Genomic DNA, 64,455 nt, shown 5'->3' on the forward strand with positions numbered 1-64,455 from the left:
GTTTACAATGTTTAAATAGATAAAAATCGAATTAAATCAGTGAATCCTGATAACCATTTAAATTGTTATTAGATCAATGTCCGCACGGTGTACGATCACGTCGCCAATAATCATTTAGAAATGCGCCGAAATATTTCTTTTTTAACCGTGTTCGTTATTTTGAGTGAAATTGCGAGAGCATTAACTTGAGTGTAGGGTGGCTCGGGTGCATATTACTCGCCGCCTTATAATCAGACGTGCCGCTCCGGGCTCTGTAACACATATTAACATCAAATTAATTTGTTACTGATATTTTGTTTTTCATTTCCCGACAGTGATAATTATCTCATATGTGAAATAAAGGTGAAATTTTTGTATGTCTTTATACAAATCGATTACTTTTCACATAGTAAAAACAAAACGCTTTGATATCAATTTTTGTTTTTTTTTTTTTTCTTTTTTAACAGCATTGTTGTATTAACACTTATTTTCACAATATTTTCTTTTGTATTTTTATGTTAAATATATATTTTAACTTAAGTCATTTGAACTCTTTAAAATATTCAGTGTTCACATGATTGTGTTCACACAGAAATAAATATTTTGCATGTATATGGAGTTTCAAAAGAACATATAGCTATGTAAGTAGCATACATTATATACTTATTATTGATTATACTCAAAGGCACTTATGTAAATTGAACTATTATTATAAATTTCCTCTGATCAATTTAAACGTGTGAAAATTAGCATAGTAATTTAGCTGCGGTAGATAGATGCAAGATGAACTCAATTTGTCTCTACGTAGTTTTACTTGGGTGGTAATAATTATTAAGCTAGCACTTTATTATAGCCTAAATAATGATTATAAGTGGGTGAGAGCGCGGCTGGTGGCGAGTCCCGCTCTGTAATCTTGCGCCGGCCCCCAATCACGCATTTCTCACCCGGACGCGTTGAAAAAATAATACCTCCTCAAGTTTTGTCTATAATTTGCTGGATGCCGCTCGCCGCTGCGCGCACGCGGGCTCACGTCAATATCTCTCTTAATAAATGTTGAATCACCAGCATTTCTCACTATTTAGACAGTAGCGTTATAGGTGTAATACGATACTGCCATTAATCAGTAACTTATGTCGCATTCTGTACCAGTATATACGATGTGTACGATTTCTTTACATTATTTTACGCATTAATGAATAGCGTGTCAGTACAAAATATCAATATAATATTTGTAAAAATATGTCAAAATATATTTTTCACGGTATTGTAAGTATTTTACCACAAGCTGTGACCATATCAAACATTACGAATGCTACGTGAAATTAACGCGAATGTCAACTGACGATGTTTTGACACTTGAATGACAGTTGTTTTCAATGGAGAATTATGCGGAACCGGCTATGAATACGTGACCTAAACTTTGCTGTCCTATTATTCCCCCTTTGATACAAAATCGCACAATGAAATGTATGAATATAAGTAATAATATAACCGTAAGTGGTTAGTTTTTGTATGTTTTTTTATTTGGTAACTTAGGTAATAATTTGTTTGTAGTAATGTAAATTAAACAATGTAAGAAAGAAATGTTCAGTTAATAAAAAAATACAAATTATTAATTTTCATTAGACCATATATAAAAAATATATACTTCTTTAACATCAACTCTTAATACTAACGAATAGTTGTTGTATGAAATAACACTACTTCTACTATTTTTATTTGCCCACGGCGCACATCCGTATATGCCGAAACTTGATTCAATTTTTATTCGTTTGAGCAATACTATAATATCAACTGATTTTCTTTATCAATAAATTGCTATTTATTATTAGAAATTGTCCGAACTTTTCGATAGATAAATAACTAGAATTACGTCCTTTACAAAAATAAAACTTTAAAAATATATAAATTACTGTCGATGTAATAAAATATATTTAGGATATTAGAATAATACGTGTAGATGTTTAAAAGATAGAAGTGTTAGTGCCGCATCGCTTATTGCATGCCAGAAGGCTATCCTGTCAAGTTGCACAAACCTGTCAGAAAATTTGAACGATTAGTTTTGAATCCTTTTTTTTTCTTTTGTCGTTGTATCATAACATATTTTGAAACTTTGTGCTTTATAGACGTTTTTGCTTCAATTTTTTTATTAATTTGATATTTAAAACTTACTTTTATATTATTTATAAAAGCAAGGAGGTATGTATTTTATTATGGGTTAGTCTGACAGGTATTTTAATTTAACTTTTAGTAGAAATCAGTGTTGCTAGCTATTCTAATATGGCAATGGTTTTAATTTTGTCTATGTGTGTATAAAAACCGAGTGAGTAAGCTTAAAGCTACATGCAAAATATATAACTTGCATTACAATATTATCTATATAATATAATAATTTAAAATGAAAAAAGGGCATATTGTAAATTTCATTATAATCAATCCAGCCGTTCAAGTTCCATTGTGTAACAAAGATCAAGCACACAAATGTTTGCACTTATTTACGAATTTAATATTGCATTCATATTGCCCTGACGTTTGTCAACTTTCCAGGTAGCAATGGTAATTTGGATTTCATAAACTAATCAATAAGCAACATATTAAATATCACTACATTAATATATAAAGCTTAACTTGCAAATATACTACGGAATCAAAGTATGTTCAAAATTTCACACTATTTTAATAATACTAAACTAGATTAATAATAATAAAAAAAATCTTAGTACCTTAATCTAAATCATACGTTCTGTCAGATACGAAAATACTTGAAATGAATTTTAAAAAAGCTAATACGAGAATCCTGAGGGTAGTGGTGGTCCGTAGTTTAGTTGGCCTTTTGTGTTCGTGTCAAGCAAGCCGCATGTCGTGTCGCTCGGTGACGGATTACCTGACTGTTAGCCGCTTACGCGCATATACGCCTTTTGTGTAAGCCACCTTTTCAGTGCCGACTATTGCTTTCGAATAAAATGTACATTCATGATGGAAGTTTTATTCTCACCTTACGGCATCGAGATGAGATGCCCGATGGTTAAAAAAAAATTCGAATTCGAAATACAGCAATACTAAGTTACACTGGTTTTGTTAGGGTACCGCCATTCTCGTAGGCCGGTCTGCACAGGGATAAACTACCTACTAAATTACCGTTAATACTTATATATAGTTTGGTATAACATTTGAAACTAGATTCTACCGAGAATAAAAGGTAAGAACGTCAAATATTAGCAGAAATTTTAAATAAAATATTTTTAATACAAATTTGTATGAGATACACTCAGTATTTATTTTTATGAATTATGAAAAGTTGAAATACTTAAGATTAACATATGATTAAAAATAATACAACATTGCCTTACATACAATTTTATTTTAATAAACAAATATTATAAAAATATATTTAAGTATCATAACCATAATTTATATTGATAAAAGTGAAAATCTTAAATTAAGTTACAATCTTAATTAAAAGTAAAATTGTACTGATATGATAATATATTAGCATACATACTCGTAAGTAAAAAATATTATTAACAATTATAATTTGGAAATTACCGTCAATAACCCATAAGGGCAGCAATACAATTGGACACAAAGCCGACGGTAATCGAGGCTTGCGTTATATTAAATCTTAGTATATTTGTCTAAAATAGAACAGAACAACGGAAAAAATAATAATTATCATGTCTTATACAATTAGACGATTATTTATATATAAGAAAAAATAAAATAAAATTTATCTTGTATATTATCACAATAACAATAGCCTGATTATACAAATGATGTAACATTTCTTAACACAATGAGTTATACAAAGTATTATATACTAGTAAAAAATATTTTATTAATATAACATTAATACAGAAGCCTGATTGCTTATTTTGATTTGATTAATCACTCCGTAAAAAGGTAAAGCCGAATGAGCGAATATCACCATGTAATGATTTTCGTTACTTCGTAGTAATGATTTTTTTTATATATACTTTTTGAGTTACCTTAATTATTATCATATCTTTTAAAAGTATTTTTTTATTACCAATAAATATAATTGTATACACATACATACATATGTATTTCTATAATTGCACGGGGGTACTTTTTAATATTTATATCTGAAATCAATCTGAAATAGGTTGTTTCAATAATTGAAAAGTAACCAGTATTGTGATTATTACGATTTTAACCGTAAAACTAAAAAACTAAAACGTATTGTGAATAATAGAAAATGTATTAATGGCATATGTCTTTTAAACAAACGTTATATTTTTAACTGTAAACATTTATAAACTTTAAAACATTATTTTTATATTAAAATGGCCACTTCTCTATGAAACTTGTACAGCCTTCGTACACAAAAAGACTAATGTTCGCGTTTAATTAAAAAAAACAACAGCATTTGTTTCTATAATGCTTGTTAAATGTTTCTTGATTAGGCCACTACCGTGCCAGTCATCCAGGCATCTCGGCGGCGATCACAAATTACAAACAAAAAGCTAGGGAGCGTCGTAATCTGACGTCGCATCTCGTTCGATCAACGGCTGATCATGATTTACGAACACATCGGACGGTGATAGGTGATCTGGTATTACAATTTCGATCGTCGATAGCCGAATTCGTTGGTACAAAACGATCAATTTATAGAATTCGAACAAAGAACTCCTTTTTTGTAAAATATTACAATTGCGTGGTACATTTTCAAGGCTTATGTTTTGTGATTGATGTCGTTCGAGTCGGAATGCCAAGACTTAACTATTTCAAACGGAAACCCAATCATAACATTTATACATATGTAACAAATTAGTTACGGACAAAAATATGTTTCATTACAAATTTTGTAAAATGTACAAATATTTAATGAAATTTGAGAATTTTTAGAATGTTGCATAACAAAATGAATAATATTATTGACAAGATTATCAGATCTGGTGGTGATGGTGGCTAAATTTAGTTCAGATTTTGATTCGACACGAAAATAAATCTCTACCTATTGTTTCCCTTCACCCCCGAGAAAGTCAAAATATAAAAATAAATTAACGACATAATAATTATGTGTTGCATGACAGATTTTAACTCGCAATCTTCGTTTAAAAGTCACATATTCTAACCACTGGGACATTTTGGCTCTAGCTCCAGCATGTAGATAAATAATAATTTACATTTACATTGAAACATGAAAATTAAATGTAAAGATTATGAATACTAAATTTTCTTTGTATGATTTTAAATTATAAATATGATTCTAAGAGCGATCCAACCAACGCTCAATTCACCTGTCCGATTAATATCACCTATTTCGTGTAGGTCACGGACAAACATCCCGTTTCTTATATTGAAATCGTTTTCGTTATGCCGTGTCAAAGAATCCTAGCTGACATGATGTGCCGCTGGATTAGAGGCTGACTCATGGCACTTCACGTTCCGAGCCATAAGGGGACGATCGCGTGTTTTTTAAATCAATCAAAATGATAGCTACCACTCAACGATATCACTATTCCATTATCGTTCAATATAAACAGACAAGCTAACATCCGTTTAATTGATTATAAAAACAACGCTGCCTCCCTCGTATATCGAGGATATGAGAGCTTGCTTCCTAAATATGTTAATTTAAATTAAAAGCAGGGACTGTTACCAAACGTCGAACATTAACCACGGCCCTAGAGACTCCATTACTGGCAATAAAATGCCTATTATTATCGAGGGCCGAAAAGTCGATGCACGCGATGCAATTACTTGATTGGCAGCGTTCTGGCCGGCTCTGGCTGAGCTGTGATTGATGTTGAACATAATTAGAAAACACTTCAGCATGTGTCTTCATTGGTACAATCTTAATTGTGGCCAGCACTTACCTCGCTGATTCAAACAGCACGTGCCAGCCGCGCCGCAATCATCTTTGATTTCACTTGTATGGACGGCAGAAAAATAAAACGTTGAACAATATTTAAATGTAATGTTTGACATATAATTTACACTTTAAGTTAATTTTATGAATTGATTGCATATTTAAACATTATTTAATGCACTAATTGTTTTATATGATATAAAACTTTGATGGCATTTGCAATACTGTAATATATAAACAACAACAACATAAGAAACATAAAGAAATATATAATTCAATGATAATATAAAATAGATTAAGATGCTTTTAAAATAGGCCATAATTAACAAATTGTAATGGAGTATGACTATATTATAACCGGATAAAATATTCAAATCTTAAATACAATTAAAATAAAATGCATGTTTGTAAATAATAATTGTTTTTATTTCACGGAACATACAATATAAAAAAAAAATCTTATTAGTTGGTTTTAACATTAAGAATATATTCAAAATATTACTAAATGAGAATGATTAATGTTTAGTAAAACAACTAAATGGTTATTTCATTATATCGAATGCACCCAACAAATATTTTGTTTGTGTTTTGACAATAAATAATTTCTTACAACATGACATGGTCTATATTTAAGTCTTATATAAGAAAATACATGACATTAACAATTAAATTTTAATGTAAGAGCCAATCATATAACTAAAATAATTTAATTCTTAAAATAAATTATAACAAAATTTCTTGTAAGGAATCTTATAAATAAAATTGTTTAATTACTAGCTAAGAAACAAAAATGTGTAAAGCTTGAGTTGAGTTAAGCTTAAAAATTATTTCAGTAATATGTTTCTTGTTCTACCCATTTAGAAAGACCACGTCTAATGAGGTATCTTCTAAACTCATCAGCAATAATCATCAGAACAAAAAAAGGTGATGCAAGAAAGAAATCATACCATTCTATTGGTTCCGTACCAAAGACCTCGTGACATATTGGCAGATATGTTACAACCAGTGCTGCGATTAGATCAACTACAATACTCATGTTTAGAACATGATTTTTCATTCCCTTTTTTAGAATAGATATTCGTCGAGTTTTGCAAATAATAACATCGGATACTTGAGTCCAGCATACAGCAACGAAATAAGCAGTTTGTGCTTTTCGTTCTATTCTTTTCCGATTAGCATAATACCAAGGGCGACCTAATGTATCATCGACAGTAGATAATGGAGATTCCCATTCTTTGCGGATAAAAATTAAACTGGACGGAAAAAATCCACTTTGAGCAAATATTATAAAATATGCATACATACCAGCAAAAAATTGAATTAATCCTATTTGAAAATATGCCATAAATATAAGTACCCTATTCACAAGATGATCAGTTGGCTTACGAGGAGGGATCGACATGATATCTTGCTCTGAAGTTTCATAAGCAAGACTCATTGCGGGTAGTAAATCTGTACCTACATTGATAACTAGAATCAGAATTAAGGTCATAGGCAATGGCATACCTAGACAAGCATACAGCACGAACGGTAGCATTTCAGGAGTGTTTGAAGTAAGAGTGTAAGCAATCGTTTTCTTTAAGTTATCAAAAATACGTCTTCCTTCTTGTATACCTAAAACTATAGAAGCAAAATTATCATCAAGCAGTATCATATCAGCAGCTTGCTTTGAAACTTCAGTACCAGTAATACCCATAGCTATTCCAATATCTGCTTTTTTCAAGGCAGGAGAGTCATTAACACCATCTCCTGTAACAGCAACTACATGACTTAAAGCTTGATAAGTCTCCACGATTATTAATTTTTGCTGTGGACTTGTTCTAGCAAAAGTTATTTCATCATATTTTATTTGAGCCGTTTTTAAGTCATTTACGCTCATTTTTCGCAATTCGTCACCAGTAATTACAGCGGAACGGAACTGTTGTTTAATATGTATTGGTACATCAGATAGATCTATATGGTGCTCAAATGCATAATCATAAGCCGTTGGTTGAGTAATAGTACCACATTGCTTTGAAATAGCTAAAGCTGTTACCGGATGATCACCAGTGACCATGATAACTCGAATACCTGCCTGACGACAAAGTGCAATAGACTTATCAATATCACGTCTTGGAGGGTCAATCATTGAAATCGCACCTAAAAATCTTAAATTTTCAACTGGGAAATTACGTTGTTGGGTATCGAATTTGTATCCTAATGGATAATTGTCTAAAGATAACATGTAATCGCAATATCCAATTACACGCTCACCCATATTAGCTAACTTAATAAAATTAGCTTTTAGTTCCTTCTTTGCCTGTGGCGTCATGGGTTGATCCTCTTCATTAGTAAGTATTTTAATACAAAATTCTAATATAATTTCTGGAGCGCCTTTCATTATTAAATAGTAGCTCTGCGTAGCTTTCATTCTGTGTATGGTAACTTGATACTTATAAGCTGAACTGAACGGTATCTCAGCTTCCTTAGGATTTTCTGCGCGTGTTGTTGTGGCAGATCGATTGATTTCCATATATCTAAGTATAGCAGATTCAGAAGCATCTCCAATTATTTTTCTTTTTTCAATAGGAACATCGAGACTATCATGTGCAAATGTAGCTTTTAAGTTCAATGAAGCGGCTAAGCTCAATGTTGCATACGCATGATCAGAAACGTGGGCATGGTCTGTTTTATCATATATTGTGTAGTTGCAAAATAAATGTGAGACATTCATTTGATTTTCTGTCAAGGTTCCTGTTTTATCAGAACATATGCAAGAAGTTGAACCTAAAGTTTCTACAGCTTGAAGCGTTTTAGCGAGACAATTCTTCTTTTTTAACTGATTAGCTGACAAAGTCATGCAAACAGTTAAGGTCACAATTAAGCCTTCTGGTACATTTGCTAATATAATTCCAAGCATATATTGTAACGCTGCTAGCCAACTATGTTGAATGAAATATACCATTACAAAAAATAATAATCCAAAAGTAAACGCTACACCGCATATGAGCTTAATAAAATGAGTTATTTCTTTAGCTATCGGTGTCTCTTCTTTTTCTAAGCCAGTGACTAATCCAGCGATTTTTCCCATCTGTGTTAATTCTCCTGTAGCTATAACAATACCTTTAGCTGAGCCTTCTGTTATAGGACAGCCAAAAAAGACCATATTTTTAGACTCTAATGGATTCGCATTAGTACATTCTGGTCGGTGTTTAATAGGCTCTGATTCTCCGGTCAGTGACGACATATCAGTCTTAAAGTTAGTACAAGTTAGAATTCTAACATCAGCAGGTACAACTTCTCCTCCAGACATTTCAACAATATCACCTATCACAATCTCACTGTTAGGTATAACTTTCTTTTGACCTTCTCGAATAACAGTAGCATTAGGCGGTACTAATTTTTCGAAACCGCTCATTACAGCCATATTTTTTGCTTCTTGATAAAATCCAAAAAGTCCGGTACCAACAATGGTAGCTGTGATAACGCAACCAAGGTACAAATAATCTTTGCCCGAGTGTCCTTCGCTTCCCGAATCAATTTTTTCAGAAAAGAAAAACCCAATAAAGTTCAAAATGGCGCCAAACCAAAGAACACACTGAAACCAACCAAACAAATTGTGGCGAAATATTTTCCAGTAGCTGTTACCTTTAAGTTTTTTTAATTGATTCGGGCCATGATGTTCTAATAGTTCCTGTGCGATATTATCGGTAAGACCATTTTTGAGATTTGTGCGATAAATAACTTCCAATTGTGCTGGTGACAGAAAATGATCACCGGTGTGAGGTTCTTCTTTTAGAAGAGTAAGTTCAGAGACTTCTGGATTAATATGTTGCCCACTTAAGCGTCGCCCGCTAACAATCGAAACTGTACTTGAACGACGTTGGTGAGGCATGTTGCTTATTTTATAAATACCTATCAAATTTTGGGGCTTTATTTATTTATACAAATCAACTAACAGTGAACACGCACTTTTTGTTTTTTAATTTTTATGACTGTTCAACATAAATGCCACAACATTCATACGAAACTGTCACTTTAAAATAAAGTCTTTGATATATAAAAGTCTTGATGATAAAAGTCTTTCATAAAAATAGCATATGTCATTTATTTTTCTTCTGTAATAATAATATGTAGTTTAAACCAAGTAGTTATAATATCGTGAAGGTTTTTAAAAAAAAAACGTATAAATTTCTAGACGAATCGTTTACTTTTATCAACATCAATCGTAATATACATTGCAACTTTATTTTATATTATACACCCGATATAATGTGTAATAAAATGTAATTCCATGATCTCAACCAATAGTCGGGTACTTTTAATACTTTGTGTGTTGCTTTGCAAATGATACAAACCATCAAGCGGAGAATGAGCGTCCGATAGCAGCCGACACCTCACAGATTTATAGCCGCAGTGCCGATATGGCGGCTATTTCCGGACAATATTGATATTTTCGACTCACTGCACCTATCAACTTCCAACGCGTTAAAGTACTCTACAAAGTGAAATAACCAACACGAATAACAATCAATCTTTATAATGGTATCTAAAATTGTATTTTAAACGCTTCTTTGGGTCTTAGTACGAATTTAGTGTTCGTAAATGCAGCTGCAGTTCTAGAGATTTTCTTAACGTTGTCGCATAAGATTCGTATGGTGGTTTAGCGTCCGTCTTGAGACGCCGGCCCGCAAGTAATCAACCTATTAATAAGGGGATCAAGTATAATGCGACCAATTAAAACGGCGACTCCCATCTTAAGACGCCCGCAGTTTTTGGGCTCGTTCCAGCAGGATTAAGATTACTTTGGCGACACTACAGTATTAACTCTATGTGAGTTTTGAAAGTAATAAGTGTAATACTAATTAAAATGCTTAAAATAAAAATTTATAAGTGATATATAGACGTATATATATACACTTTTTTGTTTCTCTTTACTATACTTTGGATAATATTAATCACATCAAGTTCTAATGTTTAGATTCGGTCACTGTCTCATAAAAAGCAAAAATAAAACTTGAATTTCAATCATTTTTAATGATTGACAAATAACGATATCTTGGGGTTTGGTTTTCAATGATTTAATTCTAAAGCGCGGAAAATACACGAAGTACACTATGGACCATGACCGCGTTGACAGGGTGGGAAGTGTGTTCGAACGGCGGCGTCTTTGTCGGTATGCATCTTTGATAGGTGCGCGGGCGCCGGCAGCGAGGGCTTCGAGTGCCAGTTTACGACCACCGACGCGTTTTATTACTCGTCTGCCAGCTTCCATCAATAAGCGTGAATAGCCATTAGCCAACCTACGCGATGCTAACAGAAGTGAAGCGAATTTGCGCATATCGCTTCCTTTGATTTAACATCTAACTACATTTGTTAAAACGATCGTAATTCATATTCGTAATTGGTTTTAAAACTTAATAGTCGATAGAATGCGTAGATATTCAACGAAAATCGCTGGTTTAAGTCCGGGCGAGTGAATCTGAGTCTTTATTTGATTAATTTGTTAATTTATCTTGCGCTTAACTATGAAAGCAAAACATTCTACAATCTTCAACATGTGTATCCAACCACTAATAACTAATAACCACTAACACACACTGTACTAGTGTGGTGGAATAAGTTCCAAGCCTTCTCCTTAATAATACAATACATGGTAAAATATAGTAAAAAAATAACAAAAACAAAATAGTTTATATTAATAAATATAATTGATAATTACTTATATGCTTAATAGACTGATTTTTAGGAAATAATCACTATTTTTTTTATGTTTGTATTTATAACCGTATGTTTCTGTAACTATTTTGGTACTAATTCTATTCTATTATATTCTAAACCTTCGTTTAATAATCAAGTTACTTGCATGTGTAATTGTTACCTCAAAAATAAGACAGATAACATTTGTAATGGTCGTTTTGGTGTTGCAATGGTTGTGTTGGTAACATGAAAATATTACCTGAAAAAAGGGACTTAATTTGAAATTATCAACATACAATTCAATTTTATTTATTTGTATAGATTATAGATTATTTGTGATTATAATTCATCTCGTGCTTTACGGTGAAGGAAAACATCGTGAGGAAACCTGCATGTGTCTAAATTCACTGAAATTCTGCCACATGTGAATTCTACCAACCCGCATTGGAGCAGCGTGGTGGAATAAGCTCCAAACCTTCTCCTCAAAAAGAGGAGAGGAGGCCTTTAGCCCAGCAGTGGGACATTCACAGGCTGTTACGGAATTACGGTATAGATTATAGCGCCAGTTATATATTTTATACGGAATATTGAAGACCGGAACGAGTTAAAAAAATACTATTTTACTCTCATTAAATTTTTAAAATAAGCTCAGTACTGCCATGCCGACACGAAAGCAATGTACGCGACCACATATTAACGTTATAGTAATGGCATCATTGAGGTGTTTAAAACAATTAGGCTGCTTACTAGCTGGTGAAGAGTGGCCGCGTAATATGTTTATCGTCATTAAGGAGGCGTATCGTTTATGCGATATAACATGACTACCGAGAACGTTAACGCAAAAAGGTTATTTCACTAGCATGGAACACGACAGTGTTGCAATTAGTTTTGATTGCTAGCGATGGTGTTATTTTAAAAAAGCAATAACTCTTTCAACGTGTGAAAAAGTGTGTGTGTGTGTGTGTGTTTCAAGTCTTATATTACATATGTACTAACTGCGGTCCATGATATTATTTAAATTTAAAGTTTTTGGTTTGATTTAATTAGTCATTAATACTATATTGTCAAATTTACATACTTGTAAACTTTGATGTTTTTGTTAACCACGTTTGAAATAAAATTTTGCATTAGTTATTATTTTCATTGGAGAATTACATAGTAATAAAAGCGTTTAAGCTTTCCATATCGGGTAGTAGACTCATCGAACTTGAATTAAATTATAAAAACCCTTTAGTGTTTAGCCTAGTACTTGTGTACAGCGGCAGCAAAACAATACAAGTATATATATTTATATCTAAAAACTGAATTCCTAATAAATTTTGGTATTAAAAATAATAAATATGTATGTATGTATTTAAAATAATTCATAAAAATAAATAGCTATATCGAATATAATATATTTGCTTTTCTTTTCTATTTAGCTCTTATTACTACACATGTCCGTTTTGTAAGCCTTGAATTAAAACTTACCATACGAAATTTCATTCAGACCCGTCCCCGTTTTGTGATTGTGTTCCTTCCTTCCGAAAAAAACTTTCGCATTTAGTAAGATTATAAGTATAATGAAGAGTAAATAATTGTCTAAATAGGATGTTCTGACTGTACCGTGGGAGCGCGGTGTTTGCAAGGAAGTTTAAGCAGCCACAGGTGTTTAAGATGCGATTTAACATAATCGAAGTTGGCTTTTCGATTCCATCAACAAGCAGACAATTCATGTAAGTATAATGTTATATATTTGTAGTAAATACTTCGTTAATAATAAGCTGACAAAAACGTTCAGATATACACTATTAAATTATCGTAGATTTCGAAAATAAGCTAATAAAACATTATTATATACAAACATTAATATATATACTTCAACACTACTTTCTTACTTACTTTACTTTCGTTAAAAATAAATAATAGAAACAAAATATTTGTATCTATTTTTAGTCGATTTAAAAAAACTCTGAATATTTTTTAGTATATATAGATACTGTATGATTTACGATTGCTCTATTTTTTTAAATTTTTTTCGCTACATGAGAGGTGTTTATTTTTGGAGTCGGTGTTGAACACAGCAATTCCATCTAGATATGACCACTACATTAAACGTACATTTTAAAAGTATTCAATCATTTTATTATGAATATAATAATTAGGTTTCTATTTATTCCCTCGTATTATTGTAGTATATTTCATATAATTATTGTTTTTTCTGAAAATATCCATAATATCGATTTAGTTAAGACAGTTCAATTCTTTGATTTATATTTAAGAGTAGAAGGTAGAACTAATCGTAAGATATTATATCCACACCAAACCGGAACACCAATATTTGTATTGGTGTGTCCTGGGTGCCACCCAGACGGATTTGCATAATGTTATTGTATTGTGTTTGTAGCAGTAATCTTAATTACAATATTTATTAAAGCAATTACAAAACATTTTTTATAAAATCTTTGTAAACCGATTACTATTAATTTTATGTTGTTGTTGTGAATGACTAAAGCAGAATGAGTTTAAAGCTTGTATTAAGATAACAGGAATGCATATGAGAGTCTCGACTAATCTGCAACAGGGCCGCCGAATATTGCTTTCGGCTCTTAGTACACCAGAAATAGATACATAGAAAAACTGCATATGGCCCGCTTATCTGAGCTCGTGCACTTGCACCCACTTCAATGAATCTTTTAAAAATTAAACACGTTAATCATAAAAGAAACAAGCGAAACGAAATATTTTATAAATGTAAAAACCTTGTAATATGTTTTACTGTGTCCGCCATATTTAATCTATGATGATATATGATGACGTCACGATAAATAATTGCAATGGGGTATTTTCAATCCATCAACACCCCTTTTCCATAATCACTACTACAATTATATTGTAATCATATAGATATAGTTAAATTTGACAACATATATGTATTTATATAAAGTAAATATAAAAAAATATAGTTGGTAGATAGATGTATGGGTAAATAAAGGTCTGTTATTAAGGATAGAGATTAGATCTGTTTTTGGTGGTTGAATTTACTTCTAATCAATTAAATTACAAATACACTTAATAACTAATGCATCAAATCGAAATATTTGGATTTTCGATGATTAGTTAAAGAATGCTGTGTACGTCTTCCTCTTTCGAATGTCAAATCAATAATGACAGAAAGAGATAAATCGGTGTTTAACTAAACAGTCGCGAAGCAATGTTTGTAAGAAAGGCCATATAAGATATATTATTTAGAAAAGTAAGTACTATTTTTTTTTAATTTACCTTTTTTTAATTCAGTTGCGCTGTCCGTGACATAAAAATAATTAAAATTAATTAATTTTAAAGGTAAATTAAAGATCACCTTTGTGTATCTCTCTATTATTTTGATTGAGTTTAGTAGTTTGATGCATCCGCATCTTATGAGTTTGAATAGCCTTTGTTTTTTCTTAATTGTTGTGGGCTAATGTTAGTGAGATTCTAGATTCCTAGGCTTATCTGAATAGTGTTTGGCCAGCCTGGCCACGAAAATATCTATTATTGATTACCAGTACTGAATATTAATTCGTCTTGAAAATCATAAAAGGCAAAAAATATGGTTCCTTTTCTTAAAAAAAAACCTATGAAATATAATGATCTCGAGACAGTTGGAAAACAAATAAAAAAAAACCATCTGTTGAGGAAACATCTCTCTTCAGCAAAATGGTTGATGATCACTATTGTCACCAATTAACAGCACGCAAAAAATAAGACCTCCAGTGTGGAAACACCTTGGCTAATGTGCAAGATGACAAACCGAGGTGGCAATGGAAAAAGTTTAACGGAGCCGCAGGGTGCGGGCTAGATGCGATGTTAATGGCGGGTGACATGTCCAAACAGACCTCCGGAGGCGACACCGACACGTGGCGAAACTAACTATTATATGACGTATGTATGACGTGCGCAAATTAAAATATTCAAATTATAATAATGATATATTATATAATTAAATATGTATGTATATATTCAGGTTTTATTGTATTTATAGGTTTTATATATAAATATATAAAGTTAGTGTTAGTTTTGCTTTACGTCATTATTACAATTCAATTTTCTTTATTAAAAATATTGAAAACGCATAATTATTAGTTAAGCATTTGTCTAAAATGATATATAGGATATTTTATAACAGTATGTAGTTTTTTTTTAAATTAAAAGGAAATAAATAAAAGTTAAGTTCCGATTACATTTTTTTTTATTTAATACTTCAAATAACCTTTTTGTATTATTTAAAAACTCTCATGTCACAATATGTTTACCGCACAAACGCCTTTTTTACCGCAAACTATTGTATTTATAAAACCATTGTAAGAAACGCCCACAATATTTCAAACTACAATAGCATTGTATTGCAAACTCCGTAATTGAGTCAAGAGTTTATAATAGTATGAATGATACTCAGTAGGGGCTAATAGCTAATGTATGACACTGCAACGTGTAACACATTTAACGTGGAAAAAAACAACTTCTTCCTTTGATATATTCAATAAATGAATAGTCTATAATAGTGAAATTTACTTGGAACTTAATATGAGTGCATTTAGAATGAAACGTTTGAACGTAGCAAAGAAGGAAATAAAAATAAAATAAATAATAATTACAATTATTCAAATGACATAATAGTCACATAATTCAAATCTTACGCTTTTATATATATAAATAGAATAATTTATCAAATAATTAAACTAGATCAGTTTTATAGAATAATTATTATTAAATAATTATTGTCTTGTATGAGCAAAGAAAAATCTATTAAGTAGTCTCATTTAAAATTAAATAAGGAAAGGAATTATAAATTCAATGTTTTTTAAAATGATATATCATTAAATTAATATTCGCTTAATTATTTACATATTTTTTCAAAAGACCTTTGGATATTGAGTTACAAATGTTACTAATAAAGACTTTGTAGCATTCGTAAGTCAATGCCAATACGCTAAAGAGAATCCCAGTAAAAGAATAGGTAGATAAATTGCTCCAACGTATAAGAAAAAAATAAAGACTTTTTAAATTTCAAGTTCAAAAACTTGCAAGTGAGATAGATATCCACCAATCAATCTTGTTTAGATTGAGTCACCAAATAGTTGTCACAACACTACAATAAAGAATTGTTCAACAAACAATAGCCCATCGATGTGTAAAAGCAATTGAATATTCTTTTGCGACATACATGAATACAATAGAAATCAATACCATACAAAACCAAAAGTCAACGAGAGGAACCTTTGGAAATACACCTGGTGAGATTTTTTTTAAGACTAAGTATACGCTGAATATATTATCAAAATTTAATGAATGAAAATATAAATATTAATATATATTTACATAATTATAGAATATAAATATACAAGAACTCATATTCGAGTAATTTAATAAACTTTCTTGCTTACTATATTGTATTTTTAATATAATATTTTTAAATCACGATAATATGTCCTTGTCGATATAAAACTGGAACATAAGTCATGCTTAAAAACGCAACTATAAGCACTAACTATTTGTGTTAACCAGCAGGCATGGAATGCGAGTCGTGTGGAGTGAAGGCAGCGCCCGGGCTGGCTAGATATGTCTTCGTCATAATTTACATAAATGATATATTCGATCCGCCTAATACTGTACGCTGGTCATTTATTAATCTGTGAGAGTAAGAGGTGCGCTCGCGCAGTCGCATAGCGCGCGTGCCGGTGTGCATGCGCCGACAGCGTCGTGGACGACGGACCACACTGGAACAGACTATGAACCATGAGAACATACCGTTCTGGGTCAACCCTGTTGACGGATGTAAATCATCCAAACGATCATTATCTAAAAGACGAATAACTCTCATACTCTTATAGCTGGTAACGTCTGCAAAAACAAGTTAAAAGCAATAGATCGTTCAAAAATGCGGTGGGTAAATCTTACAACAAATAGTCATGACTCTGATGAGTTACCTTGTCTCTTGATTAGCTACGTTGTATAGATAAAAACTATGCAGCAGTAAAGCAATAAGGAATATTTTTTGCACAAACGAGCGTCGACTTCGAAATTTGTCCATGTGTAGTGCACGCTTCGTGAGGCCGGTGGACGGTGCGGGTGGTCCGCGTGCGCCGTCCGATAGAGGCGTAAGCTTCACACCTCGCTATACGCTCCCATCTATAGCGTAACGCTAGAAACCAAATAAATCCTTATTCGCTTCCATTAAAGCGATCTTTTGTCTATCTATATACAAAAATGATTATGACATTGTAATTGGAAGTACTTTAAGTGAATCTAATATGCGATTTAAAATGACCAACAGATGGGTGCTAATTACTATCATGAGGCGTTTTATTATTTTTTTGCTATTGTAGGTAATGGAAGTTCCGGGTCATGAATGTTTTTGTTCGATATAATCAAGACGTAATCAGCGGTTCGGCTAGAGCGTGTGAGGTATTGTGGGGGGCTTGAATGTGAGGAAATTATTACTTTAGTAGATCCGTTCCCAGTAGTTTCGTGTCCATTTAAAAAAGTCAAATAAAGACATTAGAGCGATCTCTGTAATATCTTGCGTGCTAAGAGTATACAGTAGGTTAAATTGTCCATTGAAATCTCATAATTTTTAGAAACAATAGAAAAAACGGTGAAGTGGATCTTTCGTTGTAGGAAAATATGTTTTGTGTGAAACTAATAGTGTTTGCTTTTCGTAAACGTTTCAAATGAGAAAATATTAATGACATTCCACATTTTCGAAAACAATTTGTAATGGTTTATGAGGCGTAATAAATCACAGATGAGTGTCTTGTTACGAAGGACTTTGAATCGCCGAAATATTTGGAATCGCGTCTGTCAACCCGCGGTTTTTGTAGGAACAGGTTTATGTTAGTTTTTGCCACTGATGGCGCTAATGAGATTATTGTTTAAGAAAAAATATCCTCCTGCATACATACTCTGGCTTGTAGCCTAGAGTATTGAAACGAATGATAAGCGCATTTATTACTTATTACTGTTGTAGTGTTTAATAAAGTTTGTATTAATTTACCATTACACGTGTTGTAAGTAATTTTAACCTCTAAGATTATCACCCATTTAAAAACAATTCATTTTACAGCGCAAAAATATTTGCTAATATAAAAAAGTATAAAATTCAAACATAAAAACAACAATAACTAATGGATAAATCCTTTCAGACTGTAAACATAACAATATTATGTGGACTTGTCAAAAAAAACCGAAACTGCTTGAAACATGATAACAAAAAGATAGTAAAAACAAACAATCTGCAAAAACAAGGAAATCATCTTGTAAATAAATTTTGATAGCATGCGGCGGGATTCGGCAGATGTAATCGCAAAACCCACTATTTCCATCGGTGCCGGCCATATTTTTGTCAATTTTTCGTCTGACATATCCCATTTCCTATTCAGAAAAACACGGAGTAGACATGAAGTTGGAAAACAAGGAAATGGAAAAAAAGAACGTCTCGGTCGAAACGACAGATAATCGTGTTAGCCAGCCGCACCGGCGAATAACTGATGCGAACCGCTCGGTGCACCGACCCAATGAGATTGCGGTGTTTTTTCCACTGAGACTCCGTGGAGACAAACAAGGGATGCAAATTCGTGTTGACACCACGATCCATCTTGTACGCCTCTCTCGAGACCAGTTCCGAACAAATAGGGTCGTGATTGAGTCTCCTGAAGCTTTATTTATATCTGAAATGCTTCTAGACTTTCCGAAGTATTTTTATTTGTTTTCTGAGAATAAAAAAGATAAGGTGTATTTATATTGTTAGTATAAATGGCGATAAATATGTGAGGTCAGTGAGTAGTGTACGGCAGCAGTTTAGTTTCGCTTAATCTTGGAAACAAAACTGCGGTGTGTCGTAAAACAGGAGCAGCACGACAGGACGGGGGCGGCGGCGGGCTGTGCAAACTGTGACCTTCTCGAATGAGGGACGGTTTGCGCTTCGCTGCGCGCCGTAGACTAACATTAAACAGTAACATATCAAAACATTTATTTTACACGAATTTTTTACTATATACTTTTAAGTTAATAAAACTTTAAAATATACTTACACATATTTATGTATTTTTTTATTATTTAATTATTAATAATAAATCTAAAACAATATGTATCTTTTGTTTAATATAATTTGAATCACCGCTACTGAAATTTAAACTGTAATAGGCATACATATATGTACAAATTGAAGCGATGAAATTTATAATGACAGATGCTATCATCTCAATCTTTATATTAAATAAAAAAAAAAACAAATCTTCATCTTGGTTCGTGTAGTCGTATAGCTCTGTGTTATTGTTCTCTGCGGTAAGTGTGCAGTGAATAGATCATCCGCCGGATCGCCGTACCGCGTGCTACTGTCCAATAAATATATTGTTTCGCGCAGAGCCAGCGCAGATAAAGCAAGCTCGCGCCTCTCTCTGCCTCGGTGGCTCCAGTGGGTTCTTAATGTTGGCGGAGTTCACTTTAAATCGTTATATACGACCGATTGTTGAAAATTGTCGCCTATGGATATTGTTAATGTTTGAGTTTGTTTGGAATTTACTGGCGTATTAAAGACATGACAGGTTAATTAATATTTTGTATTAGTATTATTCAGCTTCATTTCAGGTAAGGATTTCATAAATTAGAAAAAAAATATTGTTATAATAATATATATAAACATACTTTACATGTTATGTAATATGGGTGTATTTATTAAAGTATTTAACTCCAAAAGCAAATTTTTCGGTAATTAAGTCTACTACTAAGTAACTTTATTAAAATCACAGTAAGTAACACTAACAGCCTGTGAATGTCCCGCTGCTGAGCTAAAGCCTCCTGACGAGAAGGTTGAAATAAGCTCATTATTTCACAACGCTGCTCCGATGCGGGATGGTGGAATACACATAAGGCAGAATTTCAGTGAAATTAGACAAATGCAGATTTCTCACGATGTTTTTCTTTACCGTCAAGTACGAGATGCATTATAAACACAAATTAAGCAAATGAAAATTCAGTTTCTTTACCGTCAAGTACGAGATGAATTATAAACAGAAATTATACAAATGAAAATTCTTGCCCGGGGTTCGGAACGATCATTGGTTAAGATTGGGCCATCTCGGCATTAAAATAACTGAAACTAAAAAGAATAATCAAACTTTTACGTTCAAAAAATTTTGTTTAATGCTAAGTGTACTCGTAGTTAGGATTTCGTCTTGATCTTCTAAGATCGCCGCTTGCAGTGGGGCTATGCCACACCACCAACGAGAAACACTGTCAGCCAAACGCGGAGAGCTTGGCGTTTGCACATTATGACTATATGGATGCTGTTCTATTAGAACATTGCATAGTAAATCTATTTTTTTTATTTGACAAATCATAAATTCTAATTTATTCAGCCATTTTAGTAGATATAAATGTGATAATAAATTATTGTTTTGAATAAAAATTCAAAACAACCCTCTACTTCCATACTATATAGTAAACTTAGCTAAAAAACCACAACAAAAATCGGGATAATATCTGCTATATTATTATATAATATCGATATTTTAAGAATGTATTTGTTACAAAGGCTTATTGAATTTAAGTAAAACAACATCCTTTAAATGCCCCACTAATAGAAAAAGGTTATCTCCTGAAAGGGAGAAGGATTCGGAGCTTAATCCATCACGCTTCTCTATTGTGGATAGGTGGATATAAGTACCTATATACATATTATAAATTAGCTGTTACCCTCTCGCTTCGGTAATGTAAATTAAATTGATACAATTTTAAATTAAAAATAAAGTATTCTATGTTTTATTTAATGACCTAATTGACTATTTGTTTATATTCCAATTGTACGAGCGTTATTAAGTAACAATTGCAATTTAAAGTGTAAATAAAATAAAATTTACTCTTAAACAAATTCAACTTCTCTTCGACAGTTTTTTTATTAGTATTTTTAATGTATCAAATATTTGTACTGCGAATAGTTTACCTCTCTTTTTATCTCTGTAGAAATAGTATAGTCTAGTGGCTTAGTTTGAGAGTTGTATCAGTCAGGTGTAGAATTATTATATACGTAAGTATGTATATTTTATCGCAGTGCCGAGTAAGAGCGGCCTTTAAAATACTTATAATACGTAGTATAATTTTTTTTAGAAAATTTGTTTCCATATAACATTTTCAGTCATTATATAAAATAGAGGAATTGTATATGCTAATTAAGATATTAAACAATATAGAAGTTTCGTGGAGATCCAATTGTTTTGTCATTTTATCACTAATATATAATAATAATAAACTTAAATAATAATATACAAATGAGATTAAATAAAAGGAGTATAATGCTACATTTGAACAAATCCCTGAAGAGTTGTCCATCTGTCTCACATCGAATTGTCACCCTACACTGGGGATTCACACGGCAAGGATCTGTTCGCTTAAAATAAATTGACTTTTTGTATATTTACGTATTTTTATATTTGTCTTAGCGTATGTATTGTAAAGATAAAAAAAAATTAAACGTCTTAAGACAGAGGTAATAGAGAGTTCGTTAAACACGTTTTGCTTATTTTTAATGAGCTTTTGCATAAACTTTTTAACTTCAATTAAAAAAAACTTACGGCCTTACTTATAAACTTTGCTTTTCGGATATTTTGCTAAACACTGATTTTGCTCTTTTTGTCACTATTGATTTGACATTACTGGTGATTTTACTGGTGGTAGGGCTTTGTGCAAGCTCGTCTGGGTAGGTACCACCCACTCATCAGATATTCTACCGCAAAACAGCAATACTTGACATTGTTGTGTTCCGGTTTGAAGGGTGAGTGAGCCAGTGTAATTACAGGCACAAGGGACATAAAATCTTAGTTCCCAAGGTTGGTGGCGCATTGGCTATAAGCGATGGTTGACATTTCTTACAATGCCAATGTCTAAGGGCGTTTGGTGACCACTTACCATCAGGTGGCCCATATGCTCGTCCACCTTCCTATTCTATAAAAAAAAAAAAGACATTCGAAAGAAGAAGACAGCATTGCTAAACTAATCACTCGCTAAGTAACATTCAAGTGACGTCCCTTAGTTATTAAATACATTGTTGTTAAATTGAAATAATAATACTTAATCGTTTTTGTAATGTATAGTCGTCTCTCCGGCTATATATTACAAACAGAATTATTAAGTGAGGGTTCCTTGTTAAGATCCTAGCAAACAATGTCAAGTTTAAACTTTACGTTACAATTCTACTCGTAATTGACGTTTTTTCTTTTTTTTTCTAAGATGCTATAGTTATGTCAGATTATACAGGACGTCTTTATTCAAAAGTAGTATGTTACTTATTACGTAGGTAATCATTATTATTATTATATTTTTTTTAATTTCATAACTCAAGCATTTCTAGAAACTTCAAGTTATTATAAATATATATTAAGTATTCAATAATTGGATAGTTAAATCGTAAAAAAACCAGGTTTACATGAAGTTCAAATTGAAATAAGAGAATCCAACACATACGCCATTTTTTTAATTACATGCTTATTTGTATTTACATTAATTTGAATTTAGCGGCTTTTCCTATAAATTATATTTGAGAGGTGATTAGTTAAAAAATAATATGTATATCTTCTTAACGATGATGTCAAATTAATGATAACAAAAAGAGATAAGTCAATGTTAACAAAACTCCTGCTAAACAACGTTTATAAGTAAAGTTGTAAATTTATTTATCTGCAACTTATAACCCTTATATTGTATTGCTTATTTTTTTGTGTAATCTTGTGTAATAATCTTAACAATAAAATCATAAAAAACAATTTTGAGTGCACTCTGGTATGTCCATAGTAAAATATTTTCGTTATTATAGTTATAGTTTCGTTTCGTAAAAAAATATTTTAAAATGTATGTATGTATATTAAAAATACATCAGTTTTAATACAAAATAATTAGGACCTATTTGTTGATTTCATGCAGGGTATTAAAATGTAATTGTAGATATTAATAAATTGTCTTTTATGAAAAAGAGTGACAACTAAGTATCCTGCCGTTTCTTACCATTCCCCGGTAGAATCTACATATAATTTAATTTTTTACCTTGAGATTGTGAGAACCAAAGAGATTTTCTAAAAAAAAGAAATCAAACCCTAGGCCTCAAAACGTGGTGTTTTATCAAAATTCCCTTAAGGACTCTGTAAATCACAATTTTGTTTGTCATTACGATTAGGTTACCTTTACAAAGTAAATAAATATTTTAAGTCTGTTAATCACGATAAAAGTAGTAGCGCAAGTGTCGGCCATTAATTAAGATCGGACCTTCCTAATTTATTTAAGTGACATCAAGTCGCTACTGCGACGCTTTGCTGCGTGTACCCTTGTCTTCTAGTATCGGTACACGGCCAATACATTGTAAAAAGTAATTTATTACAATTGTACCTACTGTGTTCAAATTATTACTTTAATCCTTATAAATCTCTACCTGTAGCTATTAAATTTCGTCGTAGAACGTAAAAAGAGTTTATATATACATTTTGTTCTGAAATTCTAGAGAAGTAGATTATATATAAAATGTTAACATATTGACGTAAGATGCACATACACACATTACACAGCTTTTATAAATCAATAAAAAAAAATCCAAATATTCAAGTAGGCTTTAACAATGTTGCATTTACGGTTCCGCGACTTCCACTAAAAGGCTTGTCTGCTCCTGTGATATATGTAGCAAGATCGCTGTCACTACATTTCGCTAATATTACAAGTTATGTCGATAACTTCTTATTACAGTGCCTCTATAGGTTAACAATATTTTCAAAAAATAATTTCATCATTTGATTTACCTCTACTTTTAGAATCTACTCATCTTCTTGAACATGTACTCGAACTAATGTACATTTTAATATTAAGAAACTGCCTCGTTGGTCTAGTGGCTTGATATAAGGCCGCAGACCCGGAGGTCCTGGGTTCAATTCCCAGGACCACCGGGCCAATAAAAAGTTATTGGGTTTTTCTGTCAGAAAAATTCTCAGTAGCAGCCCGGACTCTGGAAGTTGGAAGTGTGTACACTCCCGTGCCTCGGAAAGCACGTAAAGCCGTTGGTCCTGCGCCTGAACTCTTTCCGGTCGTGTCGGATTGCCGTCCCATCGGATTATGAGAGTTAGGGAATAGAGAGTGCACCTGTGTTTGCGCATACACTTGTGCACTATAATATCTCCTGCGTAGTTGGCTAATCTCCCTTAAGATTGGCCGCCGTGGCCGAAATCGGTCTGGAGGACATTATTATTATTATTATTAATATTAAGAAAAAAAAGTATTATTATATTAAGAAAAGAATAAGGATTAAAAACAATTTAATACAATATTATTTTAAAGAACCATATACAGAACTTGGGCTTTGTACAAGTCCGTCTAGGTAGGTAGAATATAGGTAGGATATCTGTAATCTGAAAACCGGTATTCTACCGCCATCAGCAATACTTATTATTGTATGCCTGTTTTAACGGTGAACTAGGTGTAACTACAAACACGAGCGACATAAAATCTTAGTTCCCTAGGAAAAGCCTTGGGATTTGGGGGTCTACTAGGATGTGACTATTTGCCGTCAGCCTCGTTGGTCTAGTGGCGTGATGTACGGCCGCAGACCCGGAAGTCCTGGGTTCAATTCCCAGGTCGGGCCAATAAAAAGTTATTGGGTTTTACTGTCAGAAAATTCTCAGTCTAGAAGTTGGAAGTGTGTACCCACTCAGAAAGCACATAAATCCGTTGGTCCTACGCCTGAACTCTTTCCGGTCGTGTCGGATAGCCGTCCCATCGGATTATAAGGGTTAGGGAATAGACCTGTGTTTGCGCACACACTTGTGCACTATAATATCTCCTGCGTAGTTGGCTAATCTCTCTTTAGATTAGCCGCCGTGGCCGAAATCGATCTGGAAGACATTATTATTTACCATCAGATGGACACCCATTTGCACCTACCTATTCTATAAAAAAAAACCAACCATTCAGTTAAAAATCACGTGCTTTATTAACTAAGTCATATCGGCTTATATTCATGTTTTACCCAGTTAATAAGGAAATATAATAAGTATATATTTTCTGGGATACATTCTAGCCACGTGTATCAGATATTACACGTGTAGGTAGGTAGGTTACAGGTTGATATTGCTACGATTACATTACGTACAGGATATAGAGATGTTCTTAGGTTAAAATATATGATTTACTTGTTTCAATATCGTGTTGGTACTTCAATTTCATGACTTCATTGTTCGAATAAGGGTTCTTACAACATATGGAGTTATTTTATTGTACCTAATGGTTATATATACATAATATATGAATACTAGCATTTTGCTTTTCGTATTTGCTTACATCAAAAATATAAGTAAAAAAAAAACAATAATAACCATAAATATAGTTCTTGAGATTCACTACTACCAAACAAACTGATGGTTTTAATAGAATAATTCGGGTTTGAAATAAAATTTTAATATATAAATTATTATTTTGAACGATTACAGCTTAATAATTTTGATTATTCATAGTAATCTAGGAAAGCTATAATTTTAAATTGATACGAAACATTTGGTCCCTCGATAATAATGGGTTGACCAATGTCCATTCCACCCTTAAACCATGGACATTACAATGGAATCGATGATATCGTGAAGGGTTCAAACGAAAAAACTACACTACCAGAATGCTTATTACGCTACTTAGCAAGACCCTCACTCCAACACAGCTTGCATTCTATGCACCCAGATGTCGAACTAATAATAGCACTTATGTCATTAGATAATAGAGTCGCTTTTCACTATTGCCACCCTCGGCCCGCCTCCAAGGGGCGTCGCTCCCCCCTCCGAGTAGCATCGAGTGCGTTCACACAACTTGCTTATTTTTAAATTTTAATCACAACTCGGCTGTTGATTTGTACAAAAAGTGGAATGAACGTGTCCAGTGACAAGTTAAAAGCCTCTGACACCAACGAGGGACAAGCAGGCAGGCTTCTTATCGCACACTTGACATATTTCAATGTTATGTTGACATTTAATATTTTGTAGATTATTTACCTATTTACTAGTTAGGTAGCTATTTGTTAATAAAGGTACTATTATCATACTAGGTTATAAGAAATATAAAAAAAATAGATAAGTTAAATATTAGAGATTTTTTCAGTTGAAATAAATTAACTAATATTAAAAATAACTAATATTAAATTAACTAATATTAATATTAAAAAGTGTGAATTAAAGGATAAATAGGCGCCAACTTATAATTTTTAAATTAAATTCAAAAGTTAAACAACATAAGACATATTCTAAAAGAAGTGACAATTAATTGCATAAATAATATTTTATAATTATTTCGTAAAAATTTTACCAACTGTTTATTTAAATGTTACGCACCTATTTATTAAATAAATAATAAAGTTTTGTTTTATCTAAATTACAATATTAAATTTTAATTTACAATTTTAATCACTTTCATAATGAATACCAATTTCTTTAACATTTCGATTAACTTTTATTATGATATACAGAATTAGTAGTATGTTATTAACAATCTACAATATATATATTAAACAGCTTAGACGTGAAAACTTTGTGACTTAACGAACAAAGTTTTATTGTTAAGATATAAAAATCGAATGAAATAATTAATTCGATTCGTCACAATTCGCGCATCGGCAACATTTGAACGACCATTACCGACCTAACTAACGTTCATAACTCCCGATAACAGTTTACTGCGAAACGATATGGTTAGTTTGAACCCTTACGTTGTAAATTATTTTAAACATACTAACCGAAAGATTGTTGCTCAATTTTACGCAAATTTGATTTAGTACTGAAATACGTGTGTAACATAATTAACTTTTTCAATTAATTATTCTATTGTAGTTGTAGAAGTGTACTTGTTATTATGTTGTTACTTGTACTCTATGTTATCTGTTAGTGAAAAGTTACTTTTTAAATAGATTGGTTTCACATTGTAATTATAATTATAATATGGGTTATGTACAATAAATCAAATAGTTATCAGATAAAATGAAAAATGATAAGAAATACACAAACTACCGAATTAATATATTATTACAATACACATAAAAGATGACACACTCAAATATGTATTAATCGAATCAGCCACTTCGTCTTTAATAAACTAAGATCTTGAAAAAGCCATTTCACGTACCATTCAAATTATTAGCTTGCGTATAAAGTTATTTTCACAAATATTAGAGATTCAATAGAAACTCAATCCCATGGTGAGCTTTTAAAGTGCATAGATAGTGATGTGAACGAGAAACGCAAATAAGTACTTCGATAGAATTGGTTCGCTGTTTAACCAAAGCCTTTTCAGAGCCGCGGTGAGCCATTTAGCAAATTTCAATAGTTATCGCGCGGAGAAAAACTCGCCGGACGAAAGAGACACGACGCGAGACTCACGACCGGAGTGAGCGAGACGGATGTAATAAGAAAGAAGTAATAAAAAAGCGGTTGTGTGCGTGGTCGGAGTGTGGTGGCATAGGGCGGCGATCAGGCCCCTCCCTGTGGCTCGTCGCCGCCTCGCCGCCGCCTCAGTCGGGTTCACAGCGCGCGGAGTCGCACCGGTCCGCTCTATCGCCTTCCTTTCCGCGCGTAAAAAGTTTTCCTACTATTCCGAAACTTCCGATCGCGGTGACAACACACCTAAACTTGTTTCAGTTATCGGCACGAATAAGCTTAATGAGAAAGCGTTTATGAACTATAATATATTACTTGTGTAGAATTTTAGTGATATTTGAAAAATATTGAATAAATATCTACATTTATTATACAATTTCAAAGAGATTATCTTTCCGTTTCGAGTATTAACTATAAAAGTCAAGCTGCAAATATAATTTCCAAAGTACATTTAAGTGGTAGCAAGATATAATAATATTGAACTCTTTGAAGACTATGATACGTGCCACTGATGGGATGTACAGTCGATGAAGCGTGGGGACGCAGGTTCTCAGAAGCCGTGAGCTTAATGCTGCTGCAGGGTGAGGGCCGGGGGCCTGCCATGGAGGAGGATTGTTCGGCGCGGCCTTGCGCCACTGACTTCTCCATCGCTGCTATAATGGCCAGGGACCGGCAGGAGCGCAGGGAACGGAGGAGGCACAGGGACCCCAGGGAAGACACACTTACGCCCTTAGGTTAGTCAACATATTACAATATTAATCTTGCTCACATTAATTTATCTTAAATCAATAAAACTAGTTTAACATAAATTCATTAAATACCTTTCAATTATAGGATAAATAAACAGCCTACTTACCATCAAAAAATAAACTATTATGAACCAAAGGAATAAGTTTTTTAACCCCATTTTTAAAAAACAACTAGACAAATATTTATTTAATTCATTCATTTAAGATTAAATTAGGTTACAACCTGATTGTAGTACCTGAATACCTTATATGATCTTAGATCAAGGCTAAGAAGTGTAAATATGTCTCTATTTAAAAATTAAGAAATTCTTCTTCTTCTTCTTAAGACGGGTCAATATATAGGCTGGCCTAGAGTTTTTAATTTAAGCAGGTATTAATTATTAAACCCTATTGCTATCAATATTTATTATTTTATTGTAATTTTTCTTATTTTGGAATATATCTATCTTTAATAGGTATTATAATAAATTTATATTTTCCGTTTAAAATATTTATTCATTATATTTTGTATTTAATTTACATTTCTATGTGTGTTTGTACATTTGTAACAACAAATATTAATAATATCAATAATATCTCACTTGCTTTTAAATCCCAGTATAAGATGTACCAATAATACACAAAAAATATCTACTTCAAATATATTGACTACATTTTTTTTTTAATAATTTATGTAATCAATGCTACTGATATGTTCTCTAATATTTATATGCAACTTTTATCATTGAAACAACATATTTACAAAATAAACTGACATAGAGGGTTATCTATATCTTATTAACTCCTTAATTTCCTTAAACAAATGCCAGTCAAAACACAGAATATCTCAAAAGAATAACTTAATGAAGTCCAGATTATAGATAGAAATATAAAAAATCAAATTATTATTAAATAACAGTTCAAAAATATAATATGAATATTTACTTAGTTTACTTAATTTCATAATCTGAACATGAAAGAAAAAATTAAAATTAACAATAAATTATTGAATAGTATAAATCTATTAATAATTATAAAAAAACTTATATAAATAAATAAAACAAATCAATCAGTTATATGATCTTAATTATACATTATCGTTATTATATATATTAAGCTTAATTGAATAGAAAATCATATTCACATTTAAAACTAGAATCTATTAAAACTCTCTAAGCTTAAAAAAATATATATCAATAGAAGATCTCATTTTATTCAACAATCAAATTCAAATCATCGAAGACTCCAATGGGCTATATAATGTAACATAGTATATTTAAAGAATACCTTGTTGACGGTGCTAATTACTACCTGAGTAGATGTCTTTATCTTAAGCATATTTCAAATAAACATAAAATTAAAATAATGGTCAGTTTTACAGTATAAAAAACAAATTCTAAAAATTTGTTTGTTACTTTTTTTTAATAATTTATTTTACCTAAAGTATTTAGAAAGACTTATCAATAATTAATTTCCTTTCAATAAATATATGTCTATGGAATCAATATATATATTTATAGCAGAAATCTTCATGCAATAGTCCAAAATGTAATTCAATCGGCTTAGCGATGCGTACACAGTAAACAAACAAAAACAATCATTCATTTGTATATAAAATATAAACAATACGATAAATAAAAGTATAAGGTAAATAAATTGAATATTCAACAATATTTGTAAAAAAAAATAATTTACATTTTACTATTTTTTATGTTAAATAACATAATTCGTTAATTAACACGATGCTTTTTATAAATGAATTTAACCGCCTGCTAACATTTTGTTAATTTATATTTAATTTTTAAACGTATGTAATCGCTATCATTAATTGTCTTTATCGAGGCATTTGTAAATGTTTTTTCAAGGTTTAATATATATTATGTTTTGTTTTAATTAGCTAGTATTTAGCTGACTTCAATTACAGTACCGACATGCCCTATAATTTTATATAATTCCATGTTTCATCAAGTATATAATATGAGTACAAATGATTAAAATAAACTTCATTTTTCTTACTTAGTTTTGATAAACAAATTAAAGTAAAATTTTGTAATTAATATTCATTGTTTCGCATCACAACTTAACTTACATATATGTAAAAATGTAAAAAGCTTTTATTTTAACTAAACACTGACTATTTAAATAACAATAATTTGAAGTTTTGTTAGTTGGTTAGTATTACATTACTTATATCCTTTATTAATAATGTTATTGGCTCATCGTCGGTGTAAGGACCGCCACTTGCGGTAAAAGCCTACTCCAACTCCTTCCACATTTCTCTCTGCTTTGCTATCTTGGGCCAAAGATTCCCAGCTACTTTGATGATGTCGTCATTCCATATTTTTAGGAGCCTAACTCTACTTCGTTTTTTATCTCTAGGGGTTCAGTCGGTTACACTTACATATATATGTAATGTAAATAAAGTTAGCGTTCAGCTAACATTTCTATTTAATTGTAAAACATTCCTTACATACCGACATAATTTTATTCTCAATAACAACAATAGAAAGCTTGTATGAGCGTACTTAAATAAATTTTATTTTAATTTAAAGACTATTTCATATATTTAAAATCGCATGTTATATTGCTTTCTTTATAAGATTTAATATTATTTTATACATACTTTTTTAGTTTCGTAAATAAAGTTTTCTAATAATATAGTAAAATTAAGTATAACTTAATTATAAAACAGTTTATTAATAGATATAATATATGAATACGAAATTAAAACCCTAATTAATTGTTACACTTATAATTTATATTTTTTAAATATGGAATATAAAAACATATTTGAACAAAAGCTAATTTATTATTTAAGCTTACAGTAATAATATATTAGTAAAAGGGTAAAGTAACAGTATATAAATGTCCCACTGCTGGGCTAGTGCCTCCTTTTTTGAGGAAAAGCTTTGGTCCTTCTAAAAGGCTGCTCCAATATAAGTATAGTCACAAAAACCTCTTTATAAAATAATAAATTCAATTTAATCGTGTAGTTAATTCAGAAATAAGATCTTATAAATAGTACCTACTTACAGAAAAGTTCGTGGACGCTACAGCATCAGCTTCGGGGTCACCCTCGCCACCACTCGCTGAATACGAGCGAGATTCCCCCGTCGATGTTTCGTCAACCTCCGAGGCTGGTTCGGCGAGCGGCGCTCCGAGCGGCTCTCGAGCGCTTTCTCCCCCTCCCCGTAACCCGCAGCTTGCAGAGCGCTGGTCCAGCGAGGAGATGCGGCATATACAGTGCCATCTTGAAACTAAGGAGCTATGGGACAAATTCAACGAATTGGGAACTGAAATGATCATCACGAAAACCGGAAGGTATTATAACTTCTATTTGTTTATATCAAACAAACAAACAGTAAACAGTTTGTTTAAAATATATGCATTAAATAAACACTTAACCATATTTACCTCTTATGCTCCTGATTTTGCCAGCTTTCTCTTAACTTTTTTTTATATTTCCTGGAATCCGATTTAATTTTCAGGAACAGAACCAGCTGTTTAACTTTTAACTAAATTAGAAAATGTCAGAATGCACATTTTTACATATTCCATTCAATGATTTCCATTTGATATATTAATAAGTTTAGATTACTTATACTTAGATTAAAAATATACGGAGAAACGGTAACTATCGAAGTCTTACTGGAACTAGATACCTATTACTCTACTGGAACTAGATCTAGATCTATAATATAAACACTAGCCATTCCCTGCGACTCGATCTGCGTCAAATTTCTTTTTACCATTAAGCCCCCTATATAATATATAATGATCCGGGGTTCCTCCTACCTTTGTGTCAATATTCATTAAAGTCGGTTAGTTTCTTTGGGACTACTCAACAAAAATACATTTTTACTTCCAGATTATAATATTAATTTGATACAATACATTAATGTCGGTTTAGAAATTACTATACCTCGTATATTACGTTCACTTCTAGATTAAGCTTAAAAACTTCGTCGCAACATAAAAAAAAATCCGCCATGTCGAATCATGTACAAATTCGCGACAGCAGATTTAAAAATCGCGGTGGTAGGTAATTGAAATCATTGTTTGAACGAAATCAATGCAATATCGCAGCGTTGATGTCGATAAGGTAGGTGGCACACGGCGCGGCGGCGCGAGGCGTATCGGTCGCGCCTCGCTATCGAACAATGAGTAATCGTGAGACCAACCGCTGCTCACCAAAACGGACATGAAATTCCACTAAGACTAATTGCTTATACGAAAAATCAGTGTTACTATTTAATAGCACGTAAATAATGTTTTGATATAGCTAATAAAATCGACCCAAGATACGCTAGGTTTGAAATTACTGTGATTTACCTTGATATACAACTTTTCAGATTTTTAAATAAAGTGAATAAGAACACAACGTTATGTTTTTAAGGTTAAGGCAATTACTTAATTTTAACTGAAAAAATTGCAATTATAAATCAATAAACTTTTTTTGACGTTACTCAGACAAAAGTAACCATAAGATTACTTATTTACTCATCGTACATAAACATACGTAATAAAGAACAACATAACATGCGTAATAAAGGAACATGTAATTGTAAAGGTGCGTTACATTTGTTAAATTGGTAATTGTTGGTATTATCGTATGAGCAAGGCGACGTCCACAGCGGTGACGTCGCATGCGGCGACGTTATCGGACGACGTAAATCAACGCGACAGTTCGCCGATCGTGACAAATTCGCTAACGCAATCTTCTGATAAGCTAGACCTATTTCATTTCACAGATCCCTTTTGAAATTATACGATTATATATATAAATAATTTTCGTTTCACAATGTTCGCAGAGTATTATTGCACTGAGAATAAATAAGACGACAAATCAAAATAACAATAACTACAATTTTTTATTCTTCCAATTTTTTTTATTTACCCATTTACTGCTAAGGTGATCACATAAACAGTATTTTACAAAATAAAGAAAGTTTTAAGGTTATCATGGCAATCATAACTTAAATTATTCTGCAATACCAATGAATTTAATCGTATGTACAATAAGTGAACAAAACAATGAACGCTCTTTCGTGGACTTTAAAGCCATATTAATACGAGTACCTCACATATTTATACGTTATAATGTTCTCGAGTTAACGACGTCAAGCATTCAGTTTTTTCTACCATGCACCATAAAATACGACATTCGAAAATATAACAGTCGTATTTATTTTCAAATCAAGCGAAGCATGACATTCACAATGCATGTTTTATGTTGTGTTGATTCATTATTATTATGAAAAACTTTGATCTAACTATATATATTTATATAAATTAACTGTTTGACTTACATATCAACACACAGCGCAAACTACCATAAAATTTACATACAACTTCCATTTACACAGTAAGTTAGCCAGTAAGAATAGCTTTTGAAAATTATACACATAAGGTAATTAATAGGATGAAAGTTTGTATGAAAATCCATCATTTAAAGGAAGAGTTATGAAAATTTGTATCTAGCAATTCATAATTCAGTTACGAGGCGTATAAAGCGCTAGTTTATAAATGTGTCATGTGCCTGTAGGTTAATGTAAATTTTAAAATAATTTCGTTCAGTATCGATATAAAATTGACGATGAAATATAAATGTGCCTAACATAGGCAAACCTATGATACATTATCCCAATTTTATCATTTATATTTCGATACGGTCGTATAAAAAGATTAAAGGCTCAAACAGGGCTTCAAAAGTCACATTGGGAGACAATTTGCCACACGCCGTCACGCGGACTTATCGTCAGTCGGCCTCGTCGATTAGCATAAATCTCGCCAACTAACCGTCACAAATGAGCAGCAGACGCGGCGCGATACACTGCCGAATACATGCAGTCAGCTAAACAAACAGCGAGTAGAGCATGCGATCGCCCGACATTCACATGTCGCAGGACGAGGCGCGACGAATCGCGACCGTCGCTCGCTCAAATAAATCAGCATTATCTCGCGAGATAGCCGCGCCTGGACCCACCCCGCCGTATCACGCGGAGCCCTGTGTCGTTCGAAAAAATTAATGACTCGGAAAAACGATTCGCTTATGAGGGATCTTTCGATGTAATTGAATTGCCCTACTGAGATCTGCTGAATTGTTGCAAATGCCGAGTCAGGTGCACCCACTTAATCTAACGGGTTTTTATTGCTATCTACATCATTTCGGTCATCGCCGAAACGATTTAATTCTTTTTTTTCGCATAACATTATATTGTTTAAACAGACTTAGAATAATGCGGCGAAATTGACTTGATTTACATATACATCAACGAGGGCAGGAAAAATGTGGTGTTGTTAAATCCGAGTACATTAGCTGCATTCACCCCTGAGAGATTATCATAACAAGCGTAATAGAATAATGTAAGTAACCATCTCGTGGTGGCTTGTTGTCATGCTAATCGCGCGCGGATCTAACACGGTAAACATCAGTATAAAGACTGTCTTTGTGAGGCTTTACTCCATTCAATTACATCCCATATTTCATTCGTTCAGCAAATATTATGACTTTAATATGGTTCATTTTTAATGAAAGATATTTTTTTAAAACGATAAATTTCCAGATGTATGTTTTAAAAATATTATTATAATTACGACCTGTAACGGAACGGAAGTATCGATAAATGTTAGTTGTGAATTACGTTATAATTATTAAATCGGTGAACGCAATTAGAACCAGATGAAAATAAAACTCAATATATTGAGCTCATAAATCTTACGCATTCAGATTAGTTTGCTCTTTGATATCGCTTTTGATATTGTAAATGGCGATTGTAAACTTGTCTTAATTGATTTAAATTAACATGTTTTGATATGAGAGTCTATCGTGAGCGGCAACGGAGCGTGGCTAAGATGTTTTCCGGCGCGATGTTGCCAACGCATTACAATCACGGACTTGGCAGACAACAGACGCTTTGATTTACTTCTCACCACCGTTTCTTTCATATAAATATTTGATCCTCGCATGATAAATAACATGCACATATTTTATACTCGTATAAAATATTTTATATTTCGCTAGTAACAAAACATTGTGTTTTCTAATTGTTTCCTTGAAACGCTTTGATGTTCAAAATTAATCTGGCGGCTAGGCAAAGGTGATTGAGATAAAAATATGTCGCCTAATGAATGATGAAACAATTGTCATTTTATTATGAAAACTAAATTAAAAATCAAAAAGTAATAAAATATAATATGTACTAGATACTTATCAGTTTTAAATACATATTTTAATCAAATTAATAATTATTCCTTGTGTCAGCTTTTACGCTATTCTTTGAAATGTTTGGTTTATTTTTTAAATTATCGGAGAATAATTCTTTACAGCTCTTTTTATAATATATTTATTATAGCTTACTCCCCAGAATATGGAAAAATTAATATTTACTATCACACAATGTGAATTAATATCAAGTCCCAAGTATACAACATAATTATGTACTTATATTAAAAACAAATCCTTTAAAATGAAAGAGCGCTGTTTTAATATTTCAATAGCTTATGTAATAATCAAAAGAATATAAAATAAGGAATAATCAAAGGCCAAGTGTAATTTATCGAAACTAACAAGACCCATCCAGTGTCGCTATTCGCCGGGCAGGTCGCGCTGGGTGCACCGCGCTTACACGTACTCGGCCCGCTCGCCATTTGTCGTGCTCGCACGATAATTGTTGATATACGATCGCGATCCAACACCGTAATTGTCAACGCTTTATCTTCTAATTGGCTCGCATTTGCCAATGCCAGCGTGTCTCCTCTATTTGCGATAGTTCGCATTCAAAAAATCGCTTACCGATTTCGGTTACAAAGAAAGAAAAAAATCACCGCAGTATTGGTATAAAAACTACGAAGAAGAAAAGCAATTCTCAACGTCAACTTTGAGAGCAGTAAAAAGTAAGATTCACAAGTGCAAGTTGAAACGGCGTTTAAGAGCGAACTGAGGGCGGCGCCCACCGGGGGCGAGAAACAATTTGGAGTTTTATCGGCAGAGAGGTGGTGGGTGACCGTGTTACTGCTGATTTATGTTCATATTAACTACCAGCGAGCTAACTCGCAAATGCATACGCAGGTCGATTACCTTCACCTCTTATTCACCTGAAGTATTACGATTTCTTCTTAGAGCTAATTAGCAGTTCGCTGTAATTTCAAGTATAAATCGATAAGACAAGTATGGAAACGTTTAATAATTGGAGTATTAAAGATCCAAAAGTAATACAAAAACATTACCATCAATAGTTAGAATTGTTTTCTAATATTGAATTTAAAACTTTCTTTTTATCATATAAAAATACCTATGTACGATTTTTTATCTAAGGTCTTCTATAATATAGAGAATTCAGAATACATTCAACTCTCCGTAAAGAATACGAGCCCGCAACTTCAACACCAAACGCTTCTGGATTTTAATGTCATTCGAATTCAAAAGCTAATTTCACTAAAACCTTAAATGAATCGAGTTGGCCGGAGCTCTCACATTATTTAACTTGCTCCAACTTTAAATTGAAAACGCTACCGAACTCTTTACGTAGTCCGAGGCAAATTTTGAACTTTGCTGCTGAATCGGAAATTTCTTTATAAATATCTTATTAAGCTTAAATTCAGTTGGTGTCACGCTGCCGACACTAATTTTATTCGTGAGAGACGGCGTCGGGGCGGCGGCGGGGAGGCGCGGGCCGGGAGTCAGTGTAAATGTATGCAAACGGGAAACGCGATATTTGACGGAGCTGAAAACGACAAAAGAATTAAGGAGGCACCTCGCCCCCGCGGTTGCGTCGCGAACGTTGACGCGGCGACACCGACGCCGCCCGTAACGGAGCCCCTCGCGCTCCGACACCTCGCGAATTCACTTCGCTTTGTGTCTTATTAAGAGATTAGCTGTCACTCCAGCCGCGATCTCCCGACGCTATTTCATTTAAATAAACAGCCTTGCAATAATAATGAACCTTCAATTATCTTCATTACTGTCACTTGTAGTATTTTGGGGCATTGTACATACACCTACCTACATATAGGTACCTATTCGTACGGACCAATAATAATTATTGAAATTAAATACTGTTGTCTCGTTATAACCCCTTATTTGTAATTACATGGCTGAAAACATAAGTTTTTTTTTAATTACAACGCCGTATAGGCTAACCTTCGTTTCAATAAAGTAACGTTTTTTATAGGCTTAATAGCTTTATACATATTTAATCAAATCGTGCAACCCTATCTGTTGTTTCTGGGTTATGTGAAGTGAACACATGCAGCCTATTTGAACACAGCGTGTAATAGATGTGTGATTCATGTAAATGTACCCTTAGCAAGTGTATCGTGGGCTAATCTCACCCGCACCCGGCCCCCACGCAATATGCCGGGCCGGGGTGGTAGGCGCCACGGAGAAAACGTGTAAACTAATTATGTACATTTTCGTAGCCACTTATTTACATAACCACGGGCTGAGCCCCGCTTTCACCGTGAATATTTCATTTGTAATCTTTACTTTGACGGTTTAATATGACAGCTGTTGGTTTGTTTGGAGAAAACTTTTAATTTTCATCGTTTTCTTCCGGTGTCACCCTTTGTGCGCCACCGAACGCCTCGCGCGGGTAATGATAGGTCGTATTGGAAAGTTTTTTAAAGGATAAGGTGTCTTGTAAACAGTTTTTAACATATAATTTGATGTTTTTAACACCGCGACGGGATGGTTGCTTTTGTAAGCGAATGATTATAAGCTGCATGTACATATGCACGTTTATTTAATGAAATGACTCAAGATATTTTAAGATAAATTTTAATGTTTTTATGAGAATGCGATAAGAAAGTATTACTGTGTAACATACAATTACATTAACAATGTTAAGAGCTCGCCTATAGCTAGCAAAATTTCAGATTTCACCTGCGTGTCCTTTAAATGCTCATATCGCGACACAATCTAATTTTAATGCTTTTTCTATACGTAACAACCAACAGTATTATATTTAAGATTAATCCGTGTTGCACACATTTCACAAAATATTCTGAATGGTATGAGTATGGCCTCATCTCAACAGCGCCGCTGCGACTGATTTTAGAAACAAATATATGTTTGAAGTATGGATTACATGAGGTAGTAGTTTTTCGCACCAAAAGCTTTATATCGTATAAATATGTAGAATAAAATGAAAGACATTTACAAAAATACAAAAAATCCACAGAGGCAGATTTGGATTATTTAGTAAAATAAAATGAAAAACCCAATATTTGTCTCAATAACCTACACAATATTAAGAGAAGGTACAAACCAGAAGAAATTAAAATTACATTTTTTTTTCTAAAGAGAAAATCACAAACAGAAAAATAATGTAGATTACAAACAATATTGTATTTTTACTTTGAACTGGATATGCCCATACAAAATCAAATAAAATATAATAAATATTAGCAATTTTGCTGTATGCCCTTAGCTTCTTAAGCTAAATTATTTCTTGTCGTTCCATTAACTAATTTTCAATTGATTTAGTAGTAGTGGAACAGGAAACCAATAAATAAGACTATTAGAGGTAATGAGCGAGTGGCCATGCGTTTCGCGGGTATTTATACCGCGCCTTAGCGAGAACTAATTTATGGAAGTAAGTACGCGGAAAATATTTATGTACGCACAACAGCCCTCCCGCTTTCCGCCGATGACATCCGGTAGCCCCCTGTAGGTACTAGAGCTATGTATTCATGTTATGTGAAACGCGACTTCAATCATTACCAATCAAAATCGTTTCACTACTTTAATAAAAGATATAATTATAATTTGTGTAAAATATATGTGAAAATTGTTTTTTTAAAAAAGAACGTCGTTTTAATGTTCATATTATTATAGCGTATATGCTATAATAATACGTTATTATAATAACGTCGTTCATCGTTTAGTTCTTTGATCTCTGGTTTCGAGAAAAGCTCTAACTCGTAATGCGTCTATATTACTACGACCGAACAGAGATACTGTACGGTCCCCTCGTTGGCAGATTTAGAAGCTAATGTGACGATTATTATGCTTGTTACTTCAAACAACTTAGTACTTACATAAACTTAAGGACAAGTGATCTATATAAATATATTTGTCTATTTGTTAGTGATATATTTTAATAATATTTTTTGCGATGAATTATGAGTTACATATTTCTAATCCAATTGAATCGTTTTCACTTTAGTAGATAACATAATGTTTTTTTATGACTATTTCGTTTTTAATTTGTACAGTAATTATGAATACTTTAATATATATATATATATATGTATATATATATATGCAGTTATTAATTTATTTAAAAAATATTAGATGAGCAGCACATTAAATAAACAGAAGCATAGACTATCTAATCCAGCAATGAAGTAGCAAGGTCATGACACAATCAACGGACCTCCACCCCCGTAGGTTAGAGGAGGCTCCACCCTCGCTGACATGTCGTGTAACAGAGCGTACGTGCGCCCCCTCTCCGCAGCTGACGACGTTAGCAGCCGCAGACATAGGGCACGCTTGCCAGACGTTGACATACCTACTTATTGACTATGTACTTAGACAACATGCTATATATATTCAAGTAATATTGTTGAATAAAGCTTAGAATAAGCGAACAATTGTGTTATAGCCTGAAATAGTACTGAATATAATAATTTATTAGGAACATTAAAATAAACTTTATTACAGTGGTAGGCATTGTTGTTATTTAATAGGCACCTACATGTTTCAACGTGGAGGTACCCATTAAATGTACTTTACTGTTATTTGAATGCACTATGTGTGTCTGCTTTAATATTGTTTTACATTAATTTGTATATATAAATATTTTATTTAATTAACATTTTAAAATCATTATTAATCTTCAAATAACATATGTACCTATTATTAAGGACCAGATTTACCCAAGTGCAAGGTACTGTACCCGTGACAACCTGTGTTATATATAACAAACTCACTTTTGCATTTATATTATTAGTTAGCAGTTCTATAAGTATATAAAAAATGTTGTCACTTACTTGGTATTTGTGGAACTTTTTTCATATCATTCACAATTTAGCTTGCTTATAGTTACGCCTCAGTTCCGTACAAGAGAATGAGTTTACGCCATCGCTACGAAAATGAAAACATCCTAAGTATAGACTGCATGCATTGAGCCACGACCTAAACGCAGTTTAATAATATACGTATTTATAAAACAACTGGGTCCTGTTACGCATGCATGAATTCCTACTGACATTTCTTTTTATTATTTTAGCGAGAAGGCGAGCAAATAGGCCCCTTGATGTTAAGTGGTCACCTCCGTCCGTAGATATATTAATACAAAGTGGACGCTGCACAACCATGGGATTCTAGGTGTTCCCTATCTTGTGCTTGTAATTGCACTGACTCACTCACTCGTCTAACTGGAACACGGTGAAACAAAGTAAGCGGTAGAATATATTTAAGGCTTGCAGAAAATCCTTCAACTAGTATCATGGTCCTATTTGTATTATTACAATTAAACGCAATTCGATTATGTACCTATTTACTTTAATTAATATCAAACTTTGTGCACATACACTCACGTTTAGAGCCATAGGGTCCATTAATTTACGAATTATATAATCATCATTCGTCTTATTTCATTTTATATGAAATACTAAAAAGTCTACGAGAACTTTCGATAATGACATATTAAAACATATTTGATAAGGTTAATTTTAAAAGTATATTACGCCTGTTTAAACTTCACGTATTCGTTTAAAGTCACGCAAACACATGTATGTAGACGGTATTAACAATATCCGTAACTTCTGAATTTCAGCGCCGACTTGCGAAACTCGGCGCCCGCGGAGAACGAAAACACAGGTGTAACTTGAATAGACCCGTGTGCAGCTCGCACGTGCTAAATCGGGGGCTTTGCGGGTATTAACGCTTATTCACCGCGAATTATTTATATATATCCCAAATTATCCCAAATCATTTGTTTAGAACTATTATACAAAAATAATAATTCGTATGTTTTGTTTTTTCTTCAAAAGCAAACTTAACTTTGAATTAATAATCGTCGTTTAAAACTAGAGATATGATTTGTTATAATTACCAACGAAGTTAAAACATCTGTATGCATGCGATTACTATTGATTCTTTTGCCAAACAGTAGATTTTGTATTATTTTGTTTCGGTTTGACGGATGAGTGAGATTTAGTGTCTAGGAGTGAAGTGCCAATAGGTAAGTTCAAGTAAGCACACTTGAAGTTACCTATGAAGAGGATTATCTGCTAGCTTGAAATAAATTAAAAAATTGGCCGTCACGGGACGAAAGATGTGCAACATCGAAATATAATGACATGGAAATAATTTATAATTAATTAGAACCAATGAATAAATAAAAATATACAACATCGTTAGTAAAACATTGCCTCGCCCCGCACAGACAAGGGAGAAGAGAGCGGCAGCGGAGAGAGGGTACGAGAGCGAAATACCGTTTGCCGTCACGGCATGCGAGTCGCTCTTACCCATAAGGCGCGCCAATAGATGTTTCACATTAAAATATGCGATTTTTTATTTATTGTTTTTTAAATGTCACTAATAAATAAAATTTGTACTATTTTACAATTATTACTTTCATGATTTGAGCTGTATACTGTCTACCTAAAACAATTATAGTTATACTTAATATGAACACATATTATCGAAATCTATCCGGAACCGACGGTCATGTTTTAAACAAGACAGGGGTAGAAATACTACAATTTCAAAATAGTGATCTTACAATATACTCGTACCACCAAAGGTTTCGTTCCCTTGGAATCACTGCATTATAGCTGTCATACAGTTCATAACGGACGAAGAGCAGCCAAAACCGAAGCTCCAATACGATATTTTTTTTGTAGATAAGAAAAATTAATCACTAAATACATATACCAAATTATTATAACTATTCGCCTGGCTTAAAAAATTTTCGTACCGCCCTTTTAACTACTCCGAGGCCTCGAACCTTTAACTCTGACCCTGTCAAAACCATATGAGGTTTTTTACATTGGTGTATGTGTCTTCTGCTTATTCAATCCAAAAATAATATATTCACGTTAATGATACCTATAATTATGGAATCGATTTGACATAAAAATCATATAAACCGATCACTTCACCGGACATTAATCAATGTGCAAAGAAATATAACGTATGTGCATTTAAGTTTAATATTTAACATTTTTAAACAAAAGTTCATTACGGACCCCTTGATTACATCCAACTAAATAAGGGTAGGAGGTAAGAGTGCAGTGTGTCATTGCCTCACCACGCAATTAAAACTGTACGCCTAAGTAATATTTGTTTAAAATCACTAATTATACGACCGCTAATAAATACTTACATGCAACATCTGCTGCAGTAATGGTCGCTGTATTGCATTGTAGAAATGTTTTATTTGCTACGCGCGCCGCAACGCGCTCCTACCTTATAATTTTCTGTTCGTGTGAACACGAGTTTTACGTGAACCGATTAAAACATGTATTAGCATTCATTTTTATGTCGACCCTACACTGGGTTAGTGGACTGTCTAGTCTGGTAACTTATGAAACAAAAAACAATAAGGAAAATTGTAAAACGTTACTCTGATAAAAAAAAACAACAAAAATACATAAGTCGCAAGTGGGCCGTGACAAGCGCAGTAGTTATCTGAGATCTCGCCGCCGCGTCTGACGTAGATATTAATCAGAAGAATTGACAAAATCGTGCGAGTGTCGAAAATTGAACGCGGCTTCGAACCCGGACCTCCCAAGACGAGCGATATTTCACCCTATGCGCCATCCGCCCAGCCCCGCCCTACCAGCTCATTAAGCAACTAATACACATCAATCTTTCACACATTCTAACATGCCCATAAAAACTCTATTACATTGAAAATGAACAATTTCTTTGTATAAAAACGAATGTTCCAAAACCTTGAATATAAGAAATCCACTAAGAGAAAAAAGTATGCAAAATGTAACTATATAAGTTACATTTTGCTTATTATTTACTTTTTTTATTGCATTAATATGTACTTTTTTTCAGCAACCTTAAATGTATTTATTTCAAATATAATTGAGTTAAATAATAAAACGTCAATACACAACGTCGAAATAAAGAATTAATATTGTTTTTTTTTCATATTTTCATTCCTTATCAACGTTTTGACCGAACTAAGCTCGAGACCGTATTGGGTCTTCTTATCACCGATTTATAACCACCAAAGACACCATTTACCAAGTTTATGTATTAGGTACTAGTTGCCCCACTCGGTTTCACCCGCGTTAAACGTTATAGCTCCGCTCCTGTGGTTCGTATAACCTTTCTCAATAAATGGGCTAAATCTAAAGCAAAACCATTTTGTCCAATTTAGCTAGTAGATCTTGAGATTCTCTCAACTCTCGAGCATTATATAATAAATATGGATATATTGTTCTTGAGATAGTATACAGATATACGTACCATTCTTATTATAAGTAGGATTATTGTGGGATGTCATACGGTCATTTGTCATCTCGTCACTCACACGTCGGCGCCGTTACGCCCTTCTCCATAATCGCATCTCGAAATTCATACGATGACGTTAAGCTTGTATTTTCAAATTAAAGATAATAAATTACATCATACGGAGAAATTTAAAACTTTAAAATATTGATTTTGAATTTAATAACGAGATTGAATTAAATGCAGTAAAAACGTTTTAGAAGCTATTTTGAGTATTTATATAATTAGTACAAATGACGCATTCAACTGTATTAAACTCGGGTTTAGTATTTCAAACACATCGGATGCGAGGCGACAAGTCGTGACTGCGCCGCACGTCAGTCAGATATACCAATCTGTCATGATACCAACCCCGTGACTGCTTGAATATGATACGAAAATTTTGACTTGTTAAGGCAATATAGTTGTAAATATATGTGCGAAAAATTAATATAATACTTAAATTACGAAAAAATATTAAGTTATTATGTATGAAAATTTATTTTAATTAAAATTAACAAATGTTCGATACAAATAAAAACAGTATTTAACTCAAAAATAATTTCTCGGTCTTGCGGTCTTTAGCAATAAGATTTGTCGTTTCATTTCAAGATTAATTCATCACTTGAATGTTTTATCAGATGAAAGAGCCTTATGCAGGCGTCATATTACTGTCATATGTACACTGTATCGCTATATTCTAGTATGGTGAGTGAGCCAGTGTAATTGCAGCCACAAGGGTTCTTATACCTACCTAACTTCTTAGATTCTATGGATTACAGCGAATTGCCAGTTTAAAAAATAGTTCATGTTTCTTTCGAGTATGATTATACTTACGTCTTATTTCAAAAATGATTTTTTTATGTGCAACATTTTTTCTTTCTGTTGATCTTTAAACAGTAGTACATACTTAATGGTGAATGATATTCATTGACGCATATGGATTTGTACGGTACTTATGTTATTTTGTAATTAAAAAAGGATATTATATTTTTTTACTATACTCAAACTCATACAAACTTACATAATAATAAACGTTTAGTTAATGATTAATCACTGATTTGACATTCAAAAGAAGAATACAGAAATTATTTAACTAATCATTCCTTAAACAAAATTTATACGTAAAGCCGTTAGTTACTATATAATGATAGAATAATGAGATCCCAAAGATAAATATTTTAATACGTTTAACATTGTTTGTAAATCAACAATAAGTGCACATGTATATCAATTACTCGGCGATCATGATAATGTACGTAGATTGTGTTAGATATAATCACAGTTAGATATGTGCCTGCGGCCGTAAAATTAGCGGTAAGTGGAGCCATTATTGATATGAAATATTCATTGGCCACCAGCTCGGATTGTTGTCACTTGAATTATGCAGCAGAACTCACCCGCAGCTCACTATTACTGCTAATTTGAACTAACGCGAATTGCTCGCATGATAATCAATTTAACAGATACATGTTCTCATAACTATTATGGCTAGTAACGCGTGTAGTAATTATTGTTTTAATGAATTTCGATAAAAAAAATTATCTGTGCAAATCTAAGAAAGTATTTTTCTAAGAATGTAAGCGTCATTCGTTCTAACACTTTTCATTCATAAAAAATATTTTTTGTTGCTTAATTGAAGCAAATTTTGTATTCAATTTGTAGCGTGCGCGTTAAAAAAAGTTTAAAAAACTAGACAAGAATCTATAAATATATACTTGAATACCGTAAGTAAATAATATATCGATGCATGTTTTTTACTTCAAGTTATATAAAATCACGTTAGTCATAGATTACAAAGTCTAGTTATTTAAAAAAAAGTTTGGGTTAGTGAACTTTTTTTAATATAAATAATAATAAACCACAAAATTCGAATAATATTACATATTATTCGAAGTTTTACGTTACCTACCTATTATTACTTGAAATACCAAAGTACATATATGAATCTAAAAATAATACATAACTTATAATTTCTGGTTTCTAAAGTATATTTGTGTATCAGTTACTTTATCTACGACGACATATACTTATAAATGTATGTTGCTTTATTTTTCCGAATGTCTTATTAAACAATTAATACGATTGAGTTATAATCTTGTGCAGTTTTTGTTGACACTTGCGAGAAAGTTTCTTCCATAATAATACCAATAAGGCCCAATAGGTAGCGCGCGATTTCTGTTGAATAAATTGTTTACAAAAATTAAAAATTCAATGCACTCCAGAAAAGTCGATTTCGCTTAAAACGAGGATTACTATAACCTAATTACTATTCTCATAAACGCATAATAAAAAGGTCAAAAAGGCCCTAAGTAGGTATAATATATAGTTCTAGGGCATAAAGTAAATTGACAAGTTCAATTAATCGTAATCCGACGATATTAAGATATCAGATGTAGTTTATATTAAAATATCAAATAAGTAATTGTATGGGTAATATAATTAAAGATATTAATCGATTTGATTTAAATTATTATTACTCGATAAATGTGGATATATCAAAACATCATTAATGATACGAAGCGATTGCTTCAAGTGCGTTAATGAGCAAAATATGCGCGCGCCATCTGTCCCTAATCAACGAATCGAGTTAATTAAATCGCTGGCAATATGGCGGCGTATAATTGCTAATAATAAAGCGCTTTTCTGTATAATTAGACGCGCGCTGATTGGCCGAGCGGCCCTATCACGACGTGATAACATAGCGTTAATGTTTACTGCCTATCCTGCAATAGCCATTCTATTATCATATATACATATAGAATAATTCCTTAATTTATATTTCTCTAAGACTAGAGACATATACACCTTACATTTTTGTTCTATGTTCACATGAACGGGTGCGGATGAAAATATTTATTCAAGATAATTTCATTAATTAATACTTAATGTAAGCTTCATATGTGAAATAACCGAATCTTAAAACTATTTATCTATTTGTGTAAGACGGTTATGTTTACATAAGCTATTCCGAGTGTCATGTCAATTCATACATGTTCTTGTAGGTGCTCTAAGTACTAAAAACTGAAAGTTGCACATTTTTTAATGATGCTCGAAAAAAAAAGTTAAATTCATTGTAATTCTCATATTAATACGCACACATATGAATACATTTCTATTTAATTATATATTTATTTAAATTTTGAAAAGTACCTTCCGACATAAAAATGTTAAACATGGATAAATCCAAAAATATCGACAATGAATAAGTAAGAACTTTTATAAATGGTTCCTTCTAATAAAAGAAATATGACAAGGATTCATGGTCGAAAGATATGCAATAGTGCGTTGAGGAGATGCATCAATCCGACGCGCAGGGAAACAATGATTGACGAGTTTGCACCTCGCCTCTAATTAAGATGAAATGCGCTTGCGCACTGACACAACACTCTTTACTTATTTTTAAACTGTATCTATATTAAAACAATTCATCTACAGTATTAAACTTACAGCATATGAATATTACATTTATTTTTAGTTTGTAAATTGGATATATAACTATAATATGTATTCGTCATATGTTTAAATAGCTCTGTAAATACAACATAAGGAGAATTAGAATACGTTAGTAGAACATACATTTTTTTTCAATCACGTCGTAAGAATATAACAATATCGTATAACAAGACGCGGTAAAATGGTCGCTCCTTATTTCTGTCTTCGGTATCTGCTCATTAAATCTGGTGTACGTACTTACGTCTCTTAATCCTTTTGCTCCAACTCGCTTTTCCGCTAACTTTTGGGTGGTAGAATGATGGACGACGTCGGTGGTAATATATCATTGCGGCAATATATATCGGTGTACGCCGAGTGTCGCCATTAACGCATGCGCGAAATTGCCCGTGCCCGCACTTGCACTATCGTGAATGCTATAAGAGGCGTCTCACAAATCGACGCGCGCGACCACGGCTAAAGGTGCATAAATCTTATTAATGGTATTCTTATTTTCGTTCTCCCTCGATGTTGTAAAATCGTTAGAACGTACACTGCTAATGACGCTTTGCCTTTGTTGCATCGCGCATTAACTACCACGTCTATAACCGTGAAACGTAAAGATTTCATTACAAATCTTTACCCAATCATAGCTATTGTGAATTATATAGAATACAATAAAAACTATCCTTATGGGTGGTCTCAGTAAATGAGCCTATAGTTAACCGTATTTTTGAGGTCACAAGTAACGTTATATTCATATCGCCCAAATTCACATAGCAAATCGTCAATTGTATTTACTCCAGTCACTTCTGGTAATGTTAACAAAAAAGCAAGCGACCGCTACACGTTCCTGTTCTCAGCTTACATCAAAGATTTGTTGTTTCCGTTCTTGCCGCTTCAATGACTACCATTTTATGTCGATTTGAAGATAGTGTTACACGCGCTCGCTACCGACACCAGTTTTTGTCACACTCCTTTCTTCATACAACGACTTTATTATCTTCAATCGTTTTTTCTTACATTTCAATTTCGCTGTTCTGTTCCTCATTAGTAACTGCTACTATTAGTGATTTGAAATGATCAACCTTAAATGAATAACATTCTTTGTTAGGGAAAAAAATAATGCCAGGAAACCACATTCACTGGGAAGAGGGTAATAAAAACCATTACTTTAGCCAACCACAGGCAATTTTACAAACAGTAAGCTAAAACACACCTATACAAAAATGTCTACCCATTCATCTTTCTACAACAGGAGACATTAAAGAATGTCTCTGTTAAGAAGGGGAAGGGGAGCGAGAGTCAGATAGTATAGCAGGGAATATTTTCTGATATAATTATGTGTATGTTTGTATTTTTTACATCTGTTTGACTATTTTAGACTCTAATGATTGTTAGTAGTTTTTTCGTAATATTGTTATTAATTTTTACTATTTTTTTATGGTAACTATTTATCACTTTTGACATCTTGACAATATTATAAATAAGCATGTTACATATTGTTTGAAATATAGAAAAAAATAAATCTGTTACGAAATATTAATTAATTCATGGAATTACAAGGTATATCATAAATGCAAACTTACAAGGCAATGTCGCTTTTATTATTTGCGATAATTTGCGATAACCTAACCTCTAATGAGCAAAGACGATTGGTGCCGGTTTCAGCAAGCGATAATTTTAACTCATGCAAGTAATTATCGAATAATTGCGTTAATGTGAAAATATACGCTTTAACAAAACAATAGAACGAGGAAGTCGATAAAACAAAAGAAAAATATGCAACTAATGCATTTGACTTGCCTTTTACGCTAAATTAAAAATAATAGTCTGAATTAGCTTATTTTTTTTTCTTTAATTTTCATAACGATTAATGTCTATCAATATCATATGCTTTGAATGCTTATCTATTTCTGCCTGTTGTTTTAACAAATATAACTATCGACAGACGCATGTTCCCGACTGTACGTGTGTCGTTCGCGGGGTGCCGTGCGGAGGCGAGATACGCGGTGTTGCTGGACGTGGTGCCGGTGGATGGCAAGCGCTACCGCTACGCATACCACCGCTCCTCGTGGCTGGTGGCGGGTAAGGCGGACCCACCCGCGCCCGCGCGCCTCTATCCACACCCTGACTCGCCGTTCTCCGGTGATCAGCTGCGAAAGCAGGTCGTCTCGTTCGAAAAAGTCAAGCTCACCAACAACGAGATGGACAAAAATGGACAGGTAATGAATTATTTTAAATTATACCTATATTCGGAAATAACGTTATATTATGTGAATTAATATTTTATTATATAATATGTAATTTTATTCACAGTTGGTGTTGAATTCAATGCACAAGTATCAGCCTCGTATCCACTTAGTCCTGAGACGGGAAGGTGCTATAAACGCCCCGATAACAGACCTCGAGCAAGAAGAGTTCAAAACGTTTATTTTTCCGGAATGCGTTTTTACCGCAGTCACCGCCTACCAGAACCAACTCGTAAGTACATACTGTAACATAGTCTGACCGAGCTCCGTCTGGATGGTCATAAATAAGATGTCCACTGTTTTATTTGGCATCATTTGTTGGTATCATTCGATTTCTAAAATAGATCAGAGGAGCAAACGTTTGAAATTGCAACGAGTTGTCGGCTGACAATCGACGTAATCTATTTCTGGCGTACTAATTGCATCTTGCTGAAAGGTATGTCCAGTCTGAACAAAGGGAGGTAGCACATAATTTTTTGTTTATCAACCGGCCACCGAGGGCGACGCCGACGATGGACGGACAGCGCGGGTGACGGCCGCTCGATGCTGACGATTCAAGTTTTCACCGAGCTAAATATACCACTGTCTGACTCGATTGTGCATCGTCGGTCTGTCGATGCTAATGTATTTTCTTGTTACATCTCAAACATTACAATTATATACGAACGTAAAACTATATTTTGTACTTAAGTGTCACAGTTCAGTTTATTAAAATTTAAACTATATTTTATTTTAACAAAACGGATACATTTTTATTGATCTATTTAAAAAATATATTTAATTAAAATTATGAATACAATGGCATAATTTTATCTTCAATAAAATAAAATAAATCGTTTACAGAACTGCTACCATAGTGACACAAAAGGTTCGATTCGCTTCCCGCTCCGCTTGTGGTACCGCTAAGCCCACCCGTATCCACGCGCTGCATGTGTCGCCACGAGCAATTAATTCCCTGTCACAAGAGCGTTTGGGCGTCACAATTTCTCGTTTTGTTTTCTCCCGCGCAGTAATTAGGACGTTTTGAGGTTCATAAAGGAAGCGTTACTTTATATCGACAACGGGCTACATAAATCTTCATTCGCCCGTTAATTAGCTCTCGTGTTTCGGTTTTCTTAAAATATGAACTTAGACTCATGTTTAGACAATTCGTAAATTAATATCAGACAATATGCTTAATATTTTAGTAAATATTTATTTTAAATAATTATTCATTTAGTAAACAAACTTCTTGCCCATAGGCAACAGTTTGCTTGCTCCACTAAATGTTTCGTCTATACAATTTGCAGTAGGAATGACTCCCTAGGGTAGAGTTATTGATAACTATTGATTCTAACGCACAACTAGATTTACAGCCTAAGCCTATTGGTACTATGTATTACTACGAACAGAATATATCGTCTTTTAATAAATTTAGAGAATTATAAATTAAGCCATATGTATATATACCATATAGATCATAAGAAAAAAAAATAAGCAAAATAAGTATAAGAAAATAATACAAAATATGTGTCATAACAAAAATATAACTTAGGAATATTATATGTGGTATCGACTGCTTGATCAGGAAAAGCCATCTCAGGCGCAGCTACGATTTGGCTGACGTCACAACTCTGACAGCTTTAACATTTGTCGAACGCGGAGATAGTGTCACTGATAACCCAATCCCTTACAACAATAAGAGCACACTTAACGTGTTTGCACCTGCGCCGAACGATACGTCTTATACCCACATAATTCTATTTTTGACAACAAATTTATAAAGTGTTTGTCGCTTGGCTTAATCGGTAAATCTAAAGCATTTGTATACTATTATCACTTAAAAATAAAGTGAATTCACTTACACGTGGTGGCCCAGTGGTTAGACCGCGTGAATCTTAACCGATGATCGTGGTTTCAAACCCGGACAAGCACAACTGAATTTTCGTGTACTTAATATATGTTTATAATTCAACTTTTAGGCTTTACTTACACGTATTTTTTATTCATATTATTCGTGAACATTCACCGGTTAAGGAGCTTTCATTACAGATCAAGACATTGTTCTTAATTGTAATATTCAGAAAAGTAAGAACTCGTAAATATTCCACTCATAGACAAAGACCTCCTTCTCTTTTCTTAAAGAGTTACGTTGCTCCAGTGAGGTTTGGTGGGTAATATACAAGTGACAGCATTTCATCCGATTTATGCAGATTTCTACACAGTATCCTTCACCGTGGAGCACAAGATAATAAAACACAAATTATAAAGCATAGCAGTTTTTATATTTATATTTAATAAAATTGGCATTTTTATTATATATAACAGACAATTGGTTACAAGTATATATATTTGTAATAAACAATGTTACAACTTTACAAAATGTGTCACAAAAATTTATTCACGTTGGTTATAAAATCGATTCAAAACATAACATCATTATTGGTGCTTTATCATTTAGGAACGTTGATATGAGATGAGATAAAATCTTTAAAAAATTGTGAAGTATATTTTTTGTGCGTTTGCCGTGAGACTCGACGTCGCCGAGGACGCGCGCCGCGGGGTGGTTTCCCGGGAAAGCGACGAACCTGCTTTAATATTTAACATTTTACACCCACCATACAGTCGTTCGTTTTGTGATCAATCCTTTGTCCGGGATTCAGCTCGGGGTGAGGTGACAATGTTAGTAAGAGTTTACGCGTCCTCGACACACAATGCATTTTTTAATATCCGATGACTAGTGAATTTGTTAAGATCGATTGCTCTGTTGAGGAACGACGGAAAAAATCTCGCGGATGGCAACCTGCCGTGACGGATCGACTGTTCAAACATGTTTATCCCAAATCGTATTATCTAATAAATATTTGTTTACGAAAATCTTTAATAACACTGTGACTATGCATAAACTATTTTCAATTCTTGAAATACAATATAGCGATTAGAGAGATCGAGCCAACAGTTTCGTTAGTCATACCTTTAGAATATTACACGTCTAAAGGAGATAATCACGAAAATAACTGCGCCTAATCAGCCGTACGTAGATGCGTAAACACGCTCAATAGCTACTTAATTGAAATTTATTTCTCATTTCTCAGTATCAACAATCAATATTCTAAAATCTTCAATCCGAGGCTATTCTCACATTGAACATCCACAAACGAGTTCTACTCAGACATAATCGAACAATATAAAGAAGGAGTAAAGGCAAACACAATTTCAATAACAAAGGGCAGCCATGACAAATAAACATATTTCACGGGCCAAAATGGCTGCGGTCAGGTGTCACGAGTGTCCCTCCTCCGCGCCGCGTACCTCTCGCCCTCACTTCTTTTTCTCTTCAAATAATCGATTCATTCTTATGAATACGATCCTTTTATATTTGTCAACGTGCTGCTATTAATATTTCTCGATTATATCGTAAATGACTAATGATTTATCTATAAGGTCATTGCTATGCATACACTTGAGCTTTATGTTCGGCTTAACTTCGCAACTTTAAACCATAAAACATTTAACTGAAGTCTCATATCGATCTGAATTATTTTATATTGCTTAGCGAAGTATATTTATAATAATATAATTAAGCCAATAATATGATATTCCAAAAACAAGAAGTCAACGTACTTGCTTATGAGAGGATTTAAAATAATTTAACATGAAATTATTTATTGGTGTTCTGTCTCATTCTCTCCTGGTATGTCGGACTAAGGTTGGTAAAGCGTGATCTCCTTCTCACTCGCCATCGATCACGCGAGGTGTGACGTCACGCAGAGCCGTCGTGTGCGGCCCGTCTGAATTTATTGCGTCTGCGCACCCAGCCACCTTAAAAGATCTACATACATATATCGTAGCTTAAGCTTTACATTTACTTAATAAACTAAAAAACATATCAAATAAACGGTAAAGAATATGTTAGTATATTTCTGACGATATTCAACATGCAGCAAGGAGATTTTTGTTGTTGTTGTTTATTTTTATATAATATTATAAAATATGAGAAAAAAATAATCCTGTTAGGTAAAGGCTATTTTTTATAATAAAGTAAACTTTAATCATTAAAGTAGACATTGATGTCTGTTTTTAAGTCAATAGTTAATCGATCCCTACGTCATTGATCTAATGAAACTCTTACCGTACTCGTTTTTCTGCTGCACATAATCGTAGGTACATCATATACATTATCCACACACACCTTTTTGCCAAATCAAATGTATTAATTGGCCTTGTTTAGCTTAAGAGCACTTCACTATTATCACATTTTTAATCTGTACCAGATGTAACCGACACTAGCTTTGACTTTGACGTATGTCACTTCAATTCTGTTTATTTTTTCACCACCGTTGTAACTTGATGTAAATTGTTTATAAAAAACTGTTTTTATTGAAATGTGGCAGATCGCCTACTCACTGATCTTTAGAATCTACAGTCGTGATTACGGGCACGAATGTAAGGTCGACCTCATATTAACCGTGGGCCCATTAAGAGAACTTTTGACTCGGCTCAGAGGAACTTCCGACGGGATTCAATATTAAATCAACATTTTAAACATGAAAATTAATAAAACGAATGATTTACTTGTTTAATTAATAAATAACGAAAATTAAACCAAAAAAAGTTTAAATGTTTAATTGATAGCAATATCGACTGAAAATTATGTGGATGAGTAGAGTACTTTTAAGGATTGCAAATGAAATTGCTGATGACGTATACAATTTACATGAAATATCATTTATTCTTTCCATCGGCACATTACGGGAAAGTTTACAACTTATCGAATTACTGGATGAAGATGATGAACTATAAACGTTGAGTTTGTTCGGACTTCACACATCGATGTCGACTTAAAACTCATTAAATTTATGAAACAATTATTAGTTTAAATAATAATTATTAATAGTTTTAATGTTAACAGCCGACAATGTTACCCTTAAATACTTATATTAGCACAAGTTTATTTATTATAACGAAGGAATGTAACGGGTTTCACCTACTTATCGATGCCACATGCATCGGCCGTAATTTCAGAACACTTGCAAAATAATAAAGCATTGCATTCTCGAAATCGTCGTTTACAGCTCCCGCAGCTGTTGGTCGTTTTAAATTTATTGTCTTACCGCAATTCCTATAATCAGTGAAACTTTAGATATCTACTCGCGAGGTTTCTTTCATTATCATTAATTTTAATGAAACTTTGACCTTTTAAAGGAATAATGATGTTGTTATTTATTAAATTACAAAATATTTTATATTATAATATTGTGTTTTCAGAGCAATGAAAAATAATGAAAAAATAATATATACCCATAATAGAAATAAACTGTTCATATTATTTTTTAATTTATGTCTTCATGTTAAATATAACGCTACACTTCAAATTCAATTTGAATTATTATTAAAAAATTGTAGTCAAAGTGATTTCGTATTAAAAATATAAATAATGTTGATGTTAAATTAGCAATAAAACAGTTAACAGTTAAGAGCTACAATCCCGTACATCAGACAGCGCCCTATATCAATCAATACAACTATAAGGAGAACGGTCGTGGTAACGTGACATTTATTTATTCCCTAGAATGTTGCTGTCATGTCCCCTTCCTCGTACCGCCATGTTTACACGAATGATTCTTTATTTTTCATTTAAAAATAAGTATACAAGCCAAGCCCGCAATGTAGTTATTAGTTTTGTTAAATATTACAAGAAAAAATGTGTTAATTTTGCAATTGCAAGATTTAATTTAAGTTCAACCTTATTTTTATTTCTAAATAATCTTACATCATTAATGCAACATCTAGAAAAGTCCATATATAGTATCTGAGATTGTTGGCAATAAATATTGGCATTATTAAAATTTCTAACTATATTAACTACGCATGCGCAAGCGCAGTAAGTTACTAACTATTACTAGTAACTATTCACCTTGTCTTGACGCTTTTTTCTGAATGTTTTTTGTCTCCCGCCCGGGAATAATGTCATTAAGGCGCCTTTAATGTTGTCAGTGAGCGAGCGCGGCACGCCGCCCAAGGAGAACGTTTGTTGATACTTAAATTAGGTTGTTTTGACACGCCTCGTCCTTATGTTTGTACTTAATCTAATAAACGTCTCTTACGTGAAAGGGATTCATTCATTACTCAGTGCGTTACGTTGTAGATATTTGTCCTGTTTTATTATAAAAAAAATCATTGATTATAATATGAGAACATTTGTGATATAATAACCATATTTTTAGTTCTTTTAAATTATCATTAAACGATTGATACATGTTATAAAAGTAATAACCCACAAATGTGTCACAGCCTCTTTTATTCTATACACTCGGATATCTCGACACAAAAATAAATGCATTAAACTATTCATTAAAGACATACTAAGAAAAATTAATATTTTTAAAAATAAAATTAATGAAATGATTTCTACCCTATTTTATGATCCTGCTTTACTGTACCTATTAAAACCGTTTTCAATACGAAGCACAATTTTGGTTTTGTGTTAAGAAAAACGTATTTTAATTTAATAATAATAATAATTATTTATTTAAATAAGATACTCATGTAAAAAACAGAGTAAGTTGAAAGACACTTTTTTTTTTAAATCTTATAATTAAAAATTAAAGTCAAAATGAGATGTACCCAATATTTCACTTAAATCTCAATTTTATTATATAAATAATAAAGACATTAAATATGCTATAAAACTTCAGTGACATATTATAATTTATGAACCTAATTTAGGAACACGTTTAAAAACGAAAAATACCTACTGAACTCGACCACATACATAATTAGAATAGGACAATATTTGAGCTACCTGATCGTAGGCGCACTTATTACAGCAGGCGCATGCGCGAGAGACGCCATTGTAGTCAATAACCTGCCAGGTGGGCGTGCAATTGTAAGTAGCTGTATGACCCTCGACACCTCATCCCTGGTGCTCGTTCACTCCGAGGGGCGAAGAAACATGTCCGTACCGTGATATGAGACCTCATTGTGTCTCTCAAATACTATTCACCTCAAATGACTACGCATGAATTATATAGTTATATTTAAACTGAATACTGAACAAGACGTGACAGTCTTGTTCAGTATTCAAATTCAAATATCGTTACTAATTTAAGAGTTAAAAGTCATATTATTTTCGTATTAATTAGACACTTCTATAAAATTCCTCACTAACTAAACACGAACACTTGACATAAATCGGTCAATATATCGTAATGTTTATTGTTCCCTTTGATCTGGAACAATACTATGCGACTTTATCAAGAAGCTTCGTAGATTAACGCGACTCCTTGACGTAAGATCAAACAGATTCATAAACATTTTTAACAGTAAAATAAGCGTTTAATCGTCGTCGCTTGAAATATTTTTGAATCGTTTGAAAAAAATCAAATATTTTGTCAGTGAATATCGTTAACGTTGCAATTTCCGACGTACATTCGTCGAGTTCATCGTTCTAAATTACCTGTCTAGTGCGAAGTTGTCAAAATACCATGCAATTAACTCGTGTGTAGGTAGGCGAGTCAAGTGGAACATTCGTGTACTTCGTGTCATTTGCAGCGCTGTAGCACTAAGGCAAAGAGCACAATAAAACATGCGAGACGAGGTTGTAGCGCTTATGTCTGCTAGAATAGCTCAGCAGCTCGCATAGTGCGGGATCACTCGGCAGATAATTACTGGCGCGTCGCCGGCCGCCGCTACACGCATTGCTGAAAGATTGACACGAGCTCGATGGCTGCCCGATGACTTGTTTATTGCAATTACCGCAATGCCGAATTCACACTTCGCCAATTGACTTGGCAATTCAATTGAACATTTTGTAAAAATTTCAAAACCAATTTAAGCTTCATGGACTGAATTGAATTTACAGAACCAATAATACAGATATATTACTTATTTGATATTGTTCATTATAATCGTTAAACTAAAGAAAACATTTATAAACATACATATTAAACCACATTTATTCAGAAAAAAGTGAACTCTATAGTTACGAGTACGAGTAAATATGTTTGTGTCACATTTTATTAACCTGCTTACCTTTATTAAAGCTTTTCCTTTTTAACACGGACCAAAAGCTCTGTCAAAACAGTATAAACAGTATTTTATTATTTACTTACTTTTAACTGTCCGGATATTAGGCGATTGAGTGCCATTTGAATGGCACCGGGTTCGCGGGAGATTTGTCGTAAATATTATTTACAAATTGTATGGTGGACCCAGCGGGAGCGTCCGCGCAGCGAGGGGGCGATTTCTCATCACAGTACTTGGCCTCTGCCAAACACATTTTTTAACACCTCCGACTGTACCTAAATCAACAGAGTATTTTATGAGTGCATCGACTTAATTCCGCTTGGTCTCCAAGAAATTTATAAAGCTACTACATACGAACATAACTATACACTATAAGCTAAAACGATAAGGTTGTCGGTAATTACTTTATCATTGTCGTTTTCATAAAAAAATATACATTTTTATACACTTCACATTGGCTATACCTAGTTTTGTTAATCGAAAATAAAACAATATATAATATTATTTCATTATGCTTATTAATTAATAATAATAAAGTATATAATAATATTTAAAGAATATTTATGGTGTTGACTGCTGGTACTATATTTTAGTTTAGATTTAGAACCCTTTAAATCAAAATTTATAGGGGACATTTAATAGTATATTAGGGTTGTTATTATTTCTAATAGAATTATACATAAATCAAGTAATATGTTATCGTCTCTAACAACATCATTAAGATAAATAACCTTATTTATTTTTGTTACAGATTACTAAACTCAAAATCGACAGTAATCCATTTGCCAAGGGATTTCGGGATTCTTCACGTCTCACAGAATTTGAGAGGTATATATTTTTTTCTTGGTTATTTTTATTATTCCAATAAACGTTATCGTAATATTAAAATAAGGTCAACACGCTTTGTTAACATTTTTTTCAATAACCTTTAGTTGTCAATCAATATGTACACATTGTTGTGTATTTTGGTAATCTTCTGAATAATTGCAAGCAGTTGTAAACACAAAAATTGCAAACTGTATCAGGGAAACTGTACGATAATAATCATCCACTGGTACGTTCGTCGCATATCATTCACTCGGTCGCGAGCAGTCATTAGTCCTCATTACGAGTATGACAGAATTTGGTATCTGTTCTTTAATCGAGCTTCGGACACGCTCTCAGAAACAAACGCAGCGACACTGATTGATGCCTGTGCCTACTCAATTACAAGTCTATCTCTAACTCTTAGTAATCGAATCGAGATGAATGTGGATCACTTTACATTGCTCGATTATTTATAATTTGCTTACGATTTCTCAAAGCGCATAGTTGTTATTTTCTTTAATACAAGTTGCCGTTTCCTGTGTAAACGACTTAATTACGTTTTGTTGGTTAAGTTTATTTTATTTTGAATTTGTTTCTTTTTGAGATTCTATATCACGGGGGAGCACGAAAGAACACCCGTCTTCCCCGATGACGCGCGCTACAGCGCTGCCAATTCTAGGTAGATAACTAGATACAATTATATGTACTTTAAGTTTAGTATATTTGCAAAATGGCAAAAACCTAAGTAATATTCAAATTTTTGCAGGGAAACGATGGAGTCGATGCTAGCGGAACAGCATTATTTAAGGTCTCCATTACGACCGTTCGACCTGGACCAGCATAACAACAACCTTACTCTGGAAGAAAAAGCGATATTGGCGGCCCGGTCTCAACTGTTTTTGCGTGCAGCGTACCCACTGTACGGCGTTCCGGCGGCAGCTCTCTGGGGTCAGTGGGCGTGCTTGGCGCCACAACTACTGGCACAACAGCATCTTGCGTCTGGATCCGGATTGCAGCTGCCGCGTCCGGTATACCCTGGCAGTGTCCCACCGCTGTCACAACACCGGTTTTCGCCTTATCCGCCACGGCGCGCTTCGCCCGGGTCTTCCCCGGACTCGTTGCGCGATGCGAGCCCCCACTCTTTGCCGCACACGCCGCTCCCCCCACACGCCCCGCATACCCCGCACCCGCCGCACAGTCCCACTTAGTGCATTACGTTATGTGACAGCAACTGGTTAATAACGATCTCTGTAAATGCTTTTTTGTGAACTCAAATTTTAATTTGGCGACGCTGTGTTTATAGTAGGAAGCACATTTTAAGTTTTAGTACATTTAATAATTAATTACAAAAACAATGAATAGTGCTTTTGCATTCGCGAGTGAGTTTTATACAGTGTCGCCAATCATTCTGTACAATATTGTAAAATAAAATATTTAAATTTAGCTTAAGGTTGTAATTATTGTTGTTATAGAATAATATTATGTTCCTAATTATTTTATTTTAGGTGGTTTTTCTTTCAGTTTATGATTTTTCGATACATCTAATAATGTAACATTTGAATTTAATACTTTTGGTAAAATATTTCGACATATCCGATATTTTCAAAGTATTCATAAGTTGGCAAATGATTTAAGTCAGTAGGTGAAATGTGCAATACAAAATAAATCATAATGTTTCAAACTTGCTATTTGTAGTAAGATAGATATTATAATTAAAATGTAGATATATTTGCTGTCTGTGTTTAAGGTACTCTGTGGTATCATAAATGGACAAATAGAAGTACCTATATTAACTATGTAGTTAAATTATAATTATTATAAATAATATATTGATAATGAATAAAAAAAATTAAATGTTTGTTAACATATAATATTTTGTTTTATTTTTTAATTACTCAGTCTCCCTTTTTTCAGTTGGACCTAGTCCAGGCATGTACTAAATCAACTTTTTAGACATATATATATATAGGTATATATAGAAAATAAACCCCTTTTATTTTATATTATATATTTTATTTATATTTTATAACAGGATAGCATTGTTAAAAGATATAACCGCACAAAACATAATTTTTTATTTTCATTACGGAATCGAAAACACTCAACAGCATTGGTACTTCGATTGACAAGGATTTCTTTTAAGATCTGAATTGGTCCCTTTGTAAACATTTAATTAACGACGAGCGAGTAGGTAGTGAACGGCTAGCATTGCAGAAACTATATACCTACTAATCATTTGAATATTTTTTTTTATTGATTGAACACAATTACTTGTGGTATGGCTTTATGTAAGCTCGTCTGGGTAAGTACCACCCACTTATCAGATATTCAGTACTTGGTATTATTATGTTCCGGTTTGAAGTGTGAGTGAGCCAGTGTAATTATAGGCACAAGGGACATAACATCTTATTTCCCAAGGTTGGTGGTGTATTGGCGATGTAAGCGATGGTTAACATTTCTAACAATGTCAATGTCTATGTGCGTTGGCGACCACTTACCATCAGGTGACCCATATGCCCGACCGCCTACATATACTATAAAAAAAACAATCGGCATATTCACAAAATTAACAATAAAAATTTACGATAATTAGTAGGATAGTACAGTGTATAGGCATTTACAACATTACAAATGGTTGTCACTACACTTACGAAATAAACAATACAATTATAATGCTAACATTACACGGATAGCTAGTATCATATAATTGTATCACAAATCTTATAAAAGACGAAAATATAAGCACGTCTTCTTCATGTGTCATTTAAGTGACTAAGACAATTAATACAATAATTTTAAATATTTTTTTGCTATCCAATATCTAAAATATAAGATAAATTAATAATCGCTAGGTAGGTCAATTACAATATGATTCGTCCACAAATCGTACAATTGGACAGACATTTTATTTTGTGGCTTTTGTAAGTTGAGAAAAATGAAGGTATCATACCTTATTACGTAAATTAAATAGTAACATAAAATTAGTTGATAAGTGCTTTGTAATACAAGTCGTTGTAGGTACATGCGATGTATTATTAATGTTAAAAGTAATATCAATCAGTGAAATTATTAGGTTCATATTATACATATATTTTTTTCCCTTTTATAAGATCTGAATTAACAACCGACTGTCTAACATTAGTTTTTCCACGATGATACGATTTAATAGAACAACAGCTAAACTACAATATCAACGTAGCAAGAATATCAGAGCGACATTTAATCACGACATTTGTTTCATAGCCGTCACTAGTTACTACCAGACATACCAAACAAAATTATAAGAAAAACTATAATTTACTCTATTTTTTCATTGCTGCTCGACACAGCTCTACTTAAAGTAGCTCCGGGTGTCATCAGAACCGGTTTGAAGTTGTCCACGCAAATACCGGTAGATGGCGTTAGAAGTAACATATCATCGGCTTATATCGGCAATTGTTATATCTGGAAATGCTCTGTTTTGGTATTACTATGAAAATAAATTTATACGGATATATATTTTGTGAGTAAATTATGGAAATAAAGTTTATATTTTGTTATTATATATATTACCTACTTTTTTAATCATTTTGGGTAGCCAACTAGCAATTAGACCATCTGAGCGTAAGTTCACCTTCACTGAAAAACACTGGCACAGTTAGAACCATAAATCACTTCTCACGATGCGCCAATCACGGCATCTTAGATGTTATGTCACTCGTACCTGTAATTACACTGGCTCACTCACCACTTAACCCAAAATTGTACCTGCCACGACAATTCAAAGTGCTGCCGTTTGGTGGTAGAATAATAATTAGACTATTTAAATTCATTAATATCTCATGTCAATAAAAAGGTAACTTCATTTATATTTGTAATTGTATTGTTTTTTTTAAATATATCTGCGTGAGGATGAATATTTCTGAATAAATATTGATTCCTATCATCTACACATCTGATTAAAACAAAACAAAATAATATTACGAAATGCATGAATCGAGCTTTTTGTTAAAATGGCTGTGGAAAGAATGACAATACGATTTCACTTAACATTTGCTTTTATTGCTGGCGAACAATCGCTGATTTATGTCAAAGACAAAGCGTGACAGATTGCGAAATTGTAACAAATTAGAGCGACACGACCCGCAATTATGCAAAGCGACTATAAAGTTATCTAGGAAAACAACGCCACCCCACGCCAACTATTCAATTAAAATGAAACAGTGGCGAGGCGACATTCGAGTCACATAGAGGAAGGGTCGTCTCCATCGAATTAGTTCGGCGCGTGGCCACATTACTAGGACAAATTTCATCTCCCGAGGGTCCCGGACTAGAGGGATGCAACGCTAATCTAATCTGGATTGTAGCTAATAAATGTTGTACCCACCGACGTGGCTGCAGGAATTTATTGCTTGTAAAACTGTTTCCAATCGTAGAAATTGTTCGAATGACGCCGTACTTTCGACATGGTCTGATTGAATTTGCCATCTCACTGAGTTTCTCATTCCAGTGTCGTATAATCTCTCATATGATAAATGACTTTTATTACGACGAAAACATCGAACGTTGCTTAAAACGCATTACTAAAAATAACACAAAGATTAAAGTTAACGTAGTAACGAAAGCTTAGAACTAGAAAATATAACTAAGCATTTGTTATAGACTTTTTTTTAACAATGTTTTTACAAATAACATGTATATGCAATGTTACATCGCATTCCTATTATACTTTATAAGGGATCCCTCATCATGCTCTCAAAACAAAGCGTACGAGATGGATTATCGACAGGCTTCTTGGGCAGAGGGCGTATCGCACGTAATGCCGTGTTATTGGCCACTCCGCTCATAATCCGCTTTTAACTGCGGCTCCGGCCTGGATGAACGTGCCCTGAATGTATACGCTCCGGTTTTTCTCTTCGCAAGCATTCGCACTCCTTAGCTATTATATTGAGGCGTCGACAATAGGTATTTTCTTTTAACCGTCATAACTACTCGTAATTTGACATATTTATGATCGAGATAGAAATACCTACATTTAAATGATCACAATTCAAACCTAAGTAAATAGTTTTATATAGGTAGTTTATGGCAAATTATATTATCAGCGAAGCTCGACGAACTAAAAACAACAACTTGATACAATTACAACAAATATTATTTATTTATAATTAAAAGATCATTAAGAAGAATTGAATAAAATTATAAAAAATACATGAGTATTATCCATAAAGATGGCTTTACAACATTCGAATTATTCTTAAAAACAAAAATACAGAAACGCGCCGACATAAAACAGTTTAACGGCATAATAAGTCGCTGTCGGAGATGGTTTTTATATTTTGGTAGGTACTAAACGTGCAAATAAAGTTTTATTATGTTGTAGGTAGGTGTCTACGTAACGCACGGGTAGGAGAGGGTGGTAGTAAGCAGCCGGCGCTAATGTCGCCGCTCCACACACATCTCCACATTTCAGGAAAACTGCAAACGTAACTGGGCAATAAATTCACGTTTATTACCACAAATATATGTACCTATACTTACTTACCTTGGCAGTCGCTACCGGAACAAATTGACAGTCCACCGTATTCACAAAACGCGTATTGCTATGGAAAACATTTACGTTAACGCATACGTTACGCCATCATACACAACGGAAAGTAACATTATTAAAGGGATCGTTATAAATTGATTATTTTTATTTATTATATGTCCCTGTGCGCCGGTTTTGAAAACGCTAAATGGTTTCGCGTAATTTATTATGGTGTTTAATATATGTTACGTATTCTCACTCTTTCAACTGTGTCCAATATAAATACATATATGTGACAATTGATGACCTTATTAGAATACAAGTAAAAGTCTTGTGCTTAAGCTATTTATGTTTTACTAATATAAGAAAATG

At 32.9% G+C, this 64,455-nt stretch overlaps 2 protein-coding genes across 3 annotated transcripts; one reads left to right on the plus strand and one right to left on the minus strand.

The window, feature by feature from the left end:
* Nucleotides 1-5,572: 5,572 nt before the first annotated feature.
* LOC126780602 (sodium/potassium-transporting ATPase subunit alpha-like) lies at nucleotides 5,573-9,686 on the minus strand. Its single transcript, XM_050505213.1, has 2 exons — nucleotides 6,915-9,686; nucleotides 5,573-5,728 (listed from the first exon to the last, which is right to left on the minus strand). The coding sequence occupies exons 1-2, from the start codon at nucleotides 9,684-9,686 to the stop codon at nucleotides 5,573-5,575; spliced, it is 2,928 nt and encodes a 975-aa protein (XP_050361170.1).
* A 17,946-nt stretch (nucleotides 9,687-27,632) lies between these two features.
* LOC126780659 (T-box transcription factor TBX20-like) lies at nucleotides 27,633-60,395 on the plus strand. 2 transcript variants are annotated; one of them, XM_050505287.1, is made up of 7 exons: nucleotides 27,633-28,625; nucleotides 31,655-31,940; nucleotides 49,460-49,733; nucleotides 49,828-49,992; nucleotides 58,519-58,595; nucleotides 59,179-59,253; nucleotides 59,341-60,395. In XM_050505287.1, exons 1-7 carry the CDS (start codon nucleotides 28,403-28,405, stop codon nucleotides 59,780-59,782), a joined length of 1,542 nt encoding a protein of 513 aa, XP_050361244.1. In that variant the 5' UTR covers nucleotides 27,633-28,402; the 3' UTR covers nucleotides 59,783-60,395. The 2 variants fall into 2 exon arrangements, with proteins under 2 accessions (XP_050361244.1, XP_050361253.1); XM_050505296.1 differs by lacking the exon at nucleotides 59,179-59,253.
* The last annotated feature ends 4,060 nt before the right edge of the window (nucleotides 60,396-64,455 follow it).

Source organism: Nymphalis io, chromosome 3 (assembly GCF_905147045.1).
Source record: "Nymphalis io chromosome 3, ilAglIoxx1.1, whole genome shotgun sequence".
NCBI lineage: Eukaryota > Metazoa > Arthropoda > Insecta > Lepidoptera > Nymphalidae > Nymphalis > Nymphalis io.

Coding starts and splice junctions, on each gene's coding strand:
- LOC126780602 (XM_050505213.1), bottom strand. CDS start 9,686: ATGCCTCACCAACGTCGTTCAAGTACAGTTTCGATTGTTAGCGGGCGA. Junction 5,729..6,914: donor GCTGGACTCAAGTATCCGAT/GTTATTATTTGC, acceptor CAGCTCAGCCAG/AGCCGGCCAGAACGCTGCCA.
- LOC126780659 (XM_050505287.1), top strand. CDS start 28,403: ATGGGATGTACAGTCGATGAAGCGTGGGGACGCAGGTTCTCAGAAGCC. Junction 31,941..49,459: donor ATCATCACGAAAACCGGAAG/GTATTATAACTT, acceptor AACTATCGACAG/ACGCATGTTCCCGACTGTAC. Junction 49,734..49,827: donor AGATGGACAAAAATGGACAG/GTAATGAATTAT, acceptor TTTTATTCACAG/TTGGTGTTGAATTCAATGCA.